Source organism: Manacus candei, unplaced genomic scaffold, assembly GCF_025592945.1.
Source record: "Manacus candei isolate 608988 ecotype Guabito, Panama unplaced genomic scaffold, ASM2559294v1 h1tg000057l, whole genome shotgun sequence".
Classification (NCBI taxonomy): Eukaryota; Metazoa; Chordata; class Aves; order Passeriformes; family Pipridae; genus Manacus; species Manacus candei.
The window spans coordinates 6188975-6261063 of NW_026138105.1; the positions used below are offsets into that span (position 1 = coordinate 6188975).

At 43.1% G+C, this 72089-nt stretch overlaps 2 protein-coding genes across 2 annotated transcripts in view; both read right to left on the reverse strand.

Annotated features, from left to right (window-relative positions):
- Window positions 1-1133: 1133 nt before the first annotated feature.
- On the reverse strand, window positions 1134-57213 carry ATP9A (ATPase phospholipid transporting 9A (putative)). Its single transcript, XM_051802729.1, has 28 exons — window positions 56884-57213; window positions 48223-48367; window positions 47801-47914; window positions 46584-46692; window positions 39544-39602; window positions 38640-38691; window positions 37960-38054; window positions 36770-36850; window positions 35690-35765; window positions 33532-33608; window positions 32798-32958; window positions 31905-32047; window positions 31039-31151; window positions 29406-29618; window positions 23786-23947; window positions 19568-19660; window positions 18550-18633; window positions 17413-17583; window positions 15454-15552; window positions 15089-15178; window positions 14852-14996; window positions 13779-13843; window positions 12868-13023; window positions 11628-11692; window positions 10737-10845; window positions 9403-9460; window positions 7301-7504; window positions 1134-6104 (listed from the first exon to the last, which is right to left on the reverse strand). The coding sequence occupies exons 1-28, from the start codon at window positions 56949-56951 to the stop codon at window positions 5968-5970; spliced, it is 3144 nt and encodes a 1047-aa protein (XP_051658689.1). The 5' UTR covers window positions 56952-57213; the 3' UTR covers window positions 1134-5967.
- A 10479-nt stretch (window positions 57214-67692) lies between these two features.
- SALL4 (spalt like transcription factor 4) overlaps window positions 67693-72089 on the reverse strand; it is a 14621-nt gene continuing 10224 nt past the window's right edge. Inside the window, exons 2-4 of the mRNA XM_051802728.1 lie at window positions 71935-72089; window positions 70972-71279; window positions 67693-69858 (exon numbers count right to left, since the gene is read on the reverse strand). The exon at window positions 71935-72089 is cut by the window's right edge and continues 2377 nt beyond it. Of these exons, the coding sequence (XP_051658688.1) occupies window positions 69430-69858; window positions 70972-71279; window positions 71935-72089 (892 nt within the window). The 3' untranslated portion in view covers window positions 67693-69429. The remainder of the gene's footprint in view (window positions 69859-70971; window positions 71280-71934) is intronic.

Consider the following 72089-nt stretch of genomic DNA (forward strand, 5'->3'; position numbering starts at 1 on the left):
AGCCTAGGCTGAAAACTTATCCCAGGATGCGTGCTCTTCCAAAAATCTGCCAACCCCTGCAGCGTTCAAACTTCTTGTATGACCACAGCCACATGAAGAATGAAATGAAGCCCCACGGAAATCTTTGACATTTCTACTATTATGTAATGTTTGGGTGAAAAAAAAAAAATTGCTGAAATTCTCCTTCCCCTTCCAGAGTGAGTTTAGAAAAACTATTTCTAGCTTTTTTTAATTACACATTTCACCATTAAAAAGAAACCATCCATAAATTAAAAGAACCACTAACTAGGGCTTATGTAACCCATTTAGAGTGGGAAATTGGTAACACTTGGGAGCAAAGTCTGTTCCTGTAATTTCTGGAGTCTACACCATTCATTTGATGTGTGCAAACATCACAAAAATTGTTTATTTAATATTTGCATTAACTATTTTATACAAAAAAAAGTTAATCATGAAAAAGGGCATCTGTGTCCAATGGAATCTAAAATAAACACTTTTATAGATGTTTAATGATCTGAGGGAGAGTTTATCACTGCTTTCATTAAATAGTCTCCCAAGTTAGAGATTTACTTTACCCAATTCCATTTTTAATTTTCTTTTTTTTTAAAGTGTTTATGGCTCTATCACATTTTTGGTAGAAAACTGTTGTACTGTGTTCATAATCAACATTATGGACACTTCCCCAGTGGACAGTATTCCATGTTAAACTCCTGCCTCTCCCCCATTTCTGACCCCGTGTTGGGGCAGCCAGCCCTGGCCCTGGGACTGCTCTTGTGTCGAGCCAGTCACTTAATCAAATATTCAAGTGATGAGAACATTCCAAAAATAGCTGTTCCTATTGCATCACTGCTGTTCCAAGAGCTGCAAATATCTATGTTTCAAATGAAAGACTTTCTCCTAACTCACAGCAGTGGGTACCAGCAGGAACGACCCTCTTAAGACTCTTAGAAATCTGAATTTAAGGAATCAGCTCTACATTGATCAGCACAAAACACTGCTCGTGCCTTGGATATGCATTTCTCACACAAACAAATTAAAGGGCCACAATGCAGCTTGCCCTACATCCTGACAATTCCATCTGCTCACATCTGGGACTGATCATGCCACGGCTAACCAGGTGCATCATACATGGATGAAGTAAAGAAGTTGCATAAAATTTATTTTTCCACCTTGTTTTACAACATTCCCTTTTAAGTTCTTACACATCTGCAACATATAACTCCACAGAACAATAAATAATTGGCATTCATATTTCTCTTGACTCAAGAGTATTTACACGTTGTTTAACTAGATGACAGGTACAAAACATCGGCATCACAGTAAATACCATTTTGACACCAGAATCCATTTCCCCATTAAAAATTAAATTAACTTAACATTGATTTTTTTAAACAATTTTAACAATTAAAAATGTTCTCAAAGGCATATAAGTACACAAGTTGTCGTAGGCAGTAGTAATGGACCATATTGGCAAAGCTGTGAAACCCAGGATCTCATGCAAATCATAGTTTAATACTTATGAAATAAGTATATAATAAGTATAATACTTATAAATAACTAATAATAAATAAAAGAGCCCATCCAGCTCATGCTGAAGTGGGCACTGGACTGGCCCCAGCAATTGTGGAGATGAACCCAATCCCATGGGAACAGTTCCCTGCACAGACCTCAGGACAGTGAGCCCCCATCCCTGGTTCAGGGCACTACTTTGTAAACCAGGGATTTATGATGCATTAGAGGCTGCAGCAGCTTTCTTCAACAGCTAAAGCCAAAAGAGCAGCTTTAGGGATTCACACACCTGGCTCTCTGGGGCTCTCTGACAAACCCAGCTCAACTACAGCAAAACTCCCCCCAGCAACTACAGAGGACGAGGGAGGCTGTCCCGGCGTTTCACTGTGAGAGCTCAGGAGACCACAGAGAAACACCCTTGGTGCTGCTCAATTTGGCCCAGCCACAGCTACAGCCCTCAGCACACAGTTCTCAACCCCAAGGGGACACCAGGGATGTCACTCATCACTCCTCAGCCCACTTCTGATAAGACCCTGCACAGATTTAAGCTGCTGCTGTTGAATAAAGAACGTTGTGTTTCCATTGTGCCTTAAGCTGAGTGAAATGAATGTTTGCACAGATGAACAGGACCAGCTCTATGGAGAAAACAAATGCAGAGAGAAAGGGGGAAAAAAGGGATGAAGAGGGTTGTGACATGTGGAATTATTGCAGAAAGGCAAGAAGAAAACAGTTTGTGTCAGAAAACCTACACATTAATTTACCACCACAGCAGCTCAGCACAGAGCACTGGCTTCCCTACAGCAGGGAAGCAGGAGCACAAGGTGGGACACACACCCAACCCTACAGCATCACCTGGAGCCATGGGAAGCAGGAGCACAAGGTGGGACACACACCCAACCCTACAGCATCACCTGGAGCACAGTCCCAAAGCACAAGAGTTAGATATGAACTGCTACATAAACCAGACAAATAAAGGAATAGTAAGAACACCAAGGCTACAAACCAGATACTATACAGAAAAAGAAAACAATGCTTCACTCTCAGAAAGTACAAATTATGAGCCTACTAGAGGAAAAGATTAAATTTCCAGAAGAGAATCCATTTATTCCAATGTACAGTAAATATGAACATACGTATTAAACTTTGCTTTTAAAAACATTTTTAAATAACTTAAGAGAAATAGATTGCAAACATAAAGTGCTAAACTTGAAAAATAGAAGCATTCCTCTTTCCTGCTGTTTCTTAGATGGCAGTTTTAGTTTTCTGATTGCTTTTAAAAATTCAGTGTGTATCCAGACAGCAATTACTTCCTGGATTTACAACCTTGTGCAAAAACACGAGCTGCAAAGGAACATAATCTGCACCCCAAAACACAGCTATGGATCATTATCAATTCCACCAAATGTGTGTTATTAAAGTTATGATTCAATAAATACAAATGAAATCACAATTCACTCCCTTTCTTGGTGTGAGCTAATAGTTTGCAAATATGGTCCACTCAGTGTAAACTGTATTGACTTCAGGAAACAGTGAATTCTACCATATACACATCTCAAATATTTACACACAGTAGCATGGCACTGTTGTTGCTGCAGGATGTTTGACCACTAACACACGTGAGAAGGGACAGGGCTCGACACCGACGGGTGCTGAGGGTGTTCACCAACAGCCACAGGGACTGGACTGCTCAGTCACACATTAGGCCAAAAGAAATTCTTGGTTCTTGTACTTAAACCTACTTAAATTAGACTGAATGTTAGGAAGAAATTGTTCCCTGTGAGGGTGGGGAGGCCCTGGCACAGGCTGCCCAGAGAAGCTGTGGCTGCCCCATCCCTGGAAGTGTCCAAGGCCAGGTTGGACAGGGCTTGGAGCAACCTGGGCTAGTGGAAGGTGTCCCTGCCCATGGCAGGGGGTGGCACTGGATGAGCTTTCAGGTCCCTCCCAACCCAAACCATTCTGTGGTTTTGTGATTCTGTGAAATGCTGCCTGGGGACTCCAGAACAGCGGCAGGGCCGACATTACCCAGGAGCTGTAGCAAGTCACAATAAAGACAATGTTAAGGATCTTTTTGGCAAAGTGGGATAATTCACAAAAGGCTGTTAAGGCCCAACTCCCCCTAGATGGGCTGTTCAGGCACTGCTTTTCCTCCACAACACAAATCGCTGGGAATGCTGGACTTCTAGGGCTTGAACTTGAGAATCGAATAAGTAGAAATGTATATTATTACTACTTTTAAGATAAAGATATTAGAGGAGAAGGGAAAAGGGCAAATTTTCAAAATATTATGAAAAGGTGAATACCAAGAATTAGCTTTTCTTAGCCAGCAGGGTGTTTCTGAAGTTGCTATCTATAAGGACTTCAGTCCAGAGCCTAACTGGAAGACTGGCACACAAGAAAAATCAGTGTGTTAAAAAGTGTTCTCTGTCCCTATTCCTGAAGGATTTTGAAACCTACTTTTCTAAATCAAGAGGGTTTCCCCCACATGAAACAACAAGCTCATACAGACTTGCACCTTCCTCTCACCCCAAGCCACGTGCATTATGAAACACATCCAATTTTTTCTAAAACTTCTGGAACTTGCTTCCCCTGCCCTTTGATATTTACTCATAGGAGCTAAGAGCAAGGAAGGCAGGTCAGGTTGTGCAAAACATTCCCTGGAGCAACTGCCACACATCAACCACACAAGCCACAGCTATCTTAGATCTGAAAATTTGAGACACACCACTATGGGCCAACACAGACTCTTTTAGAACAACATTCCCATTTTCCACCAATTTTCACATCAGACCTTTTAATGCAGCACTGTGCAGCTTGAGACAGTGAATGCCTGTAGGAATGGCAGCAGAAGCTGGCAGCCCTTTAAAGAGGTTCAACATGGCACAGAGATGACCAGGGAGCTTCTGCACCTCACAGCAACACAGTGGCCCTGACCTGGAAGGGTTTCCTTGTGATTGGAGAAGTGAGACCTCTGGGCTGTGCCTTGAGATTGGAGAGGGGAGCTCAGCTCTGGGCTCTGCCTCTCCTGTGCAACCGACTCCCAACGGCGCCAAGCAGTGCCAGCTCCAGCCATGGTTTTTATGATGTGGGAACAAGACAGCAAGCAACTAATTTAGCCCAGACTAAACAGCCTTTAGATGAGGATGGCTGCCACTAAAAGCTCATCCATGTCTGATGCATAAACACAACCCTAAAAGGTTCTTGTAACTCTCCGTCCTTCTCCTGAGAAGCCCAAGCATGTGTTGCTCTCCTCATGATATTATAATGTGGGCCAAAGTTAATCATAACACCAGAACTCACTGAGTTTAATTTCTGAAAATTAAAAATACGTGAATTTGCTCTGCACACGAGCCCAATGCCTTTGTATGAACCCACTCCTGTGATTCAAGTTTGGTTTCCAGAGCAAAGCAAGTGCAAGGTTCCAAAAACTGCCTCTCTGCAGGGAGTATGTCATTAACAACACCCACCTAGGAGTGGCTCAGCTTATTTGCAGCTCATCCTCAGAGTTTCACCCTAACAGGAAACAGATTTCGTGTAGCTGTGAGGAGTAGCAGCTCTGTGACCTCTCCTTTCAGTCTCCAAGGATTCAAGACACGTCTGCCACATTGTCTGCAGAACAGTACAAGTCTCTTCTCACGTTGTCGACACATTTCAAGTATGATCAACTGCAAATTTCTGTTCCAAAGAGGATTTGCTTTAGTTTAGATAATTTTCCCCTACACAAATAAATACAGAGTAAAGCTATTATGTCACCAGCTCCTTTTAACAGGAAGCACAAAAGCTAAACAAAACTGAGTTTCCTCATCTTGGACTATCATTTATCAATGGCTGGATACCTCCAAAATCACTGGGGTGACCACATTTCAACTGAAGGAAAATCTCAACCAGGCTCAGATTCTCATGTGTGTGTAGATCCGACATGCTGGAGCCCCGTTCTGGAAACAGCATGCCATAAATCAGGGATCAGCTGTCAGCAGTACAGTGCATCACCTACATTAAGGGATTTCCAAGATGTAAAAAGAATGTAACTACTTAAATCAAAAAGACAAACAATATAAAACAATGTAACACAATGCAAAGAACAGCACAGAGACTTGAAAAAAGTCACTTCAAAATTGTCAAATGTAAATCCCAAGGTCAGTTAGCAGCTTTCACAGACTTTTAACCATGCAAGAGAAACCCATCGCCATCTCAGTTACATGCATTTGACCCCAGTTAAGTGGAACAAAAGTGACAAGAACTGGATGAACTAACAAGTGCCTCCACTCTCAGAACACTCCCTTTTATTGTCAGGTTTCTGTTCATGGCAGTTGTGGAGTCTTTTTCAATAAAGCAGCAGGTAACAGAGATTACCACACGATCCAGATGCAAATATCGGATGGACTCGTTATAGGAACAACTACAGGGTTTTGTCTCTCAGCCATGGGCAATGTCTGTCTCTGGTGTGCAGGGAGAGCAGCCCTAGGATGTAAGCTTCGAGTAGCTTGGGGGAGAAAACCTTCTCCTCAGGTACTTGAGGACGTAGAGGGGAAGGCAGCTCACCAGAGTGATGACGGTGACCTTCCACAAGAATGACAAAGTCGCAATGAAGTAAACATCTGTGTAAGGAAAAGAGCACAAAGTCAGCCAAGATGGGAAGTTCATGCTGGGAAGAGGTACAGAAAAGGATCTACCAACACTTATTTCTGCCTGTGGCAGAGGGTTGGAACTAGATAATCTTTAACATCCCTTCCAACTCAGGCCATTCTGATTTTTCTCAAAAATGCCTCACCTCCACACTCAAGTTCAAAGCTCACACGATATCTGGTTCCTCACCCTCCTGCCCTTGTTTTCCACAAAAGATGCAGAAACATGAAGTGCAGAGGCTGCAAAGGGCTGAAAGGGATGTGACTCCTCACAGGTAACTACCCTCACATACTCCACCTGAAACAGGCCCATCCATCTCCTGGCAGTGCTAAGGACTCCTTGTCTGGGAGTTGCCCTCTGCTACTTGGCTGGTAGCCCAGCAAACACACCTCTTGACTCAGAAAACCTCAGAATCTCTGCAAAAATAGCCAAAGCCTCGTTCAAAATGGAGGTGGTATAACCAAATCCAAGAGAGGCAAATCCAGCCCATTGGGAAGTTATGCTGGTTGCCTTCAGAGTTAGGGAAGAGCTTTATGGAAGAAGTAGTGACATCTCGTGGTTCCTGAAGGAACACTGGAACAAGCTCTGTGGGTCTGATATTTGCAACTAGACAGTTATTGGGAGAATCTGGAATTCCTCACCTTTTTTCCTCTAGCCAGGGAAAAGGATCAGCTCTGTTTCAGACAACTAAAAAATCAACAACAACCAAACCCATAAGAGAAGGGCCCTAATTAACAGGTTAAAGAAGGTACATTTTAGGAGGCAGCTTTTTCACACAGTTTAAAAGACTAAATCTTTCAATCCAACAGCAGAGGCTTCAATCTGTAACCTCAAATTCAGTTCCCCAATGGAAATAAAGATCACTGGTACATGAGACAGCTGATATGTGGTGGAGCTCAAAGGATGGATGAGATTTGCTGGGCAGCAGTCTGCTGACCACCTTTACCTCCCCTAGCATTTTGCTATGGAAAGAAACCATACAATGTCTTCCAAGTGCCTTCAAATCACACAGAACTCATTGTAGTCAAATCACACAGAACTTATTGTAGTACCACTATCATTGTACCTATTTGTTGGCTCCATCAACAACCTGTTGCTCAATTCAGCTCTTCACAGTTCTGTTCCTACCCAGACCATGACCTGAGCAGAGGGAAGCCATTAAGCTTACCAATAAACTCGTGTAAGAAGACCAGGGAAGCTATGTAGCAGGAGAGACTGAGCAGCTCAGCCACTATCATGAGCCAGTGCCACGTCTGGATCGTCAGGGCCACCATCAGTAACTCAGTGAGAATCAAGGACGTGAAGGAAATGGCAACAATGTGGACAAACTCGGATTCAAAGAGGAGCAGTGCTCCATACATGATGATGCTACCTGCAAGGGAAGGGAACATTTCAGGATTTGAGTCGAACACCAGGCTAAGCTCTAAACCCCACTGTTAGGTCTTGGAAATGCTGAAACATAATCATATCTTGAGAGTGTTTTTCATGAAACCTGATGAATGTAATGACAACAAATCAGTTACTATTTAGGAGAAAGAACTGATGAGAAGACAGGGAAAAGTTACAGCAGAGGTACCAAAACTTTTATGTCAGTCTCTCATATTCATAGACATATGTAGATAGGAAATTAATACACTCTGCTTTGGCAGCTGGAGATCTCTAACATCAGGAAACTCTATCCTCCCAGAAAAGCAGTTGGTCACTACTCAGAAGCTAAAATATATCAAATTCTTCTAAAACCTACTGCATTGCCTCAGTGCCAAGATGTAAGCTAGGTGCTGAAAAGCTCACTGGATACAAGTGAGCCTCTCTTTGTGCTGCTCGGACCAAGATCTCTCCCCTTTACACTTCCCCCCCAAAAGGAGCACACATGAAAGCTCTGTTAATGAGGCATTGTTCGTGCTCCCATTCTGGAACACTCACAGCCCTGCATGGCCACCTGCACAAATAACTCATGTTAGCAGCATGAGTAATCCACACCAACATCCATCACACGGGGAAGGGAAAACCTGCGAGTGACTAGAGCTCGAGCCACAAAGTTCAAATCCAGCTGTGAACTTTCCAAAATTTAGGACTGCTCAAGTTTTTGGTCAGGCTCATCTCTGCTAGCAACCAGCTCAATTGTTTGGCCTGCTGTTTTCTGGTTATCAAGCACTTCACAAGTGAAGTCACTTTAACCAAACACTGTAACCAGATAGTGGTCTTAGCTCAAGGAGGAATCTTTCTCTCCATGCATCACCCTCTGGCTTTAGCTGTCCACCACTTGTGACTGTTCTATCAATGCCGTAGCTTTGCCACTGTTATTCAGCACCAGGAGACCATGATCCCTGTTGAGGGACTGCACTGTGATAGATTTCAGAAAATAAAGCCAGCAGAGATTTTATATTCTTGGATTCACTCCCTGCTGAGGAGGACAATATCAATTAAATCCATAACAATTATCTGCTTATTTTGACCCATTGTTCTGACTCCTGTTGAGAAAGGAGTTTTGGAAAACAAGAAATATTGCCATTTTAGCTTTTAGCTCCATGTTATTGACATGTTTTCCACAATTCCCTGATTGACACTTTCAGAAAGTATTTGAGTTTGAGGTTACTTTACAAAAAAAAAAAGAAAAAATTAAAGAAAAGACCTTCTTAGACATATAACCCCATTACTACACTCACTTTTGGAAAATGCATGCACTTTAATTAAGGCATTTACTTAACTGCTTTAGCAGCCTAACTAGAGTGTATGGGATATGATCAAGAACCTGAGCTCTACTCTAACCCTTCAGTACAGATGGTTGTGAAGCAACCAGAACTATTGCCACTTCCATTAAACAGGTTTTGAGTAAAATCAGAAGCTACAAATGCTGTATTTTGCATGTTGTCAATAACCTGCAAAATCTCTAGATTTGACAAAATCTATGGAATTGAGTTTTTTCAAAAGAAGGGGAGAGCCATAAGCTCTACTTTACAGCTGGAGCAATGACAGCACTGAAAGGAACTTGCACAAAATTGCAAAGGATGGTGGTTCCAATGATGGTTTGAACTTCTACATCTCTGTCTAGAACAGGATTGACAAACTGCTGCCAATATTAGATTTTAGATAATTTCTTCCTTTAGTAACACTACCAACACTTTCTGAGACAAAAAAAAAAAATAATCATTATCACAAGGATATTTGTGAAATTCACTTCATGCCTTACTTAACTTCCTGCAATACCAAAAATTAGATATCCAGATACATTAAAACATCTCAAGGCACAAGCAGGAGTTAATTTCTTACCTTGATAGATGCTTATTAAGACCCATATTAAAAATGTTTTGTATGACAACGGTCGTCCCTGGGGGGGAAAAGAAGACAAAGCTCCATTGGGGTTTTCTTTTATGAACAGTCACTTACAGATCAACTCAGAAATTAATAAAACAGAATTTGAAGATGATTTGGGGGAGAAATAAATAAATAAAACAAATCAACCAGCCTTGAGTTACTCTCTCTTTATTCTCATTTTTGCGAGTGCACGAAGGAGACCTGGGACTAAGGAACTCAACTGCTCACACAGCACAGCCCCATCCTCACTGCACACACAGTTAATTCAGTGCAAAGATGTCTCAGGAGTTTAGTCACTGTACTGTGAAATATAAGATGTGTGTACAGACATATATGTGAATATATTGATATTATTTTTCTAGACACACACAAATCACCATCATATTGAAGGCAGATAGGTTTTTTAAAAAGCATCTCCAGCCAACACAGCTATACCAGTACAAAAAACTCCTATGTTTAGACCAGGCCTAAGGATGGCTGAAGAATTAGTGGTTTATGACATAAGAGACAACATACAAGTGAAACCAGATGGAGACTTATTGAGGTTGCTGGAAAAACAGGCTTTGCTTCTGAGAGTATCTGTTTAACAGAAATCCTTGAGGGAAAGGATATGTTGAAGACTCAGTCCACCCTTTCCTTCAATTAAGAAAGATGTTCCCAGGCTGCATACCCCAGTTATTCAGAACATTTTCCAGGGAGGAAGAATAAAAAATAAAAAGGAAACTAAGACAAGGTTTACCTGCCTGATATTTCTATGGTAAACATCAAATTAACTTTTCTTTGTCTAAGGAGAAGGACATGACTTTGATGCTAAAGTTACAAAAATGGCACAGCAAGCAAAGCTTTAAGTGCCTTTAGATCATCCTCAAGGTAAATTTCTATGGAGGAACCTCTATAGAAACCCCCCCCTCAATCAAATGAGCATATCCCTTCCCCTCATTCCTTTTTCTGGCTTCAGGATAGCTCCAAATCCCTGACAATTTCTCTTTTCCCTTTATTTTGGAAGAAAGTGGTAATATTTAATCCTTAGAATTTCCCACAGAATGGAACTTCTACCTCCCCAGCCGTTTTTAATAAATTGCATTTCATGTAGCATTCAATAAGTATCTGCCAGGAAATCTGGTTCTATCTATTAATTCAAATTTGCCTTTAAAACAATTTTGCTTGAAAATGCCCGATGAAGTTCTGGATTTCTTGACAATATATTTGACTTTACACATTTAGAGAGTTTCAAATCAAGATGGGGACCTTGCCTTAAGCCAAAACAGACAAACAAGAGTCTCCCCCACCTTAAGCAGATCTTTGTAGAGCTCTGGGTACAACATTGCAACTTCAGATTTAACATCCTTGTCCAGGACAAGAGAAAACACTGGAAACATTGTGTAAATTGTAGAGTACCTGGGAAGAAGGTAGAAGACAAGTAAATTATCTCAGGTGTAGATGAGCAAACAAAAATGCCAGTCTTTAGGTGCCAAATAATGTAGATATTATAAAAACTTGCAAAGGGAACACACCGGGGTTTTGCATGTAGGGCAAAGCTGCAGGATTGGCTTTTTGAGTGACTTTTGATCAGGAACACTCACACAGGTAATTGCTTCAAGTGATGCAACTGGTGTTACTGGGTTATTAATGGAGGCAAGGACAGACCTGTCCCCACCCCAAAACCTGCTCTGTTCAAGTTTGATTCTGTTTGCCTCAGAAGCCAAACATGATGAATTTGCCTTTTTTTTTTTTTTAATTAAGTACTCAGAAGTATAAAAAGTCATACTGAGATTACACCTGCAACCCCATATTTTAGACAGGAACTGTCTCCTCCTGCTGAAGAGGTTGGGTTGTCCCTCTTTCTGACACTGTCAGGAGCTGGACCCTGGCTCTCACTGCTGTGCAGGCACCACACCATAACAATTGTTCCTCTGCATTTTACTAGGATCCAGGGAACAGATCCTGGAGAATGGGTTGCTTCAAATGTTCCAAATGTGACAAACCACCTTTTGGAAAGGTTTCTACAAATGTCTGCACTGCATTTGCTCAGAGCAGAGGAGCAGAGAGGGGACAAGGATCACATCCATCTCCTGGAGTGGTGCAGGGAAACACAGAGTGAAGAGGGACAATGTTAATTAGCCCAAATCTACTCACTGTGCACAGGTTTCCTCGCTATTAGTAAAAAAGTGAACTCTTACCCAATGATGAGGAAGCCTTGGTAGAGAGGAACTGAAGCAAAGTAAAATACTGATGAGAAAACAGCCTAGAAAAGAAAAGAGATTTTTAAGTACTAAGATATTGCAGTAAAAGTAACAGCTTAAAAATACTCTCTGTTCAAACTGGAACATACTTGCAGTGGGTTCTCCAAATTCCTGAAAGTAAGACAGACTAATGTAATGCCAACCCTTTTTATTCCTAGGCAAATCTTGGATGGAAGTTATATTGAACAGCAAACACTGGAGAGCTGTTCTAGAAATCTTCTTGTAATGTAATTCCACAGAAAAGAACATAAAGAGTTTCCTCCAAAGTCCACTGGTTCAATCAAAGCCATCCAGATGCTGTGAAGGACAGGTGCATCCTTATTTATGCCTGGATGATACTTTCTCAATGTAAAAAAGGGTGAACACTCATTAATACAAAACTCCAAAGAATTCAAGATTTTTATTTTTTTTTGGCAGAAGTTACAGGTTTGTTTTCTGTTCTTTTTTTTTTTAGCTACACTGTCCTCTGAGTTTGAACTGTCTGTCTCTGTGCATCCTCTTCCCTATCCTAAAAAGGGAAGAGGGCAGAACCAGATTCTCCAACATATCAGGTAATTCACTCAAAAAAATACTTAGAATTTTTAAGGAATGTATCAGTGCATTGTGGTGTGGAAATAGCACCTTCCAAAGAGTAACCTCTGTCCTTAACTGTAACTTCCACTCAAGTCACCACAGCTAAGAACAGAATTTGGCTCATGAACTCTTTAAAATCTCTTTCAACTCTCCCTGCCAACTGGCAATCGCATTTTTGTTGCAGTGAGGCTCTGCACAGGTGTGAATTCCAAATCAAAACTAAGGCCTTCAAACAGTGAGAGACCAAAGTTAAAACACACCTGGAAAACAAATGCACTTACTCAGCAGAAGCCTTGAGAGCATTTCCCTGCTTCTGATTTTGAGCATTTCCAAGCACTACCAAACAACAGCGATGACACTCTGCACACACCAGTGTTTTCTAAGGTAGAATATTGTTTGTCCAGTTTTGGAGAAGTTGCTGATATTTGTCCAACACTAGGAAGTTTCTCATGTGTTTTCATACCAAAGTAACAATCTGAGTTCCAACTCATGAAAATTTTCAGGACAAATAGGTCCATCCAAAATGAAACACACCGGACCTTTACTTTAGGATCTGGCTTTTTTCATCCCTTCTTTGGAAAAACCCTCATGGCAGTCCATTCACCTGCATTGTGCTGATGCACAGACTCCTGTGGATCACAAACTGACTGAGGGCTGCAGACCTCTTGTAGCTGTTCCTTCCGTGCACCATCAGCAAACGACCCAGATGTTTAAACTGAGTGATAGAGAAATCTGCTGCGAGTGATGCCTGCTTTCCTTCCTGTGAACAACAGCAAGTAAAAGCACAGTGAGATCATTTCATTACTGGAAACACAGCAATACTGTATTATTATTTAGTTATTGACAGAATTTCCAAGAATATTTGCAATACATTAGGTGAGGGAGAGTATTACCTCAGCACTTCTGCCTTCCACCGTGGTTTTTAAGCGAAAAGCAAAACTATGAGAATTCCCATTTGAACCCTGGCCTCCAATTTTAAGCAACCCTCTGGATTATGACTCACAACATGTATGTTAACGTGACACTGATACTGAGTTAGTTCTGAACACAAATTTTCAGTCTCAAAAGTTCACTCAGTGTGAATGTTTTGGCTCACTGCAGAGTCTGTCGCTGCCGCCAAATCCTCTCCCGTCGCTCCAGGCAGCTCCGCATGCGGGAGCCAGAGTTCTAACCCAGAGTTTGTATCCTAAACAGGTTTTAATTGTATGTGTAGGGTATATGCTATCAGTGTAATTATAACTACAGCATTTGGAGTATCTAGGCATGATTAAAAACCCAAAAAGTAACCATGGTGGCCCAAATGCAGGGATTCTGCCAAGAACCAAATAATGAATTTGAACTGCCTTACACAGTAGTCTCCTTTACAGCCAAATTATTTTTCATGGTAAGGCTATTGTTCTGACAATTATTCTTGTGGGAGCTTGAGCACTTTCTTGCACAGATTTCTGAGGATTCATTTAAGAGTTACTTGCAAACCAGCCATAGGAATTCTTATTAAACATGAGGTAATCTCACCTTTCCTTCAACTCCAACCCCACAGTCAGCCTCCTGAATCATGCTAACATCATTCCCTCCATCACCTGCAGGACAGAGCACAAACAACACTGGGAGTTAAGCAACAAGGGCAACTTGCAATCCCACCAAAGGCATCTGCACCAGACTACATTATTACAAGGAACATTGAACCCTATCCACAAAAGTAGGATTTTAAATAAAAAATCAGGAATTTCAGTTCTTAATTGTTTTAACAGACCCACAGGTCACTGATCAATTAATCTAACTTGTAGGTGTACCATTATACCTACAGTGCTGAAATAAAGCTCACAGATTAACAGTGGCACTTTACCTGGTCAAGTTCAAGCTCTGTTTTACAAAGATACCACAAGAAATATTCATGAGTAGTCGGTCATTGAAGTTTCCATATGAAAAACTTCATCTTCGCAATCATCCCACAAAAACACTGCTCCCTAAACCAGCATTTCCAGGTGATATGGGACTGTTCACTCAAAAGAATCACAGAATATGCTGAGTCGGAAGGGATCCACAATGATCCTTGATCCCTTCATGATCCCTCAGCCCTGCACAGGACCATCCCCAAGAGTCACACCATGTGCCTGAGAGGAATCATCCAAATGCTTCTTGAGCTCTGGCAGCCTTGGGGCTGTGCCCACTGCCCTGGGGAGCCTGTTCAGTGCCCAACCACCCTCTGGGGGAAGATCCTTTTTCTAATATCCACCCTAATCTCCCCTGACAACTCCATGCCATTCCCTGGGGTCCTGTCCCTGGTCCCCACAGAGCAGAGATCAGTGCCTGCCCCTTCTCTTCCCCTCCCATGGAAGTTGGAACTGCAATGAGGTCTCCCCTCAGTCTCCTCTTCTCCAGCTGAACACACCAAGTGCCCTCAGTCGCTCCTCATGAGGCCCCAAGGCCCTTCCCATCTTCGTTGTGCTCCTCTGGACACTCTCTAATGGCTTCATATCTTCCTTATATTGCAGTGCCCGAAACTGCCACAACATTCAAGGTGAGGCCACACCAAGACATAGCAGACATCATCCTACATGGCCAGTGCTCCCAAACCAGTCCCTTACCTACTGCACAGGTGAGTTTTCCAGTCCTCTCCTGGAGCAGCCGCACGATCTGGGCCTTCTGTGTCGGGGCGCAGCGGCAGCACACGACGGCGGGGCACTGGCAGGCCAGCTCCATGAACTCGTACTCGTAGTACTTCAGACACACCTAATTTAGAGACCAGAGGCGTCACTGATGGCTGTGCAGGAAGGTTTCCTCCAGCCACAGGGCTCTGGGGCTGTTCCCGGTTCGGAGCCTACCTCCAGGGAGTCCCCCGAGATCACGAGGGCGCAGTCGTGTTTCCTGCGGAAGGCGTTCAGCTCCAGGTGGGCTTCCCCACGGTTGGTCACCTGGGGAGAAGGATGGGAACTGGGGAAGGTTTGCCTCATTGGGGTGAAAAAAAACCAACAAGTCTCGGAGGGAGCAAAAGTAACGTGGACAGGACAGGCAGCACACTGAGGGAGTCAGAGCACACCGTCAGAGAAACAAAAACTCGGGGGATAGAAAACCGGGTCAGAAGAATAAAAACATCCTGCTGGAAAACAGTTGTGATCTCAGCATTCCTCCTGTCCCAAGTTCGGGCCCCAAACAAGTCTTGTGAGAGGGGTACATGGGTGTTACTCACTAGTCTGAATATATGGATGTCCTGTGTCCGTGTCACCAAATGTGCATTCTTGGCTGTACACGTGGCTGTCTCTAACTTATCCCCTGTCAGCATCCACACCTAAAACCCAAATATTTAATGCATTAGATACAAACTGAACAACCACGTCTGCAGGGCATCTACAAGTACCACTTGCCAGTTCAGGTATATGAAAGGACTGTTTAAATACACATACAAATTATTCTCCTAAAAAACCCCCATCTTAAAACACACAAGAAAATTCTCACACATGAAAGAAAGCAAAGCTTTTAAAGAGGCTGAACCGCAAAGGAAGTTACAAACTATGTATAACATTTTTCCCACCTGCAATATTTCAAGATTCTGCTGATAAACCCACAAAATACAAGCTAAAAAAATGTGTATGTGTGTGTTAACGTGTCCCTCCCCAGCCATTTCTCGAGCGGGCCCTGCTGCAGAAAGACCTATCCTGGCCCTGCCTGAAATGTGGATGATGCAACTGGGATTAGCTCACTGCTGATGTGTATGGCTGGAACACACTAAGTTACTTGAGGTTTGGGGTTTTTTTAGGTGTGTTTTTTTTTTTTTTTTTTTTTTTAAATATACACTGCTCCTTTTATTTTGTGCTGGTCAAGGGGGGGGGAATTAGAATGCAATATCAGCAGCAATACTGTGTTATAATCTGGCTGGGAATTCCTTCAACAGTGTAAATGCATCAGTTTGTTTTGGTTTTTTTCAACTAGTTTTTAACCTTTCAAGACACTGCTCAATAATATTTAATGAGAAAAAAAACTTCGAGAAAAAAAAACCAAAATAAAAAACACACAAAGACTTGCTTAATATAATTTGAGGTTGGAAAGGGATCTGATCTTAACAAGATGGTCCCTGTCATGAATTGCAAGACCCCCCTCACTCTTGATTTATTTCTCGCGTGCAAGGCCCTGATGAACATTCCAGTGCAAGGAGTGCTCAGCAGTGCTGTGCTCACGGTGTGATGACACATGTTCCACACCCCAACAGCCACAGTGAGGAAAGGAAAACACTTTGGAATGACGGTCCAGGACTACACTGTGGGGGGATAAACCCACAGTGTCACTAAGGAACTCTGTCCAATTCCTCTGGTCTCACTCCTCTGCTGAAGTCCCTGCTATTTACAGGGATGGTTCCAAACAGAAAGCACTTTTGTAAGTCTGTCCCAAGCTTTGAATTCCACTTCCTACCTAAATCCCAAACACACAGCCCTGCTTTCGATTCACAGCATGGCTCGAGATTTTTTGCTCACTTTGCTACTTAAAGCAGAGAAACCCCAATCGGAACCTACTTTTCTTGCCCAAATCTTAATGTTTAATCCTTTTTTTCCCCTCTTGTAGTCTGGGATCTGACTGATAAGTTTTCAGAGAGAGAAACTAGATAGGCAGCACAGCAGCTCCCTCACCACTGAGCATAGCTCAGGCTCTAGGTGTCTGAGATGCCAGAGCTCAGAAAGCTAGGAAAAAAAAATCCAATCCTTGATTCTCTTGGCTCAGACTCCCCTCTAGTGGCTACTGAAAATGTGGATATTCACAGCTCCAACCCCAGCACCACAGACCAAACACATCCAAACCTGCCTTTTTTCATGCAACTACCTGAAAGAAGGAATTGCCCAAAAGTCTCCTGTAGTCCCCCACCCTCCTGCCTTCATATTCCCTGTCTGTGCAGGAGGAGCCAGAGCATGTTAGGGGAAGAAAAGTACAAGAGGTGGCACGCTTTCATGTGTTCAGGCAACATTTACTACTTCCAGTACGTTCTGTTCCCAAAGTGATGTTTAAAACATATCACCCAGCCCCATCACAAAGGGCATCTGGTGAAGTGTTCACCTTGACAGGGCCCCCAGACTCCCCTTATTTACCGTCTGTAGGACAGTGCCATGTCCTCCAGAGGGTCTAAGCATTCCTGCTAGCAGGAACACTGGGTTAGGCAGACCTTAATGCCAGCATTTCTCAGCGTCTCCAGCGTGGGTCTGACATCGGCCTGCAGCTGATCCTCCACCCCGGTGAGACACAGCAGCTCCATCTCCATCTCCAGGCTCTCGATGACCGTGGCCACCTTCAGGGACCGGTCGTGCACGCTCAGCTTCGCCTGGATGTACCGGGCCTGAGGGCAGAGCAGGCACAGCCACAGTCAGCCTCTGCTTTTGTGGCAAACTGGGCTAACCAGCACGAGGGTCAACCACTGAACCTCCCTCTGATAACAGGCATTCAACCTGGTCTAGGGAGAGGTGTCCCTGCCCATGCCAGGGTGTTGGAATGAGATGGTCTTTAAGGTGCCTTCCAACCCAGGCCATTCTATGATGCAGAGATGCCACCTGTGAGGGCTGGTGAACACGAGGTGTGTGTTACAGCATAAGGTGGGAAATACTTCAGGGCGTTGTTACCATTTTGTCCCCGTGTTCCTTCAGGTGCACAGCATGGCCTTGAGCACACAAAGGCACAGCAGCTGCTGGAGTGGCACCTGCAGAAATCCTGGAAGCAACTCCCTCACACCACAGGTCTAACCAAGGTTCTGCAACTAACACATCTACAAATGATGGCAGCTGAGAATCCTAAGCATTTCCACTATCACATCTCTGCATTTAAATAAACAGTTCTCCTTTACATTCTCCTGCCTGGAGTAAGCAAGTCAAGTGCTGTGTGTAGAGACCCATCTAGCAAACCCATGCATGAAGCCTGTGTTTCCATGAAGCCTGAATGGGTTATATTCAGGCTGTTAGTAGTTCCCCTGGCTGTCAGAATACAAAAATGGAAATTAAAAGCCAACACATTTCCCAATACAAACACTACTTGTCTAACAAATTATTAACGATTGCAGAATTTATAACCACAAGAGATTAGAAGACAGGATTCAGGAACTGCTTTGGAGGGTCCTGGCTGGGATCCAAGTTTTATACATATCACTTAAAAAGCAACTTTGATTAAAAGAACATCAAGACATTGACGAATGACAATTCTAGCAGAAGCAGGAGGGAGATGAGAGGCAGCATTATCACAAGAGCTCTGTGAGAATCACTTCAGTGATTGTTTAAAAACACAGGGGGGAAAAAAAAAACAAATAAAAACTTACTTCAAAGTCCTGATACTGCTCTTCTGTCAGAGACTTCTTGGCTACAACAAGAACCCTCAGGCCTTCCCGAGCCATGTTACCACACTGGAAAGAAGGATCACATTGTAAACCAGAAACTCCACCTCCAGTAAGATGATTTATGCACAGCAATGTGGAGATGCCAATGTAAGATAGCAGGTTAAGAAAATAACCATCCCATTTGAGCAACTTGAGTGAGTCTATAATGTCTGATAAAGTGCATGATAAACCCGAGAAAAAAAAAGAGATCTGCAATGGTTTGTAACCTATGCCAGTGATCAGAAAGAAAAATGTCCTCTCTGCTATACCAGGGTGGCAAAAACAATCCCATTGATTTAACTGTCTCTGTCTCTTAAGTAAAAGGACAAAAGCCTGCGATTTGCAGACTTCACATCTTTGGCCATCAACTCTTTTAAAATAATTATTATTTCTGTGAACACCAGAAAATCAGCAATCGAAGCTACCGTTAGGATGCCCCATCCCTGGAAGTGCTCAAGGTCAGGTTGGATGGGGTTTGGAGCAACCTGGTCTAGTGGAAGGTGTCCCTGCCCATGGCAGGGGGTTGGAATGACATGGGCTTTATGGTCTCTTCCAACCCAAACCATTCTGTGATTCTATGAACTTTGTGCTACCATTACTACTAACCCGACAAACATGTCCCAGTACCAAGATGCCAAATGTAGTTTTGAAATTAGACCTTTCAGTCTAAAATAGATCCAAACACAGAATCAAGTCCAAGATAAATTCAGTGAGTGTCAATCAGTTTTTGAGCTAAACCCATTTTATTTACAGGACTTATTCTGCACTAAATATGCTGAACTTGCCACTTGACTTTCTTGTTATTACATATATATTTGGCTGAAGGTTAATCCAATGAATTGCCAAGATCAGTGACCTTCTGGCTTACAGATATTTTAGCAGGCTTTGTCAAGTGTTTTTCTGGAAGGAGAAAAACCCCCGCATGAGGAACCCCCCAAGCACAGGAGGGACAGCCCTGTACCTCCTCTTCCAGCCAGTCGTTGTACTGCACAATTCCAGCCATCACCACATCTGCCCCCTTCATATAGAAGGTGATCTCTCCTGTAGATTCATCCTGCAGATGAGAAACAGAACAGTCTAAGCTGGGCCAGTACTGGCAGATTTGGAGGGGTCTCCGCAAGTTAATGATGAGTTCTCAGCACAACAGTCACAGAAATGTCTGTACTGGGTCAGGTTGGAGGTCCACCTGGCTCAGCATCTTGTCTAGGGGCTAAAAGGAGATGCTTATTCAATTCCAAATCAGTTACTTGCAGCAGGAATTAATGTTTAGACAAGGAGGATCAGCTTTTTAATCAGCCACACGGCATCTCCACACAGACACCTCTCAATCCTGACTGTGTGCCCTCAGAATAACCTCTAGCCCTCACCTTGAAAATGTATTTCATGCTCACCTGAAACAATAAAACAGATGCATGAAGCTTAACAGAGCAAAAATCACTCTAATTTACCCCCTCTGTTACATTACATGGTATAAGCAAAATTAAAGCTTCTGCTTGCCACAGAAAGGTCAGGTTGCTGCCAGCCTTATCTGATACAAGCAATTTATAGGCTGCAAGCAATGCATATTTACATTACCACAAATTTAAAAATCCCTTCTAACCAGGCAGATACCTAAGGAGGCCACAGGCATTAGTATTACAAGCTAATGGAAACGCTGGCAATTTCCTCAAAGGAGACAAAACAATGAGTAAGGAACAAACTGCTCTGTAAACCAAGATAGCCACCAGCCATAGGAAGGCAACAAAGTGAACACGCAAAACCAAAAAGCCCAGAAAGGTCTGCAATAGACAGCTGTGAATGAAGGGGGCAAAGTACTTCAGAAATAAAAGAAATGAAAGGAAAGAATTGCAGACACTTCAATCTCTCACTAATAGATGGGTCAGTTTGTTCCATCATTACAGAAACTAGTGGTGGAGGTGCTCATACTCAAATAGTTTGAGTCAGCAAATAAAAGCCTCATGTCCTGTGGCAAAATAGAGTTTATATCCACAGGGAAAAAATAAAAGCAGCACCCGATGTGGAAACTAAACCTGCAAAGAAAGGGAGTATCTTTGCTGGGCAAATTAAGAAGTAGCCAAGGATAACGAAACTTCTTTACTGACCATTTTTGCCAAGCTCACAGAGATAGTCACAAGGAAGATTCTTATAATTAATCCTAACCATGGTTTTCAAGGTCCTGAAACATCCAGCCTTCATATACCGACAGACACACATCCCACATCCCCAGAGGAAAAGGTGTCACTCTACCAAAACAAGTAGAATCTGCTTAAATAAAACACAACGCTTTTGGCAGTAGCCAAAGGTAAAGGTTTATCTATGAAATTATTTGATTAAAGAGTGTCTAACAACATCTCTGTAGGAAACTGAATAAAGACTCCACTTCCCGTGCTGCAGAACTGGCTTAGGATAGTTTAGATTTTTTGTCCAATATAAATACTGTATCAGCTATCTCCTTGCATTAGTCATTTCCTCTCCCTGAGTTCAGTAGGAGGTTAGTGCGTTCTCATATTATGGCAAGATCACACTATAAATCTACTCAGAGTTTTGCCAGTTATATTGTTTTGGAGAAGCATCTTTTTCCACCGTGGTCTGACTCTGGCCACAGTTCAAAGGCTTCTTTCAATTCCAGATATGACAATAGCACTATCTTTGCTGTACAACAAAGATCATTCCACAGGGGTAAGGGGAAAAAAATGCAAAGAAAAAGAAGAATGGAAAATATTGTGGTCAAACAAACAGGCCTTCTTCAAAGAGGAAGATAAGTCAGTGCACAGAATGATGAAGAAGCTGCTTGAGTTAAACAGGACTTCTTAGAACTGAAATAATCAGGTACAGAAATGACAGCTGATCACAAGGAAACAAGTAGATATTGAAAAACATACCCCAAACCAGGCAACATCTGCTACTTGCTTTCAATATTAACTATTACTCTATTTCCTAAAAGTTATATGTTGAAGGGGATCTTTTCATAGGAGCCAGAGCAGACGGGATGCACAGGGGAGACGGGTGCCTGCCAGGGACTGCAGGAACAGCATTGCTGGGCTGGGCACAGGAATCACTTGCTGAAACTCCATCCCCAGGTTGTACAGGAAGCCTGGCAATGGGATCACAAGGGCTCTCAACAGCCAAAAAAACTGCAGCTTATAAGAATGGGCAATACCTGCATAGCTGAGCAGAAAACTTTACCATTTGGATTCTAGTCACTACGATGGTGAGTGCAGCTTCATTTCCCTTCCTGCCTCATCACTCTGTGTTTTTTCTTCTGGATACTTCAGCTACTTTCCCTCCCCTTATTTTTGTTTTTTTAAACAAGTAGCAGAGTTTTAGAAGATACACTGAAGAGGTAAACACTTTGAAAGTTGTGGATCAAAACCAAACGAGCACCTAAACATGCACACATATAAGTTTAAACAAAGTAAATTTTACTTGACAACTACTTATAAATTATTTTTTTTAAATGAAAGTGAAAACCCTGATTGAAAATCTTATTTTGGAATACACAGGAACATGGCAAAGTAATACCCAGGCAGCCAATATCTATTCAACCCTAACTCTGCACAGGGTAGAGAAGGAGCTGATTTTAGTGGCTTAGAGCAGCTGAATAGCTACAAAATAAAGACACTCCATTAACAAGCACAACAGAGAGAGACCAATGCTTCTTTAAAAGTATTTACAGTCAGGATCTGGGCCTGATATTGCTCCCACTGACCACAAGTGGAAGTTTTGCTGGTTTTGCCAGCAGAAATATCCTAAATACAGAAATACAAACTGGAGAATTTCTTCCTAATGGGGGAGAAGGTGGACAATAGATAATTTAAAAGGAATAAGCTTCAAATCCAAAAGGCAAAAAAAAAAAAAAAGAGGACTGTCTTCCACTTAGATGAGAAAATTTCAGGCAGAGGAAATTTTTACAACCTGTTTCCAGATACTCCAAATAAACAAAGTGTAACCCAGTTTTACTGCAAAGTGAATAGGGGAGGGAAAAAATAAAAAAAAAAATAAAATAAAAAAAACCCTCACTATTCTCCCCACCCTAAATAAGAAAGCTGCAGAGCCCACGGAGTGATACCAAAAAATCCAGTCTTGCCCTGGATTATAGGTTTCATATTCATGTTTTAGATTCCTGGTACCAATTATCTGTCTGTACTCTCAGTAAAACAAATAACAAGGATGTTTTAATTATCTCCAAAAGAAATATTCAGATTGCTTCAACTTGTTTGCTCCACAGGCAAACAGCAGTGCCTTACCACAGTGGGGTTTATCTTACCAACATAGTGCTAGAGAGTCAATATTAAAAACTAGCAACGATAATGGTGACAACTCTTTTTAGGCACACTTTGTCGTTGTTCTTTGTTTTTAAGGTATTTTTTTTTCTCTGAGGCTCTGATCTTATACTAGATTTTATCTAAAGCCACAGTCGTGTATGATTTCAGCTGGGCATGTATTCAGCGTGTGCAGTGCCTGCTGCTGATTGAGGTACTTGCACAACTGCTCCCTTTCACCTTAACTCAGCTGTTTCCAAGCCCTGCTCGTGACACTGTGTGCTCAGCCTGGCTGTGGGCTCTGTCCAACAGCTCACACCAAAAATCATCTCCACAGCTCCCTGCAGCTCCAAGTGCTTCCTCCCGTGGTGCTGTACTTCTACAGGCTCTCAGAGGACTTTTCATGGCTGGCAGAGATCTGGGGAGCAGATTCACAAAACCACTAACGATATCTTGAAGTTGTTGTGGCATCAGTTGAGAATCCCCTCCCTCCTTCCCACCTGCTGCCTTCTCCATCATTCCTTGTTGTACCCCACAATGCTCTGGGGATGCAGTGTAAGCTGGACCCGTGATCCTGCTTGGCTCCTGGCTGACCCTGAGGGGGGAAGGCACTTGTGACCAGGGTCCATTCACAGCCCCAGTCCATCCCACAACCCTCTCAGCTCTGCCAGCACGACAGTGGCATGGACACAGATGTTTGATGTGTTTCCCTTCATGTTTTGCCCAGTGACAGTGCGGAGCCTCCCTCACCGGAGATATTCCAGAACCATCTGAACACAATCCCATGCCATTTGCTCTGGGATAAAACCCTGTTTGAGCAGGGAGGTTGGACCAGATGCCCCCCTGTGGTCCCTTCCAGCCTGACCCATCCTGTGATTCTGTGACTGACGGGAGATCCCGCAGGACACGGAGCTCACCCGGACGATGATGCCCATGCGCTTGCTCTCGTAGGTGAAGGGGAAGATCTGGAGGATGGTGAAGTTCAGGATGTGGCCACCCGGGGTCCTCAGCTGCACGGAGGACTGGTCTCTGCCCACCAGCGTCAAGCCCACGCTCTCGGTCCACTGTACCAGGGCCACCTGAGGGGAGGAGGACACGGTGAGGGCACCCAGAGCCCACCATGAGGGGAAGGGATAGTGGGGGGGGGGGGGTGCAGAGAATTCATTAGTCATTAATGGTGCTATCAAATAGATCTGTTGATAAATACAGGTGCTCCTCTATGCCTCTTCCTAGTGGTTTTCCATGATTTACAGGCTTACTAACAGTATTTTCGTGGTTTGGGCAGCCCAGTTCCTGTCTGGTTCAGCTGCCAGGCTGTCCTAGACCCTCAGCAAGAGGTGATCACCCTTCGACTGCCATGTTCAATTGGACATGAGGAGGAATTTCTTCATGGAAAGGGTGGTCAGGCATTGGAAGGGGCTGCCCAGGGAGGTGCTGGAGTGCCCATCCCTGGAGGTGTCCAAGGAATGAATGGACATGGCACTCAGTGCTCTGGGTTGGGTGACAAGGTGGGGATCAGGCACAGGTTGGACTCCATGGTCTGGGAGGTCTTTTCCAACCTAAATGATTTTGGGATTCTGTTCCAAAGGAACAAGGGCAGGCACAGGGACCCTCTGCCCAGCCCTGTGGTACCCAAACCTCCTTGGCCACGTTTGGTGAATGTCTTTAAAAACACTTGCTTTTTGAAAGTGCTATGTCCCAGCTTGCTGTTTATGAAATCAGGAATTCAAACCAATGAATTCACCCTGGATTTAAAATATCAAAGCTAGAAACACTAATGCAGCCCATTAAAAATTCATATTCAAAAAGCAAGCAAACAAAATGAGCTCTGTTATTATCTATCTGTTCAGTAGTAACAGTTCATCAACACCTTTCAAGCTCTGTAGTGATCAGCAAGGCAGCTGAAGGCAGGCTCAGACACTTCTTAGCAGAGCCTTTCTCCCTAAACATTAAAAATACTGAAAAACAAAACAAACCAAACAAAAAAACCCTAAATCAACCCCAGATTTTTCAAGGCACACACCAGAAGTCATTTAATTGAACTTAGGTGGGTATAATTTTGATTGCAGCTTCCAGTATTTAAGGACCTACAGCACTGAATTCTTTCCTAGCTTTCACAACACTGCAGCTGAGTCAGGACAGAAGACCAAAGCCTTTATTTTGCTTCCCTGACAATCCCCTCAGAATCCCCACCTCAGCTGACACATCCATCTAAGACTGAGCTTGCTGAGACTTAACTCTAGAAGCTGTCTGGGCAGTAACAGATGGGAGCAGCAGCTGACACGAGCCCATATATCACTGGCCTCCAGAAAGGATCAAGGGATACTTTCTCTAAACAGACATGAAATACTGGAAGTGTTTTACAGTGACATTTTCAAAGGCAGAAGAGCACTGGGGACATCGTTGCCACTGACTTGAAGATTAATTATACCTTATGCCTTTCAGGTTCTGCCTTTAAGTGACCACAAATACCTTGGAAAAAAATGAAATTTATTTTGGGAAATCACAAACGTGAGATACAAATAAAAGTAGAACCTGTAAATTCTTATATTGGGTCTAGATCTTGTTAAAAGAATTGACCAGTTAGGTCTAACTGGAGAATCTTTTGTGAACTCAGATCCCTTTCATTCAAAATTAGGCATAAAAGAAAACTTAGAATAAACTTTTGGTTTCATAAAGTAGTCTTAAATTGTCAGATTAAAATAAAACTCAAAAAGTGGTTGAGTTGGCTTTGCCTTGAAAGACCTTTAAGTCAATTTGAATCAATATTTGGTTTAATATTAGCAAGTTTTTGCAGGCTTACTCAAAGATTACAAATCAAAGGCTTTTTCAAGCTTATCTTTGAAAACGTCTCTTCAAGCCATCCTCAGTGCATTAAAGTGTGCAGTTAGATAATCCTCCTAACAGTCTCCCAGAGCAGAGATGGAGCTTGGGTTTCTAATACTTTGGTTAATAAATAATTATTGAGAATTGCTCACAACACAGTGTTATGTGATGTTCAGTCTGACCAGCACTGGCTGTTGATTTGTCCATGTGGGTAAGCTGCAAATGCCTAGAGACACGAATCTCTGCTCCCAGTTCAGCACCTCCTTTTTACAGACACCTCCTCCCTCCTTCCCTGCCAGCATCTCATTTAAATCCTACATCAGGAAGCTTTAAACCTCCAGAAAGAAAAGTCTTGTACAGAGGACCAAACGGATGAGCAGTCAGAGATGCTACATCATGCCCAGGACACACTTCAAACTAATTGACTGCAGAGCACCAGGAACTGGGCATGGCCCTGAAACGGTACCTCAGTGGGAGGGGAAGAAGAATAAAAGAAATCCCCTTTTTCCATGCTGCTCCTGAGCAGGCGTGGGTCCTGTCTCACCTCCAGGTGAACCACGGGGGCTGGGGGTTGACCCCATGAACGTGCCACTTCCCAGCCTCTACAGTACTTAATGAATAACTACTGAGAGAGACAGTGATGTCATTTTGAAGTGTTCCCATCAGATGTACTAAAAGCATTGACATTACTGTCTCCACTCAACAGGGAATACAATGGGCCTGGCCTTTAGGAAGTGCAGTGGCACCAGTGGAAAAAACAATGGCAACAGAAGCACCGACAGCTCTTCTGGCAGAGTCCAGGCACCTGGGACAGGGAGCATGTCCTGGCTCCATGTGAGACAGAGGAGGTTTATTCTGTGTTGTACAAACAGATAACTAGAGGTGCTGCTCTCAAGCCACAGTGAAAAGATGAGAAACATCCAACATGCAAAAATACGTTAAGAGCTTAGACTGAGGCTTGAAGGCCCTCAAACATCTACACCAAACGTGCTCACTGAGGAGGGAAATCAATAAAGTGACCACACGCCTGGATTTTCCAGCTCCATCCAGGCCAAGCCCGATACTGATCTGAGCATTACAAAGCAGAGCAGCTCCAGCAGCTCAGCACACCATCCCCAAACTTTGCTCTTTCCGACAATTAAATTACCCAAGCCACCACTGAAGTGGATATCGACTAATAAATTTCATTCTAAAGAGACAAATTGATCCTTGCGTGCCATGAGTTGCTCTGCAGAGCCCCATTTAGGGCTGCCTGGGCAGGCAGACAGCAGGCAGAGACCAATTGATCCGTGCACCCTTTCATGTCCTGGCAGCTGTGGAGGGTTGTCAGGGTTAAAGACTGTTTGCCCAGGAATCTCAGGCACTCTTATCTCTGATCAGATTATATCTATTTCATTTCCCCTGTTAGTTACTGTATGGCCACAACTGACAACTGGCTCGCAGAGCCCCAAGGCTGTAACCGATATCTGAATAAAGATACTTCAAGACTTCTAAATGGCAGCGTGCACAGGAAACAAATTTAGGAAATCCTGCTTTCTGTTACAGGAAATGAATCCTGTGCCAACTGGTAGAAATTACCCTTGCTGTTAAAGTAAAGAGAATACAAGTTTTTGTACTCATTTCATAAACTGACCTTCCCTGCCATGGCAATATTTTATTGATATAAGATTTCAAAGGCTGGCTTTAACAGGAGTCCAAAGCCATTCCCCCACAGGGAATGTTATTTAACAGCATTGCTCCCTTCTGAAGGACTCCATTTATGTTGATCCTGCGTTTTGTACCATCTAGTATGACACACAGAGCATGGCTAAACAATATTTGTATATCTAAGACCTACAGACAATATTTCCTCAGTGCAGCAAAGCATATCTGATTTCTTAACCCACTGTAATTCTCTACTTAAGATATCACAAGAAAGGAAAAAAGAATTTAAACAATAATCTTGGAAGGATTAGTTATCATGCTGTAGTAAAACAAACAAACAATATCCCCTGGGCATTTCAGACAAATTGCTGCATAAATATTTTAAAGACAGAACAGTGTAAGGAGAAAAAGGAAAAGAAAAATCACTGACTTCACTATATACCACAGTATATATGTAAACAAACAGAGAATCTGTGCAAAAATAGCCAGTAAATGCTTTAGGGGAGAAAAAAACCCCCAACTTAAATGCAGATCACAAAAATTACCATCTGGAAATCATTCAGAACTCATTTCAATCCAAAGGCAGTTGCTTTCTGTAAGCTGCTTTTACAGGGGAGAGCAACACATTACAGAGGAGAAAAGCAGGTAAACAAACCTCTGCCCTAGACTGTGTGTGGGAGAGGATGAGAGGACACCCACACCCTGCTCAGGGAGGAGGAAATGCTGGTTGGCACTGTGGGCGCATCCATGAAGGAGGGGAAAAAAGCAGAGACGCAGCTTTTGTACAGTGAAGAGAAAAACACACTGTATGAAATGAATTAATTACCTTGCTTTGGAAGAAAAACATTATAGGGAACAGTTTGAATGCATATGAAACATGGAAACTAACTCTGTGTGCCAGTCTTTCAGTAATTCATGCAATCCCAAAATCCTCACACAGCTGGGCTTCTAACAAATAAATGTATTTCCATGCAAAGCATTTCTCCTCCTCTAACAATGAGGAGAGCCAGTTTCTCTTCTGATGTCAGAGGTGAAAAGCTTATTATCAGAGGCAAAGTTGGTTTATTTGGGGCAATAAATGGAAGAACCCTTCAAATGCAGTCAGAGGGGTGATATGTTCTCATAGCATCAGTGGGATTCTCAGGGGAAGTGTCAAACTTCAGTCTCTTTCCATAGCACAGAGCAAGTGTAGTTATACAAATTAACAGAAAACAAAGTGATTAATCTTGGTTGCACCAAAAGATACATCCAAGAAGTGTAACCAATAGCAAAACCGTATTTTATTCCTCCTGTCTTTGTCACAGAAGGAAACAACACTATAATTAAATTTTCCAAATTTTGCAGACTTTTGCAAACACTTAAATTGAAGGTCCTGTATTGAACCTGATCTCTCAAGTGTCCAGTTAAAGTTCCCGGCGAGTGTTTGGAGAGCTGTAAATTTTTTCCCCCTTGTACCACCCTGCGTAGCCCTGGCTGTGCTGGGGGCTGGCAGAGACCTGGCAGGGCACAGCTTTGCTCCAAAACAAACTTGTGCACTTCACTCTTGAGCACTGGGTCTGTCCATCTGCATGGGAAGGGATGTGTCCTGGGTCAGCAGTGCCGCCCAGTGTGATTTACAACTTTTCACTTGGTCTGGAAGTTCAAACACCTCACAAAGCAGGGACAAGCTGAACTCTGTGAGTATTCTAACCCCCTCCCACGAGTTTCCTCCCCAAACAAGATAAAACTGCCCATAATTCACCAAACACAGTCAAAGGGACTCACGGTGTTGAAGTGCAAAATATATACCCTGGACAAAAGCTGCAGAAACAGGAGCAAAAATTCTGTGATGATGCAACAGATCCCAGTCACCATGTGGATCTGTAGCTTCAGGCAGAGAGACAGAACAGCTGAGAGGGCACTTATGGTGTATCCATGGGTTATCAGAGCAATAAACACATTAAAATGTTATCCCCTCGACTAAACTGGAGCACTGCCTCCAAAGAACCGTGTTTTTTTTCCCAGCAACAAGCACAGGGATACAAAAGTATGACACTGATACTTTTATCCACCCCAGTGGGTACTGACCTCATCAGGACTGGAGGCCTGGTACACCCTGCAGGAGTCCTCGTAGTGTCTCTCAGCCTCTGCCTGGTCCGTGACCCCGTTGGACTCGTACACGGGGGTGACGTTGTGGCACAGGGCGATGGCCTTCACCGCCTCGTGCACGCGGCTGCTCATCGTCTTGCGCACCTTCGTGGCCAAGGTGAGGCCCTTCACTGCAGGGGGGTCCTGGGATTGCTTACAAACAAAGAAAGGAGAGTTACTGTGAGGAAAAAAAAAACAAATTAAATGAAGTCTTTACTTCAGTGAAGACCATATATGAGGCAGCTGCGCAGACTGTCCCCAGAAATGAGGCACACTCGACACAGACCTTAACTCAGGCCATCACTGGAAACACCCCAGGCCAATCCAGCTCCTTTATCATTGCTACTGGTACAGCAAAATGCCCCCAAAATTTTACCTAAGTTTTTGGAACAGTACACCAGGAAAACAAACCTTCTGTTGCAGAGTCACCAGACATCAAATGGTGATTGAGCATCAGAAGACTCAGTGAAACCACTTTTTGTTCCACAAAAACTGGTTTGGCTTGGAAAATTTACACTCACTTGGGTTTCACGTGCAAGAGAATATAATTGGTGAAAACAGAAAACAGATGACTAGTATGGAGCTAGAAAATCTTAATTACATTCATTTAATTTTTAATACTATTTTTAGTATCAGAATGGGAGTCTTCAGATAATTGCACAATTACTAAATTATCCTGGTTGAAGAAGGGACACACAGTGATCCAGTTTCCTGCTCTGTTAACCTTTAGTGTCAAGAGGACAAAAGTTTCACTTCCAGGTCAAAGGCCACAACGTGGTAAAAATAAGAGCAAAGAATAAGAACTACAGTTCAAAATGAATCATTGCCAGTAAATGCTCCTCATTATAAGGAATCTCACTTGGTAATTATACAAGTTTTATGAGACATATTCCTTACCAGGGTAATTCCACGTGTTATTTTCCACACTAGTGATTAGGATACAAGATCTTCAAATTTAATATTGCTGCTCATCAGCACTGCTGCCAAAATCAAACAGCAAACCCTCAGCTGAAGTGCATTCAGTCACTAGTCACACACTGGAATAATCAGTCACCCAAATGTTCTTGACAAATATTGAATACTTTGGCAAATAATTAACTAGTAGTCGAGTTTTCTCTAGAGACTGAGTACAGCACTGAGGACAAACAGAACTGAAGTTCGGGGGTTTGGGGTTTTTTTGCTGGATTTCTTTTTTTTTTTTTAGTGCAGTTCAGTCATTTAAGGGTCTCAACACCTAGAGGAGAACGAGATGCTAAGAACAAGGAGGGAAAGAGAGAGAGATGCCTAGATATCTAAATAAATGTCTGTTATTTTACACTCAGACCTCAGTAACAAGCACATAAACCCTCTTACACTTGCATGTGCTGGGGCATTTAAACACTGAGGACATGGAAGTACCTACAGATGCAGCAAGCAATCATGATGTTATTTATGCATTGAGCATCCAACGACCTTCAGACTTTTCCAAAACGTAACAGTCATTAACAGATCTCTGCCATTATAATTCATCATTAGCCCAGTGACCTGGTAAACTTTTGTGAATGAAGAGTTAATTGATGCAGTTCAATTCTACCTGGGTGTATATGCTGAATATGTGGCTCTGCACTTCATCCATGGAGTCCAGCCCGTACGCCACCGTCCCCAGGTGGAGTCGCTTGAAGACCATCTCGTTCTGTGTCAGAGTTCCTGCAACAAAAGCAGCACCAGACATGGAGTGGGAACCAACACACCTCTTCTCCAGCACTCCTTCTTGTCCTTGTGCCTCAAATTCAAGATAAACTAGGCCAGAAGCTGAACTAGTCACTGCACCAGACTCTCAGCACAGGCCGGGGCTGGCAAAAAAGACAATATTTGCCTATTTGTCAACCTGGAGGCTGATTCTCCAGGGAAGCAGTGGTGCATAAATAAGAAAGAGATTCACCCCACAGTCAGTGCCAGCAGGAGCTGCAAGCATAATTCTGATCCCATTGGAACAAAAAAAACCTGGAAACAACTTCAATGGGACCAGGATTTTATGTCAGACCAAGCTTTTCATTACAGCTTCCAGAACCAAGCCCAACTTCAAAAGTGTAAAGACAGCAGCAAACAGGCTAATGATATGTTTCTGCCTACCTGTGTAACCTATCTTTATCTGGCTTTGAAAACTAGCTCTAAAAAGTTGATTTTAATTTTATTTTTACCTTCAGCTTTTGTTTTAATAGCACGCTTTAAGTGTTCTTTGAAGCAGTGCAACATTCCTGTCCTACCTTACCTATAGTGCCTTCAGAACAAAAAAAAAAAATGCAGAACTTTTTTTCAAAAACTGATTAAATCATAACGTCAAAGTGACAGGAAATGCATATTTCTTCTAGTCCAAAAAAAACTTACATTATACTCTCTGCCTGGCCAAAAAACGTAACAAAATCCCAACAACAACATTCCATGACTTTCTACAGATACCTGTTTTGTCTGTAAGCAAATAGGATATCCTGCCCAATTGCTCAGGAATAGTGCTGGATCGAACCACAGTGCCGGGGATTTTGGAATCTCTGCGGATCACCCAGCTGTAGACAATTTTCCCCATGTCCAGGTTCACACGTAAACTGTGCAGGAGGGAGGGGGAAAAGAATAATAAAAAAAAAAGATATCGCCAGTTAAACTTCAGAAAAAATCCTTGTGAACTGCCACAGTGCAATGAAAGGACACACAGTCCACCCTGACTTTGAGCTGCTACAGAGGGTGTTTCAGGAAAAGTATATTCAAAGTGAGTGGTCAGGTGGCAAAGGTAATTACACTGGAATTCAAAGACAGATGATAAAATTACAATGAGAAGAACAGATATGATTTGAGGGGAAGACGGACACAGAGTAAGGACAGTGTGATTGATCCACAGAGAGCAGATTAAAAATGGAACTGAAATGAATCCCAGTCCTGCACCGAACATAATTTACTAATCCACTTCCTAACCCAGTACAATTCAATATTAAAGTTTCATTCCCCTCTAAAAGACAATTGTGTTCCATTACACTACAGGCTGTATAAATAACCCTCCTTTTCCGTTTTTTTGCTCTGTTCTTATCAAAGTAACCAGGTAGTCCAAACACAGAGAAGGGCCCTTAAATGACTAATCCACAGCCCGAGTCAGTGAATGGGTTAATAAGTTTGAACAAAGTCAGCAGAAACAACAAAGCAATTCTTATGTTTGAACAGTAACTTGATTTCTATTTCTAGATTTGCTTAGCTGTAAAATGAGGAGTAGATAAGAGTTTACGTGCTTGTTCATGGTAGAAGCATGGAGGGGGACACAAAGCAAGCAGTATCTTGCTGGGAAGCACTAACAATTGCTGCCTTACCTAATGGGAATGATGTTTGAGAACAGGAGGAGAAATCTTATGATCTGAAGATACCAACGGCCAGCAAAGTGCTGGAGGGCCACCATGACCAGGGAGACCACCACGAGAGCCCCAAACAGGATCTTGGTAAGACAGTTCACTTCCAAATCAAAAAGACCAATCTAAAAAAGTGAGAGAGAGACATTTCAAGCACACAAATGAAGATGTGAGCTCAATGTAATATTCACAAAGGAAATGAACCGCCATATCCAGAGAGACACTCCCCACTAGTCAGCTTCTCTTTTAAAACACTACAAACACATTTAAATTTATAAGCAATACTCTTGCCAGCTTATTAAATAAGATTTCCATCCTTTAGAAGCCAAGCAGTGCATGAAGAGGTGTGAGAGGACACTCTATAAACATCCCTGCACTGTCTTAGCTTTGCTATAATAGAATAATGCAGAAAAATGAGCTTTTCTATTCTGACTGAGACTGTCTCATTATAAACATATAAAACAATGGTTTAGCCAACCTTAAAAAAGTGAGAAGACACACATATAATAGGATTGAAAAAATAAGGAGAAATAGGTTCTGTTATGGCAACTATCTTGAATTACAGGCTGGGAAACATCAATTATTCCCAGAAGGTTGTCCCTATAGTGTGTACAGATAGCATTTGGAAGGATCTTCCTTAAAAAAAATGATCAATTTCTGACCCTTTTATTTATTATAAGACTGTTTCTTCACCATACCTTACTTCTTGGGTTTGAAGTATTCATCACACTGCGCAGCTCCCTTCCAGTGTAGAGGACAACTCCCACCACAGTACCTAAACAAATAAATGCTTTCTCTATAAAAACACTTGCTGGATGTCAGGTGGAAAGGATTTTTAGCAGGTTAATTTCAGTAGCAACCAGAAATTTAAAAAGCTGGTATCAATATGACACTTAGGAAAACACGGACTGGAACAGAAAACACCCTCCAAGTCAGTAAGACTTCAACCACACTGCATCAACTCATGTACATGGAAAGAGCAGTCAGCTTTGCTCTCTCTCAGCCTTCCCTGACCCCCTTTTGCTGTCAGTTGTCTCTCCATACTATAAATAAAAGTTGGTGGGGATGGAGGACCTCTTGGATTTCCTCCCACCACTTGGAATTCCACTTTGGTGTTGCCTTACACCAGGTCCTTCACTCTGTGTCAAAATTCAATCAGTGCTCTGGGCTAAGGTTATTTATTGGTGAAGGTTGATACAATCAGAGTAAACCCAATGAATTACAACAGCTTTCAAAGACAGAATTACCTTATTTTAAAATCTAAATTTACTTTAAGTTGTCTAATTACTGCTCCTACCATAAAGTGAATCATACCAACTCCTACCTTACTGTAACAGATGGAGCTGCTGGGAGGCCATCAGTGTATTTTAATGCTCTGTCCTACAGTTGCTAAAGAGCTGAGAGCAACAAAGTTCTCTATCTTCTTCTTGCAGAAACATAATACAGTTTAGTACCATAAATTACTGGGTTTCTCCAGGTTTTCTTCTTAAGACTTTGCAAAAAGCCATAAAGAAAAAGCTGTGTACCATCAAGAGTTTAAAAGCTGCTATTGTCAAGGTCTAATCTTTTTTTACCATAAAATTTTACTCCATAAAAAATGGAGAAAAGTAACTCTAAAATACACCACTACTGCAAACACATTTCTACTTCATACTCTACTATTCCCCTGCTCTCATTAATAATCAAAGTTTTAATAGGCTGTGAGTGAATTATTTTTAAATAAGACTGATTCAAAAGAGGTGGTTTCTAAAAATATGCTGAGAAACATTCCTTTAAAAAAAATACCTCCAAAAACAACAACAAATCCCTGGAGCCAGATGGCAGGTGGTGGTAAGATCATCAGAATTCAAATCAGCAGATGGCACAGCTACTCCAAATCCACCTCAAACAGTCAGAGTCAGACCCATCCCTACTACAGCAGATGGAGAAGCCACATAGCTCTGCTCAGTCTTTCAAGCAAGGGCTGCCCCAGTGAGATGGCACCACAACTCGGCAGCTTTCACTCACAGAAGAAGAAAAATAATACCCACATTTTCTTCCCAACAGAAATAACCTACAACGTGCTATTTATTATTGCCATAGGAGAAACAAAACTGAGTATTATGTTGATAAGTGAGTCAAAACGAGAGGAAACACCTGCCAGGACTAGAAAAAGCTTGAAGGTACACTGATACGGGTAAAAAGAGTTTCTGGTTGGTTTATGGCCACTTAAAACAGACTCAACTGCATAAACCCTTTGAAATTATATTTGCAAATTCACTGTCAAGTCTCTCCACTTGACAACTTCAATTCCAAAACCGGACCTCAAGATTCCACTCTCCTTCAGCTACGGCCCCGCAAGCTTCACAAACACAGTGGACAGGAGAGGAACAAGGCTTTTACTTTGACAAGCCTCTACAAGAGGGCATTGATTAATCTCAGGCCTTGGGAGCTTATCGTGGATATAAGTCAAAATCTGTCAAAGACTTTATTTTTTTCCTTTTTAAAAGTATATAGGACGAACTCAATGGAAGCACTTACCTGGAAATCTTTCATCTTAGCTTCTGTTACCAGAATCTATTTGACACCATTTCTGTTACAGATTAGGATGTCAATGTGGAGAGCAATTAAGTGCTATTCTGGCCCTACATGCTAAAGAAGTGCCCCAAAGGCCACTCCAATTCTTTCTCATCTAGGAATGTCCAAGAGGCAATTAGATGTCAGCTCAGGTCCCCAGAGGTGTTAGGACAAGTGGGAAACCTCATTCCAACTGCTAATTTCTCCAACTGACAGAGATTATTATTCCATTACAAAAATACCTTTAAAAATTGTTAACATATTGCCTTCAAAACAATTTCACACGTGTCTCCATGTTACCTGATGCAATCACTGTGCTGGCCCACAGGGTGTTTTCTATGCTCAAACTTTCATTTACTGGAGGGTCACTGTCCTCCTGCAATGGGATGAAAAGAAACAAAATTGTCAGTAATGTAAAAGAGCAGAGTCACACAGAGGTGTTTGCAGAGGGATGTTGGGAGAGTTGGTAGAGGGATTCTTGAGAGGACGGAGGACTTTCATAAACCCTGGTAAATCTCTGGGTTAAAAACATGACCACTTTATTTAGTGAGGATCTATTAAGACACTTCTGCCTGGTAGAGGTCTCTGGGAATCAAAAATGAGCAAGGGATTTGTCAGCAGTTCTCCAGAGAAATGTTTCTTCCCTGGGCTCATGTGGCATTTCTCCTGCTGCTCTAAGACCTCACTGAGAACCTGTTTGGGTAACAACTTTTAAAAGGTTCTACCTGTCTCCTATTTGTTACAAACCCATTCGCCCTCTGAAAGCTCCCCCAAGGGTATTGGATGAATCTCTCAAAATTGTCATTATCCCACTGAGAGGCAAAAAAAAAAAAAAAAAACAACAAATCGACCTTTTGCCCCAACAGTGCACCTTCCCAGCAAGTCAGAAGAGATATGTTTTTAATGGTGACATTTCTCAGTGGCTTGGTGCTGTTGCTCCCTGAAATGGGGGCAGATATAACTGAGTTCACATACACTGCATTCAGTGGAAGGCAAAAACCTAACTGACTCATATTTAAGACTGTAATTCCTGACCCAGCTAAGATCCCCTTTTTTTTCCACAATTAAAAAATTTTAATCCTACAGAGTCCATGGTGGTCCAGATTTTCTTCTGAACAGCCACCATGAATATCTAAGTACCAATCTTGTCCAAGTGTTCATGTCTCATATCTTCAGGTAAAGTCCTTAATCCCAAAGAGCCTGTGGCATTGTCTCCAAGTCAAAGTTTCGATTTTTATTTCATGGATTTTACGAAGAAAGAAAAGGAAAAATGGAAAGAAATGGCAAGACAACTCCACTATTTCTCCTGAAAAGCCCTGGCATCCTGGTAGCATTCAGCAGTTTGCACAGCAAACACTAGGATATGTCAGCAAGACTCACCCTTGTGAAGGTCCCCACAAAGTTGTGGATGTCAATATTGGGCTCCTCTGCATATACATAGGATCGGATTTGCAGTAGGTCCTATAAAACAGAAACATTTTGGCAGACAGACAACCACATTTTAATAATGTACAAGTGTTTCTACCAGAATACTTGAGCAAGAGTTACTTATCCAGTTAAGGCAATTACTAAATCTTGTGACTTACTGCAGCCCAAGTGTCTGAGAGAACATACAGTTGGTGTACCAGCTCCACTGAGGAGTATTTCTTGGAAGGATACCCGAGAGACTCCTGGGACTTACTCAGATCTCTGTGCCCCATAAAAGAAATTTCAGCCTGAATAATCAAGGCAGCCTAAGACACTTCTTACCTCATAGCAATGAAGGTTTGGTCTTCTGAGACAACCAAGGCACACCCTGTCACTCAATATTTAGTGTCACTAGGACAGTTCTGGGGTGGCAAGAAGATAAAGCCAATTCTGCACAGGGTTTTCACTGCTGACTCCTACACAGGTATGAACTGTTCACTCCATGAAGAGAATGCCTTGCTTCAAAGGCTTTGTATAGAATAAACTTCTTGCACTTTTTACAGATAGAACATCAATAAAGCAGGTACTGTGATTTCCCCCTTCTTTTACTTGTTTTCTTAAAAAACAAGCAAACAAAAAAACCCCACCAACAAACAGCACATAAACTGCTTTAACTAGAGATTTCGGGAAATAATCATGTTTGGTGGAGGTTTTATGCTTATTTTACATCATACAGTAGAGCTTCCATGGTGACACCTCCCCTTTCATAAGGGTGGGCAATGAAAACTGAGCAGCCTCTGAAGTCATTTCAGAGGGCAACAAGACCTGTCCTGCACTGAGTGGCAACAATGGTCTCTGGAAAGGAAAAAGAAAACAGGAGCATCCTACCATGAGCCACCTGAAGCTGCTGACCCCAGAGCCTTCCTGCAGAGTTTGTGGTGAGAGCCCTGTGGCACAGGGGCACCCAGCCTCCCCCTACCTGACGCTTCACCTGGAGCTCAGGAGGAGCCGCTTTGCACTTGTACTTTTGGTTGCCAAAGCTAATCTGTCACATGCCCTGAGCAGAATGATGCCCTTGGGTGCCCTTGGACTGAGGCACCCGAACGCTTTTCAGGTAAAACATGCCCAGGTTTCCCAAGGAGAGGTTTGCAGCAGGAGCTTACAGAAGCAGTCGGCAGCCTCTGGGTGCAGGTGACAGGCAGGCGCAGCTTCCAGTCTGTCTCCCCATCCAGCTGGTCGGTGCGCAGGAAGCAGGACCCTGTGGGTTTTCAACAGCAGTCAGTGCTCCTTCCAGCTCTGTCTTAGCTACATCTCTAGATAACTCATGAACTGGCTCCATATCTAAGATATTCATGTCCTTCTTTCTTTGGAAACAGTATCTGATTCCAAGTAACATTTGTTAATAAGGTAAGGATGATGTTCCTGCATCACACATTCATTGCCTTCCACTAGTCCAGAATACAGTGAGACACTGTATTTTTAAGACATTTAAAATGTTCTCATTAGTCTTTATACTTTCTAATCCTTCTGATCAAACATTTCCTTATCCCACACTTAACAAAACAAACCTGAACAGCAACTAAAATGATTTACATCTAAAATGCAAACTCTTATGCAACCAGATACATCTACCCCGGATTCAACTCCCCATGCTCTTTGATTAGCAAACAAAAACCAGAGTATAAACATGCCCAGAAATGTTGGTCCATAAAACTGCTTGAATTGTCTGTCTCTCTAAAATTTTACTATTATCTATCTCTTTCACATTTCCAAAAGATAATTTTCTCTAAACAACCAGTGAAAGGTTAATGGCTATTTTGACAATTGGTTCCAGATGTTTTACCATTCTTCTCCGACGTCCTCAGGAAGATCATGTCAGCAGGGACCCGCTGGTTCTGGGAGGAGAAGAAAGGCCATTATTGTGCACCCAGCCCTGCACGCGTGTGCAGCTCCTTGCACGGCCCCACCGTGACCAGCAAAGGGGAGATGGGGGAGAAAGGGGATTCCTTTGTCAAGCTGAAGCTTGGGATTCATTTTGCTTTGAATCCTGAACTCGCTTCCCTTCAGAATTCCAAGTGCAGAATAATAACTGGTGCCAGCTCCCACTGCCCAGACCCCAAGGGCTTGGTTTACAAAAGGGCTGGTAATTCTAGAAGTATGAAGAAATCTTAAACTAATGCTGGTTTCCTTTCAAGAAGTCCCATGCTAGAAGAAAGGTTGTATCTGGAATCTAGAGCCACCAATTTTCTCTTTTTGTACTGAATATTTTCATACTAATGGTTTTAAAGGTCATAGCTGCTTGCACAGAGAGTGTGTGGGAAAAACATAAAATCAGTGGATAAAAAAGCCCACATATGAACTTGTATAAAGGTGGAATTATACCAGTATCTACAAATGGATCACTGTGCTGCCAATACTGTGTTTACACCCAAAGCAACATTTGAATGTTGGGTTTTTAACAGCTTTTTAACCTGTATCCAACAGAGAACGGACAGGGAGGCCCTTTTATCTTGCTGTAGTATAAGTAGAAAAATCAGGTTATAGGTGCAGGTCTACAGATTTGCAAAGATGGTGGTGTTATTGGTGGGGCAGGGGGACCCTGAAAAGTGATGAAATATTTTAACTACTGTTCAACACTTGATGTTCTATTTCGATTTGTAAAATAAATATGAATTAAAAATACATATTTTTCCACAGTCTTGCGAAATAAGTATTTTAGAAAGAAAAGATATATATAAAAGGCAAACCTTTTCAACAATGATGAGGTCACCGACTTGAATATTAGAGCTCTTCACCTTCACAGTCCCTGCAAAGGAAAAATATCAGTGTGTTAGAGCAGCAGCAGGACAGGGTTTCTGGGTGCTGTGTGATGCTCCTTCCCTCCCTTCCTTCCACTGCACTGTTTTGGGGGAAAAGGGTAAGGTTTCCATCACAAGAATTGGCCAGAGCTGCCCTGTAAAGACTTCCCAAGCCCACTGAGTAAAGTGGGGGGATCTCAATCTGCCAAAAGGGATGAAAACCTCTAGACTACCAGCTCCAGACCTCAGCCTCGGATGCAGAAACCTCCAGTGACAAGTCTGAAACAACTCCTTCAACTATTTTTTTGTACTGTTTAAGTCATGAATTGAAAAATATTTTCAGTGTCAGGCAGAGAACAGGGCAAGAACAGGAAAATTACAGTAAGGAACCATCAACTCCTTTTTCTGAGGTGGCTGAAAATTTAAAGCTCCACTCTCAAGCCAAGACCTGGAAGCTGTAAGTACAATGGGTCCATCTAAAAAACAGGCTCATTTCCTCCCCTGCTGCAGCTCCAGTCTCTGGCTCAGCACTACCACCTCCCCTCTGCCTCTCCATGGATCAGCCAGAACGAGCCCTGCAGAGAACAGGTCCCACAGAAAACACGTAAATATTTATTTCTGTGCAGCTGTCAAACATTTCCCGGTTGCTTTAAAACAGGGGATTAATTTAACAATTGGCTAGTAATTTCAAATCATTAGCCAGCTCTAGATTTGGCTTCTCAGACTAAGTAGTGATTTATAATCAGTTAATTTGAACCCTGCCTCTATGTGTCTGTCTGTTATATTTCAACAAAAGCCTCTTTAATCTGCTGTGATTGAGTGGGAGTGGGGGAGGCACGTGGAGCTCACCCCAGCACGGACAACACTCCTACTGTACCTCAAAATTCATGGGCTAAATGGCCAGATAGCAGCTCAGGGGGAACAGAGAAGGGGGAAGGGAGAAAGGGGGAATAGAAATTAGCACAAAGCACAAAGGTCAGTGGGATTTTACTACTGGCAGTCCCTTCATTAGCATCCTTCTCAGGATATGCTTCAGTGTTTCTGCTCCAAATTAACAATGAAAGCCTTTCTGGGCTCTGGGCAGCCTGCTGCTCTGGTGACACACTGTGTGCTTAACAACATGCTTCAGCACTGCTGCTAATAAACGCAGACTTCCTTACATGCTGTAATTATTCCTACAAATTATAAGCAGTCATGGCCCATTTCACAAATATCTCATAGGTCTTTCGTGGATTCTGGGGTTTGCCTCGTGAGATTTTTTTTTTTTTTAAAGTTTAAAAAAAAAACGCAAAAAAAAAAAAAAAAGGTAAACAAAACGAACGCTGGGCTCAAGACATCTCTGCCGGGGCAGGAAGCAAACCGGGGATTAAGAGTCCATTACGCTGAGGCTTGAAAAGAAAAGCCGCACTCCAAGAGGATCAAAAAAAGCATCCCTGGCAGTCTTCTGTATGGGCTATACAAAGTTAGGTACTATGACACTAAAAGGGTCTGACAGATAACATCTCTTCCTCCCCCTTTAATACGGTTATTCACAAAACAACAAAAAGTGCTTTTGAATATTCTCCCGTGCAAAGGAAGGGGGAAAAAAAACCTCCGTGTGCTCTCCCCACACGGGCACAGCCATTCCTAAACCACTGCGCAAGAAAGCTCTTGGAAGGAGAGGTGGATTTGTTTAACCATATTTTAGGCATGCTCTCAAAGGTGGATTTGTTTAAACACATTTTCTGTATTCTCTTAAAGATCACAAGGATTTGCAGTAGAAGCAGCACTCCCTGGAAGGCTCAGGAATGGAAACTTGTTTTTTGCAATGCTTTCCCTAATGAGGTAAAAAAAAATCGTGCTGCAAAAGAAAAATTAATGCCTGGACAAAGGTAAAATGTGATGATTTCCTATCATTATGCACATGAAAGGCCTTTTAGATCATTATTCTGAAAACAGCATCATCTGCTTTAAAATTTTTCCAATATGAGCAAACCCAAAGCAGCTGGAGCAGATTTGTCTTGTTCAATAACCCTCCCAACCTCAGCTGTTTGAAGGTAAAACACAGAGGGGACCTTTCTAACCAACACACATTTTTATAACTCCTGTATAAATGAGATGCCCTTTTTAGGTAGCTAATTCTGCTTTTCCAGCCATCCTTGGCTCCTCGTGGGTGACATCTCTGCAGTTGCACCACACGTCCTGCTAAGAAGGAGCAGGACCAGATGTTTCCTTTGACTCAGGACTCCCATAAAGCAACTTACTTGAATTAGTTTTATTTTGATCTTGGGAATTCTGTAATTCCTTTTTCTTTCTGTGGGGAAACTGCCACCTAACCATCAGATGTTTTCTCATGCATGTCTAAAACTAGCTAATAACACAATTATTTCATTTCCCAGTATTGCTCTGCTATTAAAGTATTCTTGTAATTATAAATTACTGTTTTTATAAATGTAACTAGAAGTGCTTCCTCTAAATACAAACAGGTTTGTTTAGCATTTATATATCACTTTCATTTTATATTTTCTGAAGTTAATCAGAATACAAGTCAGTATTTAATGCAATTTTTAAGAGGAACTAGTCTTGATCTCTTATAAAAAAATCCTCATTGTCAAAGTGTGACTGGTATTTGTTTAATTCTTTGCTGTACCCTGATTTATTTTTTGAAAGACAAAATAATAAACACAATAAAACGCAAACAGTTTGTTCCAACTTAAGCTATGGTCTTTGAAATTATCACCAAATCTGCAGCATAATGGATGTACCGTAAAGCAGATTATTTAAAGTAATATATTGGCCAGAAGAGATGCCTTTTTTGTACCATGTGAGTACTTAAGATCTCACAATAGATCTGCAGAGCTTCACTGAGGTACAGATCAAAACACTTAATTTGGAACTAAAGATGAAGCAAGACATTCATTAAAGCAAGTTAAATACATCTGGAAAAAAACGGGTTGTTTGGATGTGCTGCGGGAAACTTTTGCCTTTTGCAGCTTTATGCTGTGGAGCAGGACTCAGAGGGTTTGGGAAAATATTGTTTTTATATGGCTGGTAAATGCCAATGATCTGTATCTTAAGTAGCACCCCTCAGTAGGAGGTCTCTTCCCACTTCTCTGTGGAGTTTCTCTCTATTATGCAGTGTTACCCAGGGAGGGGGGGCTGCAGGAGAAGAAAAACAAACCAAGAATTTGCAAGCACAGTTCTAACTTTCCGTCAAGCAGAAAGTCAGCACACAGCCTTCTGAACACAAGGAGGCTTGTGGGTTTATGAATAGGGCACTGAAATTTGATTATTTTTTATTACAATCCAAACAACTGTCCTTTAAATGGAGAGCTTTCCACAAAAAAATGCTTTCCAGAAGTCTGCTGGTCTGATCATAAATGGATCATACTGGTAAAAACATAAAAGAGGTTTAGGGTGGAGTTTTTTGTTGTGATGTAAAATAAAGGAACACAGAAAATACACTACTGTCTACTCTAAAAGATTAGAGAATTCAGCAATTACATTCAAAATAAATGTGATCCAAAGAGGATTCCTCCTTTTTCTCTACGAGGCAAGCAGCTTAGTCAATCTTAAAAAGCTTAACAAGAAGAGTGCAGGAAAAAAGTTTCACGTACAGCAGCAAAGCTGCAAATCCAAAATGTGACTTTTGGTTCAAAAAAATTTTAAGATCCCTCCTGGGGGGGACACACCAGGCTGGTGGTTGTGCAGGAGCTGTGCCCGGCCATGGATCTGCACAAGGAACTGCACACAAAGGGACAAGAGGATCCTGGCTTGGGAAAGCACCCAAATTACTTCCCTGTTCAAAACTGTGTATAAGCACGTGCTTAAGTCTCCCTGAGTTTGCTCAGACCTAAGTATGTATTTACACCCATGGGGTTGCAGGGGGAGGCCAAGGTTGGAGATGGGAAAATTTATTCTCCAGTCACCTTAACTGCAGCTTAGTGCAAATACTCTGGAGAAATAAAAACCTCTTGGAGAAAGCCACAGTGCTCCATTAGATCCATTACAGCCAATCTCCAAGTGTAGAGCCTCACTAATTCCCCCCCCCCCAAACTCTGGCTTTAGAGTTGAAACTAGTGTGAAGTTTTTTTTTTAAAAAAATTATATAGCAACAGTTCAGAGGGCTTTTGTGCATCAGTACCTTCTGCACTGCCCCTCTCAGTACAGGGCTGGGCCAACATCCTGAAGCATGACCTGTGTTAGTCAACAGCAATAAAAAAAAACCCCAGCCTGCAAACAGCCCAAGTCAAGTCCTACCTGCAGTTTTGTCAGGTATGCTGCAAATTAATCATTCACATCAGCTGTTCTCGACTTACTTTGATATTTGCTGCTTCTACTTCTGAACGAATAAAGGGTTCCCTCCAAAACTTGCCCCCTTTCTCTGACTGTGCTACTGGATGTGATAAACCAAACCCAAAATTTCCACCCCCAGCCATGGCGGGCTCACAAAGTCCTTCCCTGCTCCCAGGTAATTCTCAGAGGTGCTAAGGCTTTAATCAGTGGAAAAGGAGATGGTCAGGTCTTCTGAAAAATTTACTACTGAGATCCAGTGAGAGACAGAAAACTACTTTTTTTCCCATGAGACAATCATAAATCATTTTCTATGTTTTTTCTACTCTAAACTGTAGCGTCAGATAATCTCATTCCTGTTTCTGCACCAAATTCATGTTAAATAAAGTGGCTTAAGATTTTCAGCTAGTGTCCAGCTGCCAATCCTCCCTGGTTTCTTTCACAAAATCAGAAAAGTTAAAGGACTGGGGGGAGGGAAATCATTCATGGGAAACGTAATAGCAATATGAAAAGAACTAAAGGAGAGGTCAGGCCCCTTATAGATCACTGAATAGAATCCAGAAGGCAACTCTTTTATATCTTTAAATAGATGTAGTATACCCCTCTTGGATGAGGCTTTTGTTGGTTGCCAAGCATTTTAAGTGTTGTAGTAAGAACACGTTATTAAAAGGGGATTTAATATTCAGAAACTCAAACTCCCTAGGTTAGAGTTGCCTCATAACTCCTGGCATGTGAAATATATACAGCCTTAAGTGATTGCATATAAAATACATCCTTATTCTTAAAAGTGCAATTGTTGAAAGCAAGCATATTTTTACTATATCTAATTCACTGCATCTTAACTCAGGAATATAAACTTTTATAACAAAGAAACTGGAAACGAAAAACAAAAAAATTGCTTAATTTCAGTTCATTCCCTTTTTAAAACAAAACCCTGGCCTCACTATCTTTGTCATGGTATTAGGAGTAACTCCATAGTGAGGCAGCACTGGATTTTTCAAATGAGAATTTAAATGTCTTTGTTAGGTACTGCACAGCTGTAAACAATGGCCAGAGCCAGGGATCAGACTCAGCTGAGCTGCAGCTTGGGCTCCAAAATGAGGGCTCCAAACTCCTCACAGTTGGAGGAAGAGGCTAAAGATGATGTATACAAAAAAATACAAGAGCTGATACTGCCAATACTGAGGAACCACATCAGCTGCTGCTGACAGAAACACACACATATCACACAGTCCTTTTTATCAAAGGACTTACATGATCTGAGCCCCTGTCTGGTATAACCCAGAAAAAGAGCTATGAAACTCAACCACTATTATGTTCAGTAAGAGATGGAACATGTCAGTACCTTAAATTTAACACATGCACTCAAGATTCTTCAGTACACAGAGTACCTGCACTTCACTAGGATTTGGGGTACCTGTGCTGAAAGAGTCCCCACCCTTCACCCTCATTTGTTGACTTTACCTCTGCATAACCATCTCCTGACAATTTCACAGACCTAGATTTATTTTTTCTAATGAAGGCCTTTTGTAAATGATCTGCCTATTTGGACCCTTTTTTTAAGCACACATTTGTGGTTTCCCTCAAAAAATATCAATTGAAAGCTTATAGAAAATCCTTCTTACACGTTTCTCTCTTACTGAGTAAACAAAAAAACCTAAAAATCCCCAAACAACATGTCTCATCTACTACAGCTCTATTGTTTTCTTCCTGCTATGCTGTTTGCTGTATTTGCCCCTCCCTCCCTTCATCCACACAACATTACAGAGCTCTTACGTCACAGCTTTGCAGGAAGGAAAACACATTTCCCTTCTGGAAACATCCACCTCCAGTTTCATTTGCTTTGGTGACTCCAATCCACCAAGAAAGGACAATAATCGGGAAAGATGTTTTAGCCTACACTGGAGTTAGGAGCAATTGGGGTTTCAAAATATCCCATCAGCTGCTCTGAAGTGACCCCTGCCTGGTGCTGCAGTGAACCCTCAGCCCACCAAAGCTGCACCTCCTGTGCAGCTGAAGCACCAGGATGATCCTCTGAAGTTACCTGAGCAATTATCACACCCCCCCCCCCTTGCATTAGCTGGGCACATCTCTAGGAAACATATGGAGCACCTCTCCTATAAGGAAAGGCTGAGACAACTGGGATTGTTCAGGCTGGAGTAGAGAAGGCTGTAGGGTGACCTAATTGTGGCCTTACAGTGCCAGTAGGAAAGATGGAGAGAGACAATTTACAAGGGCCTGGAGGGACAGGACAAGGGGGAATGGCTTCACACTGACAGAGAGCAGGGTTAGGTTGGATATTAGGAAGAAATTGTTCCCTGTGAGGGTGGGGAGGCCCTGGCACAGGTTGCCCAGAGAAGCTGTGGCTGCCCCATCATCCCTGGAAGTGTCCAAGGCCAGGTTGGACAGGGCTTGGAGCAACCTGGGCTGGTGGAAGGTGTCCCTGCCCATGGCAGGGGAGTGGAATGAGATGATCTTTAAGGTCCCTTCCAACCCAGGCCATTCTATGATCCCATAAACCCCTCAGCAAACCCCAGCCTCCAGCACAGCAGGGTGAGGAGCCATCCAGGAGAAGCCACCCGGACCCCCGAGGGCTCTGCAGCGGCCACCACACACCCACAACCCCATCCCCACTCCCTGAGCCCTGGCTCTGCCTGCCAGCAGCATTGGATTGAGTGCCAGCAGGATGCAGGGGGTGCTGGAGCCGCCGGGCTGACCTCTGGCTGTGAGCTTGCTGTAGATCTGCGAGTTCACTTCCTTGTCCCGCATGTAACATCGGATCTCCTCCGCCGCCTCCCGGATCACCGTCACAGCCAGCACAAACCCCTGCGAGGAGCACGGAGGGGGGACACAGAATGGATGGAAAGGTCAGGAAAAAATCACATCTGCCTCTAATAAGAGCGATACTTGTCAGTGCCAATGCCAACAATCTGCATTTCCTTATTCCGTCTTATCTTCCGAAATCGTTACGGTGGTATGTGCTGCTGTGCAGGACTCCCAACACCAAACTAACAAGAGTTGCTTAAAAAAAACCTCATTGCTTAAAAAAACATGGCTGTTTTTCAGTTTTACCGTGAGTCTCCCCCCCCAAGCAAATTTTTGTAAAGTTTATCTGAAGAATGTAAATAACACATTTCATCTCAATTCACAGGTAACTGAGAGGGGTTACACAGGAGTCCACTGGAAGACAGGATCCCTCAAAACTCAGTACTCCTGCCACCACAGAGCCATCAAAGTTAGCTCACCTTTCTTTATTTTATATCCTTATTTATATAGAAATCTATACAGAAACTTATATATACAGATACATAAATAGAGAATGCATGTGCCTTCCTGTGTATGTACACACACACTCAACCTGCACAAATAAGCACTCTAAAGATATTAATGTGCACTACTCATGGTATAATTACAAGTTTGCCTGATTAGGGTTTCAGTCCTACTTTTCTGTGGATATGAGTAGTCATTTCATTTCCATTTGTCAGGAGGAAAATGCCCACATTACACCCTTCACTGTATAAAACATAACTAAATTAATGCAAACGAATTATTTATGGGGTTAGTATCACAAAGTCCTGCTTTTACTAGACATTATTGAGCTCAGACTCACTAAACAGTTAAAACTCTCCTAATCCATCACAGAAAATGAACTTTATTCAACCTTTATTGTTGAAAACTGCAACTGTGCATTAATTATCTCTGTCAATAAGGAACTTCATTTTTAGAAGGGGGTGAGGTGATGTTGGAAACTGAAGGTTTCTAGCACACACATCTGGGTTTAAATGCACGATCTAATTCATTAATACAGTAATGAAATGCAAGGTAGAACGTTTCTGCAGTGTTTAAACATGTAGACACATGTAGAAACCCCAGGATGGGCTTTAAAACTTTTTTTCTTCAACTTGCTTGAATAAATAAACCTTCAATGACCTACCAGAGGAACCCAGTACGTGTAAAGTGCACCAAGCCTCATCTCAACGACGAACTGAGAGCAGGCCAAAAGCAAGAAATAAAGGTTGAAGAAGTATTTGAACTGGTTAAACAACACCTAAAAAAAACGAGAAAAGAAGAGGATGGGGGAAATTAATGGAGTTCAGATGTTATGCATATTGACCTAACCACCAGAAACATTTTTGCATGCTCTTCCAGTGACTAAACACCAATTTGGGGTAGTAGTCCTGGCCACTCAGGACAGATCTGTGTCTGCCCTAAGGCAGCCTTTGCAGGAAGCCTACCAAACCCAACCCAAACATGATTTTCTCCAGCTCCAGGTTCTGCACCTGTCTACTGTAAAACCACTGCAAGTGGGGAAAGCATTAGGGTGGGATGATGAAAAGCAACTTTATTCACACTTACCCCAGGGAGAAATGTAAAAAAGTTGTATTTCTGATTGTTGATCACGTTGCGAGGGTATCTCTGGTCTCTCTTCTCGGGATGGCCAAGCCAAACAGTGCGAGGCCTCGGGTCTCTCCTCCCACAGCATCTTAAGCACTCACAACACCTGTAGAAGGAACCATTAATTAATTCATTCCTTCATTTTTAACACACTTCTCTGAGTCACCACACATTTACCCCAGACCTTTTCTTTCCACGGGTGGGAGCCCACCTGCCACCAGCTCCAGGTGCCTCACAGGACCTTCAGCCTGGCACAAGGGCCAGCAAGAAATCCCTGCTCACCTGAATTTTAGTGATGTTACAAATCCTTACTCCAGAGAAGGAATCAAACAGAGCATCAGTCCCTCCACGGAAGATGCAAAGATGTATCAGAAATCCCTCTTGTACCTTGAAAAAGCCTCTGTGTTCAAAATCACAGCATTGTACCCTCCCAAACCCCAAAAGGGTTATTTTCCTGTTGTCACTGCTGCTTTCTGAAAACCAATCTCTTCCCAACCCTCCTTGTTCCTTTAAAACCAGCCCTATTGAATTTCATTGACATTTGGGAAAGTCAGCATCAGCTGGATTGATAACCAAAAGCTTCAGAGCTCTCACAAACATCCTTCCAGAAAGCACCACAAAGGTCTGTTCTTGAATCAAGCATTCTGCCACAGAAGTTCACTTAAATGCACAGCTAACAAAGAAATAACTATTTAAGGAAGTACACAAAGTGTTCAGCTCTTTAAGTCCCTGTCTTGCAGGAAGATACACGCAGCACCATGATCAGAGTGCACAACTCGCCACACAGAAGGTGGTTTCCTACAAAGAACTGTTTTTTAAAATGTTTTATGCCCTGCTGGATGCAAATAATCAGTTAAGTCAGTTCCCTCAGTACAGAAGGGGAGTAAAAATCAACTTTGCTTTCAGAAATAAAGAAGAGGTGTCACCATGTGATCCCATGCTACGTGAGCAGACACAGACATTGACTTCCCAAGGCTGGCTTGCAAGATAATTTCTCATGAGCTTTTAATACTAGATAAAAGAATTTTTGCATAATCAAATTACTTAGTCATTATTCCATTTCATGAAGAGTGACAGATGAGCCCTGGCAAGGTGGATTTTCTCTAGTCTGTACTCAAGCACAACCTGAGCCCTAAGTGTAGAAATGCCACCCAAACACAGGAAAAGTGGTTTTCTTGCTCAAAAAAGCTTTGAGAACAAAATGCTGACAAGATAGCAGAACGTTACACAGCACTCCCATGTTGGTACTGAAGGAACACGAAATCACAAGTTTTGGATGGTTCCCAACAGCCTCCTACACCTCCAGGTTAAGTCAAACCCTCCATTCCAAAACCAGAGGATGTGTAAGGTCTCCCAGTTTCAATAATGATTCTACTGCTTTCACCCACACCAGGTATCACTGACAGTGTACAGCTCAGTTCTACCAACACCACTGCAGTTGCCAGCTCTGACCTGCATTTGCTGAAAAGGAGAAAATTAGGAGAATGCAGGAAAATCAGAGAAACAAACACAGTGGGCAAGGCCAACAGTTCAAACCCTGATAGCAGGGAACACCTAAATCAAATTACTGGAGTAAAATAATTGGAGAAGTTTTAATGTTCAGGTATATACAAGAGGTATCTGACATCCTACAGACTTGCAGCACCACTGTCATCTCTGCTTTCCTCTGTACAGGGATATTACCTGTTATTCTGAATTTATAATGTTTCTAAGCCAATAGACTTTCATATTTGACTATTCCCAAGGTAGTAGCATCCAGAAAGTTATGTCTGCCCCTGAAAAATCTCAATTTTTGTCAACTCTACAAACTATTTTTGCTTGTTAAGAGAAACCAACTAACAGATCTTTCTTCCCCACACATCTGTGTACAAGCCCACATCTGAAAGGCAGCTTGTTACCAACATGAGACAAACAGCAAAGCTGGTGTTAAACACTCAAACTCATAAACTCTACTACAGAAGTGTATTTTATTAGCTTGATACCTTTTAACTACAGTTTTCCTTTGTGTTTGCAGATGAAGACCTAAGACAAATATTCAATGGCATCCCAAATATATTTTAACAGAAAATAGTGGAAATGGTGGTATTTGGATCACAGCAGGAAACAGATATGCTCTATAGAAAAGAAAAAAGAAAGAAAAGAGGGGGGAAAAAAAGTGGTCTTCCTTCTTTCACAATGAAGAAAAGGCTCCAAAAAAGAGGCTTTGCCCAAGGGAGCAAATCTGGTGTCCACACACCCCATTTCATCACAGTGTGCTTTGCATTTACAGAATCAGTCAGTCCTTGTAATCAGACATCTGAAACCAGCTACCTTTGTTTATTTTTTAGGTTGGGCCTCTTGTAGGGATTGTACTCAACAGCAAAAATACCCAAGCACCTATATCATAATATTTGCAATAGGATAAGTAAGGCTAAAAGAGGGGACTACTGTCAATTTAATATAATTTTTACTTGCCCTGGCAATATTTTTTTTACAAAATAAAATTCACCCACATGCTCCAAAGAACTTTCCAAATACCTGAGCACATCTTCAAACCAATACCTAAATGTCCAAACAGACTTTCAAACTTTTAATAAGTTCAATGACTTATCAGTGTGTTTTCTTCACTGATGTAAAAGGCAAACAAACCCCCTGCAAAGCAATCAAAATATTTTACCTCAAGAAGAGTGTGCTCTGACCAGCTGTTTACATACCATTACATTGTGTTTAGTCTTTTGGTTTTGAAATTACTAGAAATTCACTACTCTGTGAATGCTAACATCTAGCACTGCAAAATTCTGGTGTGGTTCTAAATAAAAAAACACTGGTGCAGTTCTAAATAAAACAGCATCCCCCAAAACTGAGAGCACTTACAAAGGCAGGGAAGCAGAAGGCAACTGCACAAAAGTGAAATTACCCCAAATTTGATTTCTGCAATAAAAGTACCTCTCGTATCATTCGCACCACAAAGATCCTCTTTGTTGTAAGAATTTTAATTTACAAATGCTGTGTTACTATAAGGTTTAAGAAACAACCTGAAAATAATGCAGCTCCAAGTAAAAGCAAGAAAGGGCATGAGAGAATCTGCTATGTAAAAATAACACATTTCTGAAACTCCTGCCTGTCTCAAGTCACAGTTTTTGCAACCTCCTGAATTACAGGGAAAGCAAACTGAAAACCTAATTAGAACAAACAGAAGAAAAACTTCCTGCCCAGCAAGTTTTGAAGGCAAATATCAGTATTATCAACACTCAGGTAAAGAATATCCAGCATTTTTACTATGAACTCTCCTACACTGCCTTTCAGCACGAGATTTCTATGTAAAGCATTTCATTAAAAAAAAAAAAAAAGAAGTCCAACCAACAAACACAATACTACAACCAGCACTCCCGGAGTCACACGTTGCAACACTGACTGGGGAGGTTCATCAGCGCTCAGGAATCCCATCACGTCATGGGCTGGGAGCCTCCTCCAGAGCTGCAGCCTCAGCCAGGAACTCGGGCACCAGTGCCTGACAATCTTGGCAAATGTTGACTTTTACCCCACAGTCATTCAAAGAATTTTTCTTAGGAAGGCACCTGGTAAAACCCAGCGCTGGCATTTAACTCTCACCTATTCTATGACCTTGTTTTTCCCTCCTGTGTTTTGCTGGGTGGTCTCAGGGCAGAAACCCACCACCCAAACCCTGTACTAGCAGGAATGTTATCTCACACACTCATTCCTCAAGTGCCAGCCCGTGGCTTGCTGAAATAAGATGGAAAATGAACTTTTGGTCAAAACACAGATATTTCTCAAGCACAGAACCATGCACTCAATTCTTACAGGCTGATGTTTATCACTCCTTCCAAAGATATTCACTTGCCATAATTTTTACATTTTTTTTAACTTCTCAATGATGTCTTAAACTTCACTGGGGAAGAACACATTAATAAGCTCCTCATTTCTGCTTTAAGATCCTCTATATGACATCTGTGAGCCTTAGAAAGCATTTTGCAAAAAAAGAAGCTGCTGCAGTGGCAGATCGTGTTTTCACAGACTTAGGGCAGGTTCATGTGCTGGCAGGACAGTCCCACTGCCTGAGCCCTTTCTGTCTCACACCTGATGATGCTGCAATGCAAGCAAACACCAATCTCCACAAGCACATTTACTGCTTAATATCCAACATGGGAGACCCACATGATGGAGGGACAAAACACAGTTCATACTGAGAGCAGAAGGGAAAGAAGAAGCAGAAAGATGGGTGGTGAACCTAACAAGGAACATTTCAGACACTCTTCCCTTTCTCCTCTTAAAATTGAATAATCTTAACCTCAAAAAAACCCCCACCATTCTGACAAACCCATTTAGTTGGATACTACAATCAAAGTACTCCGAGCACATACAGAAGTGTTTTCAGATTAGCCTCGTGCTCATTAAATTAAAAGTCCTTTTTCGAGTTTACTTGTTCCTCCCTGAAAGAATTTTACATGCTATGTGTAGTTCTATGATCTATTGCTTCTTTGGACACTACCCCTGTTTTTAAGTATCAAGCTTAGAGACCCAGATGCTCAGGCCATCACATTACTCCAAAGATTTCTGCTCAGGGCAAGGGCAGTGCCAGAGGAGGAAGTTTCTGGCAGAGAACTATTGGCATTATTAGGAATAATAAAACACTTGCCATCAAGAAATCAGAAGACAACATCTTTGAAAGAGAAAGACTGTCTGGAAAAACAGCTGAAAGTTTACATCACTGCTTAGAAATGCTGATAAAATTAATACACATTTTCCAGGAACAGGAATCACAAAGTTACAGAATTCTGAGCAGCTTTCTAAAAAAGTTTAGGAATGAATACACATTCCTAAACATTTCTCCTTCTCTATTTTGCAACTGAAGCACTGACTAACAGTTACTGCAATAACCCCTGAAGTATAATAAACTAGCAAGTCAGGGTAAACCATGAACTTTTAAAAATTATCACCTTCCAGAAAGAACATGAAAAATACATGAAGACAGCTTACATAGGGCAGCTTATACAGCACTGTGCAATTCACATTTTAAATCATAACTTGGCAAAATTAAAGAAGAAACAAGCTCACAAACCTCCAAATAAAGTCACAACCACTGATAAGCATTTTGTTAGATGTGAACTGTACCTGAAACTTTGAGTCCTACAAATGATGTGTTCCTTAATCTGCACGGGGATCTAAATGAATGGGAGGTGCTAAAGAACAGGTCTGCTCTGTACTTCACTTGGGATTGTATTTGCTTACAAAAATGCATCCTTAGTGATGTTGTAGGAAGCAGCAATATGACAGATTGAATGTCAGATGCCAGATGAACAGCCATTACCAAGAAGCAGGTTTTATTTATAAAAGCAGCATGTTTGATGGAGAAGTATTTGAAGATCAAGTGAAAAATGCTTTCATAAGCATTTTGCATGCAAAACAAACCTAATGAAAAAAAAGTGCCACATTTGTCTAATATAAGGGTAGTATTCGTCAAATTAGTGCTGAAGTTCATTGACATATTTAGTCACTTCTAAAACAGGCACGTTTCTCAGATGATGTTTCTGTGACCCCCACAGGCTGTGCTAGTAAGTCCTTGGCACCCTTAACATACAAACCAACCTCCCCACATGACATTATTTCCAAAGCATATAATGAATTTTTCATGGATAAAGAAAGCCAGAGCCATGCACAACTGCCTAGCCTTTTTATGCACCTCCACATGAAACATTCTGAACATTTCCATCTCAGACCGTGCACTGGCACAGCTGCAGTGGCTCAGGAAGGGGCCAGGAGAGCTGCTATTGCTGCAGCCCACCCCTGCCATCCAGCAAAACAGCTCGGCTGTGGGAAAGCAGCCCAGCTCTGCACGTGCCAAGGCACACCCACACGCAGGCAGATGGAGGGCAGGAGCTCCCATCTCTCTCTGTTGACTTTGAAATGGAATTTGCCATTTTAAATAGAGCCAGAGTACACAGGCATGTACAACGGAATGGCCTCGTGGAGCGTTACTGTAGAGCTCCTCCTTCCCTGTCTCATTCCCCATCCTTCCCTCCACATTTCTGGATCAAGGCCTTTTACATCGTAGCAGCAGCAAGAGCACAGCAGTTTGCTGGTTTCAAAAAAAGCCTTGCAGGATTGTGGACTGACACCATGAGCTATTTAGGGAAAAACTTGTGTCATGCGCTGAACGGGGCACCTGGGGTTCTTCGGGAACTTGTAGCTCCCTTCCCGGCAGAACTCGGCCTCTGGGAAGCTCAGGATCATTTGCCATCCCAGCAACAGTGCCCCTGCAATTAATGCCATCCTTCCCTCCTGGCACATAGCTCATAGTGGTTTCCAGAGTGCTGCAAAGCATTTGGGAGAACATGGCTGAATCTAAGGTACGCAGCTGCAGAATTTGGAGCTTAGCCTTTATTCGAAGCAAGGAGGAGCCACATTGAAGTCAAGCTCAGGAACAGATAACCACTGCTCCCACTCGGTTCATTAAGCACATGGCTTCTCTGTGACACAAACCTCAGCCTTGTGAGCCATCACTTATCTCTGCAAGGCTACTGAGTGAGTTCCTCCCTGGCTTCTCTTCAAAGTATGTGAAAGACTGAGGGTAATGAAAGCCTTGCTGGATGACACCTGCTCTACAGGAAAATTGGGCATTTCTCATTACTACGTTAACAGAAGCGAAGATGTCTACAAAGTCATTCACTACCTGCCCAGAAATTTGCTCCCCATTCCAGAAGACCACAGTGACAAAAATCTCTGCCTGAGAAGTTGGCCCACTGGTGGAAGGAAAACCTCCACAGCAGAAATCAGTTAAGGCTATGCTAAGGTGAAGCCTTTCAAGATTTGCTTATCCCTGAGTTTTCATATGTAGCAAGGAACATAACTTGGATGGCTTTTGTTTGTGTTTTTCCTCAGAGGGAACAGAAAAAAGGGGGTCTTGATTATGGCTTAGAATTCCCAGGACTCTGTTCTGGATGTGTCACCAGGGACCCTGCTGCTGGCTGATCTCTTCTTTGGTGTATAGTACTGGTTTGGATTTGCTTGACTTCAATGCTTTCTTATCCACACTATCATTTGACCAAACCACTCACAGGTCACAGGCTACTCATCAGTAAAACAAGGGTTCCTCACATATGACAAGTCCCATCCCCAACAGTTACCACACCAAACAGAACCCCCCAAATCCAAGTTATTTCAACTGCTATGGAGAAAAATCCTTGGCAATCTTCCTTCACATGCTGCCAGAATTCTTCACTAACACTGGCAACCATCTCTGTGATTTCTAATCAGGTAGAGTCCAACAAACCATAGCTTAGGTTAGATGAGGGCAATCTCTGTTAGACAGTACTAACCACATCGTAACACCCAAGAGGGTCTTGGTGGAGATTAGAGAAATTCTGGAAAAGAAATCATTCAAGAAGCTTTGAGAAATTTCTCAGGCCTTCACCTCTCCCTGATCCCTTCAATCACGTCACCAAATGTAATGCCATGGTGGCTGCACCTTGTGGTACTTGCTCGGTGATGCATGTGACACAGGCACTGGGGAATTACTTGCTGCATCACAGACTCCTCCAGCTCAACTGGCACTGCTACATCAGTTACAGAAACAATGCTGATATCAAGGAATAATCCTAATACTGAATAAACTACATATGACAATTTCAAGGACAGGAAACTGAATGGAAACTACCAACCAAAACCATAACAAACACGGAAAATGTAAATATTTCCCCTTGTTCTAACAGTGAGAATTTCCTTAGACATTTTGGTTTATTTTGCTAATACCAATCACCCCGTTTAAAAAAAAAACAAATTACCTAGGGACAAATGAAATGCTACAATAACTGACAGCCAGGTAACTTGGATATCCTGTACATCCCACTGTGTGCAAGCCAACCTGTCTGCATAGTGGTGCAATTTCGTAACGAAATAGTATTAAAAGACCGTTTTTCTTATTTAACTTTCTGCAGGGGAATACCAGTACAAATATATACGTATATCTCCTTCAGGAACGCATCCCACACTCAGGATATTGCAACATCGCACACCAAGGATATTGTATCGCTGTGACTGATACAGTTAATCAGGGATTCTAGGCAGGGCCTTTGTTACATATCCACACACACCATTTATGGTCCAAGGCCGAGGGATTCTCCAGCCTCGAGCCATGCGCGCAGCGGGGATGGATGACAAGCAGGACTCGGGCAGGGCGGGTGCCCCCCCTGGCAGCGACCCCCGGCTGCCACCCGGGCAGGGCTTTGTCCGCGGGCTGTGCGGGGCTGCGGGTGCGCTGCGGGCCGGCCGGGCCGCCCTGTCCCCCCGCGAGGGGCTGCCGGGGGCTGTCCCCGCTCCCCGCAGCCCCGGCCAGCGCCGCCCCGCTGGATCCTGCTCTGCGCCCGGGCGTGCCAGGGAATGGCGTCAGGAGCAACCTGTCAGCACCAGCCTGCCTCCTCCTGCCTGCCTGCCTGCCTGCCTGCCTCCCCTTCCTCCTCCTCCTCCTCCTCCTCCTCCTCCTCCCGGGGCTCGCAGCGCGGCCGCCCCCGCGCCCCGCCCGCCCCGCAAAGGCTCCCGAGCGCGGCCCCGCCGCCGCCGCCGCCCCGGGGGTCGCGCCGCCCGCCCCCGCAGCACCAACCCCCCGGTGCCCCCGGCTCGGCTCACCCGCCGCGGTGCTTGCTGTCCATGCGCTTCTTCTGGCGGACGGGCTGCAGCGGGATGTTGTCGGTCATGGCCGCGGTGCCGGGGCGGAGCGGAGCGGAGCGGGCGGGATGCGCTCCCAGCAGCGCCGAGCCGGGCCCGCCGCCGTCTGGCGGCAGCGCCGAGGGGCCGCCCGGCGCCGCCGCTCCCAGCACGCAGGTGCCGCGCCCGCCCCGCCCTCCGCGCCGGGCACCGGGGCCGGGTGTCCCCTCCGGGGGTACCGGGCTGCGGGTCGCGACTGTCCCTCCGCCCGCTTGTCCCGGAGCGCCCGGTCCTATTCGACCCAGCGGACTCCGGTCCGCTCCGCCCTGGTCCGGGCAATCCTGCCCAGCTCAGCCCAGCCCAGCCCTACCCTGCCCAGCCCAGCCCAATCCAGCCCTGCCCTCCCCTCCCTTCCCTTCCCCACCCCTCCCCTCGGCCGGCACCTGCTCTGCCCCAACCCCACACCTGGGGCGCTTCGCCTCATCCTGCCCCATCTCTTCGCACCCCACCTCCGTTTCTCACCATCTCTCAGGACCCGGCTCTCCCGCACCGGCCCCGCTGCCCAGCTGTGCCCGGCAGCTCCGCACCTGAGGCCTCCTCGCCTTCATCCCAGGGGAAGGGCTCGCTGCACATCCCGTGTGTCCTCAGCCTTGCGCAGCCAGCACGGGCTCCAAGCTTGATCTCCCCTTCTTTATACCACCCCTCCACTCGTGTTACAGGACTGTGCTTTATGGTGCTACTGCTCCTCACACCCTTCTTGCTCAGTGACCTTCACCCACTCCTGGCAACACTTATTTCTGGATCCCAATTCAGATTTCCTCTGCCAATCTAGGCACAAATTGCTCCAGCCTATTTATGACTTTAAGCATCTCTTTACATTCATGGTGACTAAATCTTTATTAAATCTAAATATACAAGTCAGATTCAAAAAAAGCACTGGGGTACAGAAGCTGAAATATGTGCTTTGTATTTTATCAGACAGGGGCCTGGATGCCAACATGATCTTTTCTTCATGGTTGCTTCACATTCCTGCCCCAGCAAAACTCTGCCCTACATGCCTTTGACACCTGTTTCACTTTCTCCATCCATTCATCTCACTTCACTCCAGCTCTTCTACCTCCACCTCATCTTCCTCCCGCCATCTCCATATCTTCATGTTCTTCTTTGCCATAAACAAGAAATCAAAAGAATCTTTTAGGCACTGCACACCTCTCATATCCAACCCATTACCTTTTGTGCTGTTGACCTTATTCACTCTTCCAAACATGAAAAACAAAATTCCCAGTGGCAGAGACATATTTCATAGGGCAGATGAGAAATTGGTTCTGCAACGGTCCTGCTCAAATGAATTACACTCTCCTAGTGATACTATCAGGAAAAAAATTGGTCAAGACAAATGTTCATATAACACATCCTTCTTACAATGTGGAATGCTAAAGCACATCTAGAAAACCACAAATAGGGAAGTCTAACAGGGTAATGGTATCTGCTCAGCCACCAGAACCATGTCAGTGGAGAAAACCACCAAGTGACTGAAAAAAATGTCAGCAACAGTAACAAAGAAAAAATTGCTTCCAATTGTGTAACTGGTGAGGCGATGGCCCTGTGTCACAGTGTCACAGCAGGTCCATGGGTACCAGCCCCCACCCCTTGCAAATCACTTCCTCACGTTCCCCTCTAACACTTTCCTCTCTTTGCGGCTGTGCTCTACATCAGCTCTGCAAAAAGGGCTGGTTTTACAGAAAACATCTGTCTGGAAGAGCTCCTCGATTTATTTATTTATTCCAATCAAATCCCATTAGGAGCTGGATGCTGAGCACAGCCTGGGAACAGCCAGACAGCACTAGGGAGAGTCCTGCAGCCTCGGGAGGGCATGGGCTTGGATCCAAGGCTTCTTCAGGTGGATTTGCCTTGAGGGGAATCACAATGGGAGTGGCAGACCTTTTCTGGAGCCCTGCCTGCACCGAGCAGTAGTTGTGGAGGTGGATGTTGAGGGTGCTTTGGGCAGAGGCTCCAGCCCTGTGGGCATTGCCCATCCAAGTTTGCTCTCACCACCTGCACAGCCGCGGCAGTGAGGGCAGAAACACGCTGGGGGCTGTCACTCATACCAGAGAAGCTTCTTCCTGCTTGAAATGACCCAAATTTACCCTGGTGCACCTCTAGAGATGGAGGAAATGCCCAGTGCAGGTAATGATCATATGAAATAGTCAGATCTGCACATCCAGCTCAGCATCTCACACTGCGGTCACCAAAAAATCTGAACCTCTTTCTAGTGCATGGGCAGCTTATTTCTCATCCCTTTACAAACAGGCTGCAAACCCCTTCATTTAACAAATAACCTCAAGGCTCTGCAGAACTATAACACCACAAGCACAATAACCAGAGGATGAGTAGGTAAGCCCAAGTGTAAGTTCAAAATCATCTTTTTGTTTGTTTGTTTGTTTGTTTTTTGACATACTAAAAAGTAGCATATACCAAACTGACTGGGTTTCTTTAAGATGAGGGATGTTTGCATATATCTTAAAATGAGCTCAAGGTAATCTTAAATATAGTTAATAGTACTTTCCCACTGAAAAATGAAGACTATTAAGAAAATAACTCAAAATAATATATGCAACAAAACAGGAGCAAAGAAGAGTGAGTCACATCAGAGTTTCTGGACAGCTTTTTTCTTTCCAGCCCTCACTATGCTCTAGCTCAGGTTACACTGTGGATTACACCAGCAATTGTCATTTAATTTTCCCTTACAGTTGAAGCAGAGTCATCCCAACATTTTGTAATGAGGACATTTCAGCAATGTAATGAAGAGTTACACCAGCTTCAGGCACCAGCACTGAGACCGATTAGGCAGATATTTCCAATGCCATCCTAACTAGGGCTGTTTTATTACAAAACTGTTTGTAGAAATGACTGTTAGGCTGTATTTCAATTAAGTAATACCATGTTTTAATTTCTTATTTCTCAATCTACTGTTCTTATCCCCTCATGGGGACAATTGAAGTAGAAACAGAAATCCCTTCTCCTCCCACAAACACTTCAGCTCATGAAACGTATTTGCTCCATTTTTTCTCATATTCACCATCTGAAATATTTTTTTCATATGAAAGAAAAGATAGGATGATAAAATTCACTGGAAATGTTGATTTAATAAAAGGAGCAACTGAAGAACCTAAACAGGACATTGTACTTGACCCAAACTATTCATACCATTGCCACAAAACTACTGGCCTGACACTGTACCTGGCTGAAATGCCAATCCTAGCCTTCAGCCTTGGTTGAAATAAAACTTATCAAATGCCACTGTTATTTGCTTTGAGGTGAAAATGGCATTGGATTTTAAAATATCCATCATTCGTTTAAGCACCACATTTTGGCCCTTGACAACTTTGTGATCAGACAGAAATTAATGACATCCTACATGGAGCAGCTAAATTTCCTCCCTGTCATTTCTGCACATGGCCCAACTCCAGCATCCAAGAACGTGGGAGGACAAACAGCTGACTGACTCAGTCCCAGGAATCCTAAAAGAAGAGCAAAGGGATGCACTGCAGCCTGCAGACTTACTAACACAGCACCTGAGGAGCCAAACAAACTTCCAAAGCCTCCCTTACGGGCACTCTGATTTTCTGCCTTGTATTGAAACACTTTGGATTTTTAGTTAGAAAATCACTGTGAAGGATCTAGACTAGGCTGTAACCCAATGGGCTAAACCCACTCCTTGATACATTTTTGGCATAACATTAGCTTTGCTGTAAAGATTTCACTTGTGATTTCACCACTCACAGCAGGTACAAGCTCTCCTGCTTTCCAAGCCTTTGATTTTCATTTGCCTGTCGAGAAGGAATGCCCAAGGGAAAACCTCTAGCCTAGAACTGGGAAGTTAGATTTGTTAAATCAAGTGAAATAAAACCTATTTTGGTTTTTCTGATGCCACTGGATTGTTCTGATGCTTTAATTTTGCAAGCACATAACTTGAGGCTCACAAAGGAGCCCTGCAAGCTGCAAAATTCATACTGCATCACTGCTAATTAAAAGGAGCTCATTTATTTTCCATCATTTTAAATCATTATCTATGTTTTGATTTTTTTCTCCCAGGACTTTCCCCCCCCCAGATGATTAAATTAACAGCACAGCAAGCAGTTTTATACCCCTCCCTGCTCCCCCTCATCCCCGCCAAGTGATTTGTCTCACAACCAGTTCTGGACCACTTGGCCTCCTCTGAGGTTGTCCTGTAGGGAGAGTTCATCAAATGCTGTCAGTGTTCTCACCTCTGCACATTGTAAATCCCATTTCAAACCCAGAAACTGGTTACTGAGGTTGAGCTCTCATTTTTAATGGGAAGGGTTGTATAAATCTACCAAGTTGTTGATTGGGATGATTTAACCTCTTTTCCCAGGGCAGGCAGCACAAGCACTTGCTTTGCCAGTAGACTTATGTTTTATGCACTGAATGATCTTCGGTCTCTCGTGATCTGACATTCAACTCACAAGGACAAGGTGAAGCTCAATCTGGCAAAGCACAGCCTATGAACAAAACTGGCTCCAGGGTGTGTCTAAATCAAACAGAAATTTCTATGTCCATGGCCCTGTACCATCATGGTTCCCGGTGGTTTTGGAAGCCTTTCCAGCCTTATCTTTTGTCTTTCTCCTCCAGCTTTCCACTGTACCTCTGTGGTACAGAGCTCTGCCACCTCCTTGTCCCCATGGCTTTGTCTCCTCCTCTGTGCCCATGACAGCAGCTCCTCACCCACAAGTGATGCCTTCCAGTGGCTTTCACTGATCCTCAAATGCATCCAGGTCTCTAAGCTCCACTGATTAAAGAACATGTAAATAAACTGTATTTTGGGGGTGTGCCCATATTCCTCCAAGGAGCAAGTCCTCGTGCCAGTTTCCCATTAAAACAATGGATGGGTGGTTTTGACAATGCACTTGCAAATTGTGCTCATTACCTATTTAGCACAATGTGCCATAAATTTTCTTCCATTATAGCTGTGCTACTAAATAAATAATTGAGCTTTTTATGAATAGGACGCTAGCTTTGGGTTTTTTCCTTGATGAACACAGAGGAAGGTCATAATAATGATATTCTGTTTGACATTTTATATGCTGAAATATTAATTCAGTTTTGGAACCACATTTAGTTTTTTTTCCCTAAGCATGAGTAGCAAATTATAGATAATTCTGACATCTAAGGAGTTGGCTCAGATTAAAGGTGTGCAACTGGTTGAACAAAATGTTTATGATTCCACAGGCAATCGGAGTTGTGCCATTATTCTTTGTACCTGTTATTATCTGATTTCATAAGTGCATGTTTTACAAATACCAGGGTGCACCCTCTTTGTCTGAAAGTGTAGCCCATTGCACACGGCATTTGGAGCTTTGTTTCAGGGCTGTGTTTGCAGCTGCACCATTTGTGAGGAAGGCAGTGGGCAGGAGCAGGGATCTGGTTGCTAAGGGTTTGCAGACTTGCAGCCCTGCAGGAGCTGTGCAGCACAGCTCGTACACTGCGGGATCTCCCAAGCTCCCGACTTCCCTCCCACCAGTGACCAGCAGAGAGGTGGGTTTGGTGTGCTGAAACATCACTCCTGCTCGCAGCAGTACTGAAACAAGCTTGGACTGTGACATTCAATCCCTCAAAATCAGAGCAAACATGCAAAAGCTGCCCGTTCCCAAGGCTCAGCTCCACACGCACACAGAGCTGGCACTGGGAAAGGAGCATTTCAGAGTAAAGAAACATAAAGTGGGACGCTGAAACACGAACCATTAGCAGTGTGGTATCATTGTGCATGTGCCCCCAGCCTACATGAGGTGCATTCATCTTTTAAATTTATCTTTTAAACGTCTGGGCTCAGACAAGACCACTGCAATTAATTGGGGAGTTAAACACTCCCAGATTATCATGCACTGTTAACACCTGCAGCTCTGATCTGCACGCAGGGCTTTGATATTATTTCTCCTTTTGACAAGTGGGCGATAGCGGATATCCTTTAAGCCTATATTTAATGAAGCCCCCCATAAATCCATCAACACTTGCTAAGGGAAACTACAATAAAGCTCCTACTGCCATGGGCTCTGCTATGGAGAGAACATTTGGCATTCTCATAATGAAGTTTGAGAGCAGATACTGCTCACGCTGATCTGAGGAAGTGCACTCTTTGTGTAGGATCTTTTTCTTCCATAATTATATGTTGTGGCTCAAGAAAACAACACTTCAGTACCTTCTTTTTAAAACCACAGCAGTCAAAATGTCGTTCAGAGAGGGCAGCTGTCAAATCTAAGAAATGAAGAAAGAAAAAGGCTTTCTAGACAAATGTACTCTCATTTGTAGTTTGTGTTTGTATTTTGTTAGCTCTTGAAATGATCTGGCTCCTGTTTTTGTGTTACGCATCCTGTGAGTGTGATAAAAAAATGTAAAGCTATAAAGTGAAAATAAATTGGTACTTGTTACACATTTTATATTTCTAAATTTTATAAAAAGCCTAAACAAAAAAACCTACATAAAGTGGTTATTTTTCATTTATGACTGAAAGAATTGAGTTGGGAAACAGAAGAACAAGTAATGAGCAAATTTTATGTTTTCCAAATCTGGACATCATGAGTTAAGAGGGGTGGAGTACTTTTAATATACACAGAAATTTAGGTACTCCAAAGCAGTAAATCACCTGAACGTGTGCTGAACTTTAAGGACCTAAGTAATCAAACTGGTTTCACGGGGAAAAAAACAGTGTGTCAAAAAAAAAAAAAAATTAAAAAGTTATGTTTGGTATTCTGAACATCTAGACTGCATGGAGACAAATTTTTCTAAAACAAACTTCGCCAAGTGGATCTACAGGACTGTGAAGGGCTGTAAAGCCAAAACAGGTAACTCAGTTTAAAAGCATCCTCTGTCATCACACACATAGGACTGCAAAGCCAAGTGACTGTCTAGGAAGATAATGTGCATAAAAGATTTTGGGACTGATTCTCTAGCTGGACTAGATGGTCTTGGGGGTCTTTTCCAACCTAAATGATTCTGTGATTTAGGTTCCATGCTTGACTAAATATTTATATAACAGCACTAGACATTGTGAATTTTACTTGATTTGCTTTTTCAGTTTTCTTTAGAGAGACACTCTTGCACAGATCTTTAGTCATGTCTAGATTTTGCCAAAACCAAGTATTGGAAAATAAGGCCCATGATTAGATCCACCTGTTCTCATTCTGAATTGAGACATTTTCTGCACGAAGCAATTAAGTCAGAGAAGTCGATCTTTGGACTGTGAGATATGACAACAGAGATGCTAATAAAGAAGTTTGACAGGAGAGGGATGCTGCCATTGATTGGCTGGATGGCCAGCACACCACCAGTTATAACAGGCATAATAAACCAATAAACCAGACAGCTTTGAGTATTGGTGGCATTAACAGCAATCAAAATGTTGCAAAGAACACCGCCCTTTATAAGCAATTAACTTAAAGTGCAGAAAACAAAAGATAGGATAACGAAATAGATAATATGGTAATAGGCTCCAGGAGTGTGTAATTGCTGGTTCTTTTCTCTGCCCCCGAGTTGTTTCCTGTCCTGCTGTGGCCGTGCAGTGCCAGACGCTTTTCTAGGTCAGTGGTGAATGTGAGTTGAAGCCGAACACACAAGTTCAGCTCACCCACACCCCAACGCTGCAGAGCCCTCACCAGGGAGCCCCTGGGAAGGGCACACAGAGAAGAGCCCTCTGGGCTGAGCACACTACACAAAAATCACCAAAAAGCCTCAGCACTGAGCAGTAACCTCACGGGATCACACAGACTGTAAGGCAGCTTTCTGCCTGAGCTGGTATTTTGCAGACAGAAGCCACTGCCTTCCCTGCTTCCAAACAGACTGCAAACCCAGCAGTAAACAGTAAAAAAAAATAAAAAAAATCAATCAGTACTCACCCCTTTTCCTGTTTCAGCCCTTCTCTGCCATCCCATCAGCACAAGCACCTCAGCCAGGTCCTTTCCCCTCTGCTGATCCAAGTTCAGTGGTCATTCACCCTTTGCTCCACGTTGTATTTATCAGCAGCCCAGGAAGGCTCCCATCTCCTCCCTGCCAGCTGTGAAAAGGCAACTGGCCTCACTGAGCTCAGCCAGGAGAGCTGGTTATCTATGTGATTGTCAGACAAATTTCACTCCTCAAAGTTCCCACTGACTTTTTGGAAAGTTTTGAACAGAAAGGGTAGGTTAAAAGAAATCTTTTTTCAGAGGAATATCAGAGCTAATACATTAGAGCTAATTGTGCTTTTTTTTTCTTTCTAAAGCAACACAACTTTGAGGTTCAAATTTAGCATTTGAAGTAAGCCAGTGTTTACCTCAGCTCATGCAAGCAAATATGCTACTTACACAAAAGCAACAGCCTGCAAATCCTCTGCACAATGAGCAAAGTAAGCAATAACAAATAAGAACAAGAAAGTCCTTTAGGCAAGAAGAGAGGCTAATGAGCAGAGACAGCACACATACCGTGCTCACTCTGCTCTCACACCACTGGAGCTACATTAGCTCTGGTAACTTGTTCCTAATTTACATCAGCAAAGGAAAAAGGAGAATCAGCTGTCTTTTTTAATTGTTAAGATGCAACGTTACTGTAAACTGAACACACTTGCCAGTGTGGGGAGTTACCACACTGAGTTTCAGGTGTTGGCTCAGCCCTTGCACTTGGAGAGCAGGTAATTCCCAGTCTTGCCTGCTTTGCAAAGAGTCTCCCCTGCAGCTCCCTCCAGCAGAAACACCCCAATGGCACAGCCTGCTTCTGCCGTGGGGATGGGGGGGATAGTCCTACCTGTTCTCCACGTTTTGTGATAAGATCCATGACTTGCTGGCAGGGGCTTAGGCAGGGATCCTGCCACGCTCCAGCAGGAGCTGCCTCATCACTGAGCAGAGGTGCAGCTTTGGGCACAGCGAGCACTAGACACGGTGGCCTGGAGAGCAAAGGCCTGCAGTGTCTCTGTGCCAAGTCACATCATTTGATCTCACTGCTGGCCACTCAGCCAAGGCAGGCACTGGATGAATCAACCTGATTCCCCTGAGTAATCCTCTGCTGCAGGGATATCATACACCTGCCTGCCAAAACCTCTTGCTGTCCTGGTTTCCATCAGTTTCCTGACATTTTATTTCTAAACCAGCACTCATGCTTTAAAAAATTCCTCCCTTGTTTGTCATCTCCCACCTGCTGACCAAGTTAAAGGCAGCAGAGGTCTGATTATGTAATTATATTCTTACAGACAGCCATGAAAAGGCAGGCAGAGCCCCACAGCTTAGCAGCTTTTGAGGTGAAGCAGTTACGTGTGCTCAGCCCTTATGGCACAAGTGCAGAGTCTTATATTTAAAGGAGAAAGGGACCCCAAACCTCAGGAGCTGTTTGGATGAGGAGACATCAACAGATACCACCAAGTTACAAAGCCCCAGGACAGCAGGTTTTGTTGGCTTCCTGCTAGAAAACTGCTCTCTTTCTCCTGCTAACAACATATTTTCATGGCATTATGGTACCACTTGGTGTCAAACTATCAGCAAAGAGCAGGCCTTTTATCACAGGTTCTTTTGAAGCCAGGGTACTTCTTCACAATACCCATGATTGCCCCATGCTGGAGAGCAATTTCCTGGTTAGGGCAGGTCTTTTGACATGATCCACCTCTCCTCTAAACCCACCTCCTCCTCCTTCCCACCACATTGCTCCTTGAGCTGCTGCAGTTAATCCTGCACAGGCAGCACATCCTCAGCACCAGTGTGAGGAACCAGCCTGAAATCCTGCTGCAGTTAATCCTGCACAGGCAGCACATCCTCAGCACCAGTGTGAGGAACCAGCCTGAAATCCTGCCCACCGTTTGAAGGGACAGAGCAGCAGCTCCATCACCAAGCCCATCCAGGTACCCAGAGCAACAACTGCTCTCAAAGCAGGTTGTAAGCTCAGGAGCTGCACACTATCCACACTAGCATGTGTAGTTTTTACTTACCACCACTTGCTGTGTTCCTCACTGGGGTTCAAATTCTAATCCCTTGGTTTCCCTGAGCAGAGAAGGGCCAGAGTCTCCTCTTGCACGGAACATTTTGCACCCAGGGACTATAGAGCTGCTTTTAAACAACTTCATGCTCTAGTGAAGCACTGAATGCTTTCTACCTCCCTGCATATCCCCTGTGTGCTGTTATCTTTCCTTCTGCTCCTGTATTTATTTTGCCCTCCTCACACCTTTTCTCAGCTTGGTGGTAGAGCCTAGAGAACAAGTGTTTCCTTTCTGCTTTTCTTTGCAATCCCAAATATTGTGCAGTCAGCTGCAGTGCTGGAAATATCAGTTTCTGCACCATTTTCCTCCACTGTTACCTCCCAAGCCCAAAATATATTTGTTAGTTTTTAAGTTGCAAGGATCAGAACCTCAGCACTTTTCCATTATATCAGGGCTGTTCTCAGAACTGTTTTCCTTTGCTCTTTAGGGGAAGTTATTTATCCTTTTTCTGTGCAGCCACTGTCTTCAGGCACTGGCAATTTGACAACTTAATATTCTTTTCCCTTTGTAGGGTGATCACAGTACAGGAACTGTTGTACATATTCCTGTCACTCTATTCTAGTGTGGAAATGAACATCCCTGGCACGTACCAATCCCTGTATCAAACCCCAGCTGTTCCTAAGGAACGGATCTAAAGACCCCTCCACTCCTACCTGGTTCCTGTTGTTTAAAGTAACAAACTAAAGCCACGGATTTCAAGTCCCTGGAGTGAGACAGTATCCTGCCCCTTGAACTCACTCTTCAGGAGACAAAAGCTTTGCCAGAAAAATTAAAGCACTAAGTGTGAAAAAGCCATCCCAAAATTTATTCTCAAAAATGTCAACAGAAATGCATCAGTAGATACTCAAAACTACAGAGTTCTCAAAAGTCATACATTCACAATGTAGAAACATGACAATTGGGATGCCTTTTGCATGGTCTATGTAACAATATCCATTTTACAGTGTAAACAGGTACTGGTATGTTCTTACTTACAAGTCCAGCAGGAAAGGCACAACTCGGCATACAGAGATCATAAGCAAGAATCAGGTGCAACAACATTACACAAACTTTTGGTAATCTGCATTTCTGGGGCCTTCCACAACAGAGACTGGACTTGAAGATTTCCTGCAGTCCACAGCGAGATGTCTTTCCATCCTTCAGTCCTTCCATTCCAAATGCTCACTTTCCAGTCTGGTTCAGATCCCATTACACATCCAGTTCCAGCAGGCGTCAGAGGAATTGTGAAAGGTCAGTCCAGTAACTCTTCAGGTGCTTCCACTAATACATCAGGTTTTGGTTTCAGATAGTGCATGGAAGCATCTGCTTGAATCTCAGTCATTACAGTGGTCATTAATAGAAAAATAGACACTACAACTACAAAAGGAAAAAAATGAGGTAGATAACTTAGAATCCAGATGACTATCCCAGCAACCTTCATACAATACACATGGATCATTAATTACCATTTTGGTAGAATGCAAATTCACAGACCACCAAGAAACTTAATGACCAGAGTAGGAATGCCATCCAAAAACCCACAAAACATTTAACCTAAGCATGAATACTTCATATTTAAATACAGGTTTACACAGACTGATCTCCTAAATTACCCAAATGAAAAACAAAATAAAAATAAAAATGTCTCTTGCTAAGGAAACCAGTTCCCATGCCCAATTGCAACAGTCACGTGAGATTCCTTGCAGAGCTTTTAGACCTGACTTCCCAAGGCAAGTCTTCCCTTTCAAGAGGAAACAAAAAAAGTATATACATACCTACCCATGCTTGTTTGGGGCTCTTGGTATTGAAATAAAACATCTAGGAAAAACTGCACATCTTTGGAAGTAGGAATTTTGGCACTACATTTGAAGGACTGTCCTAGTAGTAGTATTAAATAAGCAGCAGTCAACAACACAGAGAATTAATTACTTAGGAGCAGTGACTAAAGAAAAACAGCAACTTTCTTTCCATAGAACTTCTGAGGCAAAAAAAAAAAAAAGTAATTAAAAAAATTTTTTTGTAGTTTTTTTTTAGCCATTATAGTAAAAAGTACATTCAGAAACCACACAGAGCCAAAAATCCAAACAGAAAAATTCTTCCTAGGAGGGTAGCAGACATTCTAGGATATTTACCCGCATTAATAGTTTTCATTTCTCATCAGTAAATAGAAGCTTTTCCATCAACAGTAGGTTGCTTCCACTCTATTCAAAACCCCCAAGTATCACTCTAAACAGAGGTAAATATTCTAACCTTTGGAATTTCAAGTTGTAAAACTTCTGTAAGGCTGTACACATTAAAGTCACACGCAAGAACTACTTTGCAAGACCCGCATCTTTCCAAATAGAAGGAAATCCTAATCTTTATTATTTACTATTTGCAAAGCAATATCATGATTGTACTCTGGGCAACTCTTACAAAGACAACCATAAAATCATTTGCACGTCAATAGGAAAATAGGAGGCTGAAGTGGAATCTCTTAAAAATATATGTTTGTGTATATATATATTTGTTCTTTCTGTTCGTCGACTTCACTAGAGTCTTTAACTAACAGCAATTTTGTTCTCCTCCATGAAGTGAGGGAACTGGTGTTTTGGCACATTGTCTGCAGCAGCACCACTGGCCTTCTCTGTTTCAGAACCAGTCCCAGACTGGGTCCCATCTATTTTGGAGACTGTAGCAGTGTTTATGGCCGAGCCACCCCCGATGGTGACCGGGAGGGTGGGCAAACCACCGCTCTGGATCACGGAGATCTCGTTGGTCTTCATGGCGATGCCATTGCTGAGCACTGCTGCGTACTGATTCCACACCGTGGGGTCAATGCTCGCTGAGGGAGGCACTGGGAACACATCCTTTGGGAACATGTCAGATATCTTCTTGGGATCGTTCCCCAGCAGAGCCATGGGATTATCAATTGAAAGCCTTCTTCCCCGCCTGGCAGAGTTATTCCACATGTGAGTTCCCACATGGACCTTCCAGAGGGGGGCAAAAAGTGAAAAGAATCATTATTACTGCTGCTCTTTCATGGCATACCCAAGTTCTACTTTGCTTACAGGCAAGTTGCCCAAAAGAAGTCATATTTGCATTCAGGTAAGTGTTTAAGGTGTTCTTGTCAACGTTCCATTCCTGGCATGTGTAAGACAAGAGTCATTCCACTGACTGACATTACCATGCATCTCTAAAGTTTACTGCTCAAGGGCTCATAGGACTGTCTTTTACATTTATTTTAAGTGGAGTTGGCAAAGATGCTGCTTTCTCCCCCAAAATAAAAGCCACGTTATCTGCTGTGAACAGACTATACTGAAAAAAATGCTGGTTAATGAAAAACAACCACCAAGCAATTTGGAAGAAAAACACTAAATAATGTGGAAGATTTCGCCTAACCTGAAATTTTCCATACCACATTCTGCTAGTGCTTCCAGCAAGGGACTGTTTGCAAACTGCAGAGTATTTTCTCTCCCCATTAAGTATTTTATCTCCTATTTATACAAGAGGATTGAAGAACTTGAAGAGTTTCTCACAGGAAGGGAGAAGCCTCGGTGAGAGTGAGGGAGCTGCAAGTCCCTCACAGGGCAAATAGATTCCTCTGACAAGTAAGGACAGACTCACAGCACTTCTTCAGCAAGTGCTTAGACACAATCCCCAAGTACTTTGTGCTATCTCAGGATTATCCTGTTTTAATCTCTCCTCATCTCACAGTGTTTCAAGCAGTGCAGTGTAATGCATTTACTCTACAGGCAGGATTTTGTAGCATTCAGTCTATGAAATGTTTATGTCTTGACACATCCAAATCCAAACAAAAAAGAAAAAAGCAATCTGCTTAGTAAGGGCTAAGCCTTCCCTTCCATCCCAAAAGGAAAGTCAAAAGTCAAGGACAGAAGTGAAGACCTGCAGGCAACCTCAGTACAGTGTTTAGTGAGAAACTGTGTGAAGAAACTCAGGAAGGAGAGACAACAGTCAAAGATAACTACATGAGGAAGTAAAAGAAGTGTTGCCCCCAAAGGCAGGTCAAATATTAGCAAGTCTTTCCATCTTTAGTATGGGTTTCACCAACAAAGGAGATCAACACCGTAGAGATGACCTACCTTCAGGTTTCCTTTTGTGGTGAAGGCTCTCCCACAGATGGTGCAGGCAAACGGCTTCTCCCCAGTGTGGGTCCGCTCGTGGATCTGCAGGGCGCTGGCAGAGGAGAAGTTCTTCCCACAGGTAGTGCAGATGTGCTGTTTGGCGGGACGGCAGAACTTGGGTCGTGGCACGAGGAGAGGGGCAACCCCAGGGGACAGAGCTGGTGGGCCAATGAAATGGCCAGTGCTAATGGGGCGATCGCTGGGCATCTCCATCTTTATCAGGGCTGGGGAGGCTCTCACAAAAGCAGCTGGAATACTACTTCGACCTGGAAAGAAAGCAAAGGTAATGTTTATCCCAACCTCATTCTGCTTCAAAGCTTAATTCTGGCTAAGGCTCCAGGGGCCGTGCCTGTGGAGCTGCACGAGCCTGAAAAGCACATCTGCAGAGCCCTCCAGAGACACACGACAGGGCTGCTACTGCACTTCCTGGGACACCCCAAAACAAATCAGTTCACCCCTGTTCTTTTTTGGTGAGCTTATGAGCTAGAAAGTCTTGCTTTCAGGTCAAATTTAGATAAACATTAACCTTAATGCTAAAGAGCCTGAAAAGCCCACATATGATTTCCAGAGTTTCCATGACACATTCTTGGGATAAGCAGTTTTCCCACAAAACACAAATGTGTATCTTTAAAGAGATATAAGGAAGTATTAGGTGAGCCCATGAAATACACTAAGTGCATGGTCTCTATTAATTTTAAGAACCTCTATGCTACCCCTTGCAGGAGATAATGGCACTTAAGTCTTTGAATTTTGAGTCTTAGTCAGGGAAACTTAACAGGGCATATGCCCTTATCCTAACAGAGGAGAAAGAAGAGGGGAAAGCTGAGAAGGCTTTGTTTCCTGTTGGTCCTTTTTAGAGACTAATTTCCTCCAGTCCTACTGCCCCACCCCAAATTACCACCAGCATTTTGAATTACTCACCATATTCTCCATTTGCAAAGTGTAACCCGGGTTCTTCTTTAATGACCTTCCGACCAATATTGCCGTAAGTTAAATCCAAAGCACCAACAACCCCTTCCATTTCTGCAGGAGCATTCTCAGGACCCTCTGTTTTATTTCCCGTGCCTGAATCTTCC

Excerpts from the sequence above, each read along its gene's own strand:
- ATP9A (XM_051802729.1), bottom strand. The coding sequence starts at position 56,951 with ATGACCGACAACATCCCGCTGCAGCCCGTCCGCCAGAAGAAGCGCATG. Across the intron at positions 13,024-13,778 it reads GGGTTGGAGTTGAAGGAAAG|GAAGGAAAGCAGGCATCACT; the intron begins GTGAGATTACCT and ends TGTTGTTCACAG. Across the intron at positions 11,693-12,867 it reads TGTGCATCAGCACAATGCAG|GCTGTTTTCTCATCAGTATT; the intron begins GTGAATGGACTG and ends TTTCTTTTCTAG.